At 40.8% G+C, this 72,089-nt stretch overlaps 1 protein-coding gene across 1 annotated transcript; it reads right to left on the bottom strand.

Annotated features, from left to right (window-relative positions):
• Positions 1 to 36,827: 36,827 nt before the first annotated feature.
• Positions 36,828 to 71,148, bottom strand: MOSPD2 (motile sperm domain containing 2; the record flags this gene model as incomplete). Its single annotated transcript, XM_084258348.1, has 14 exons — positions 71,100 to 71,148; positions 57,864 to 58,019; positions 56,666 to 56,752; positions 54,922 to 55,076; positions 51,689 to 51,749; positions 49,257 to 49,295; positions 47,952 to 48,076; positions 46,124 to 46,300; positions 45,415 to 45,536; positions 42,731 to 42,827; positions 42,053 to 42,149; positions 41,525 to 41,654; positions 37,514 to 37,616; positions 36,828 to 36,965 (listed from the first exon to the last, which is right to left on the bottom strand). Exons 2-14 carry the CDS (start codon positions 57,907 to 57,909, stop codon positions 36,828 to 36,830), a joined length of 1,377 nt encoding a protein of 458 aa, XP_084114474.1. The 5' UTR covers positions 57,910 to 58,019; positions 71,100 to 71,148.
• Positions 71,149 to 72,089: the final 941 nt, after the last annotated feature.

The following is a 72,089-nucleotide window of genomic DNA, read 5'->3' as shown; positions in this document are numbered from 1 at the left end:
TCCCTTTGGTGCAAAATGTTTCGAGGGAGTTATTGGACACACGATTCTAGTGATTTCCAGCGACCTATAACTCCTGCAACAAATAGTGACATTCTATGCTGTAAAACATTAAACCGATTACCTCTTTTTCCCAATTAGGAGAAATTTGTTTTTTTTCACTCCTAACCTTGCCCTTTAAAGGTGGATCTAATTTAAAAGCACTGGTCTCTTAGCAACTCCAGCTGATCCACACACTTAGTGTCAATAGTAGCTAATGCTTTTCTGAAAAGATTTGAAGTTACTATCTAGGCAACCCAGAGAATGTTTTTAAAATGTAGTTCAACAGCATACAGGAATGTCTTTTAAAAGAGATAAGAGTCCTTTCATCTCAGTAGTCATACCCTTTCATAATCTTCATGACAATTAAATCTACTCCAAGCCTAGCTACACTGGTAGAACACATTTGCTTGCTTTCATTCAAGGAATTGCATTCAAATTTGGTCTTCTGTGCCACTCACTGTTAACATATATAAATTGCGATTCATTACATTGTGGTGTTCTAGCCACTCTGTGAGCTCAGTCACAAGTATATTCTGAGTAAAGACCTGCTTCCTTCTTCAGGATTCAGCTGCTAAACCTCTTAATTCAAGAGTCACAACCTTTGTTGAAAAATCTCTTGTCACATTCAAGGTTATAAATTGCAGTCGTAGAGGAAGCTGTCAAAAATGGCACAGTAAGCTGTTTGTAGGAAATTTAGTTGTGGGCAAACACTGTATTCTTTCTTTTTGGCAGGCCCCAAATACTAATTCATGTAATGGCTTTCAACATACATCAGTGAGAGGAAGGTCAAAGTTCTCAGGTTTGATTTTTGTGTTTACCCCATAGGCTCCAACACCTAGTCGGGGACTTTCAAATGGGTTGAATTTGGTTTCTTTTATTTTCCTCTTCATGATGAATGTTATAAGTGCGTGGTCAGTAGGGTTTTTCTTTTTTTGTTTCTTGGGTTTTTTTTAGATTTATTTTTATACAAGAGCTGGCGTACAGGCCAGAGACGTGGGAGGGTGAGAGGATTCACCAGAGACAGAGCAGGGAGCAGAACAGGCAGACGACAGAAACACACTAATGAGGGGAGCAGCGGGGAGACAGCAGAGGTCTGCCCACACCATGTGGGATTCTTACTGGCTGGCCGGGATCGAACCCGCGCTGCAGAGTCTGTGGACAGCTTCACAGCGTGGCGCTCAACCTGCTGTGCCACAGGGGAGGCCCTTGGTCAGTAGTTTAAGGAAATTAATAAAAATGTTTTTTATAGGCTATGTGAACAGAGCACGAAGGACTAGAGAGAGAAGTCAAGCAATTTTCAAACAGGCTTGAGGATAGAACTCAAGCTCAAGAAGGAAATTCATTAGCAAATACACCTCCTTCCAGATGTCAGAGGTTTCTGAGTCCATTTATAGACAGTCTGCTGCCTCTTTTTTGGTCACATATTGTTCCATTCCTTTCATCCTTCACTGGAGCACTTTTCAGTCATACTCCTATGATAAGTCCAACTAAATAAGAGAGGTGAACACCCTTAGTCTACCTTCACTGTCTTTTTTTTTTTTTAGATTTATTTATTTATACAAGAGCAGGGGTACAGGCCAGATGTGCGGGAGGGTGAGAGGACCCACCAGAGACAGAGCGGGGAACAGAACAGGCAGACTGACGAAATACACTGCTGAGGGGAGCAGCGGGCAAGACAGGAGAGGTCTGCTTGCCATGTGGGCTGCTCTGAGGCAGCAGGGATGGAACCAGCACTGCAGAGGCTGTGGACAGCTTCACAGAGCTGCGTTCAACCACCTGCGCCACCAGGGAGGCCCTACCTTTGCTGTCTTTTGGCTCACCTGGTTTAACTTACAAACTTTCTCTAACACAGGCCCAGGTACACTCTGGGCACTCATTAAGTCATTAGTTATAAATCAACTCATCTTTCTAAAATACTGGTGAAATAAGTTTCTTTAACATTTCCTCTTGTGATATAAGATACAAATATGCATAAAATATAAATGTTTAGTTTAACAAATTATTGAAAAACACTGGGGAGTCTTCCTTACAAGTCAAAAAGCATAGAAGGCCTTCACCTATCTCCTCCTGTGACCTCCTTCCAGTGAGCACTGCTCTGACATTCATTCTATCCACATTTTGCTTCCTTTGGAGTTGTTCTGTTTAATCATTTGTGTGTGTGTGTGTTGATAGGTAGATGGGTAGGTAGATAAAGTCATGTTATCATACTGCATAATAATGGTTTAATTTGGAATATTTTTCAAATCATCAATGGGATTAGACAGTAGTCTAGCTTCTTTAGCTCAGTCTTTTGTGCTTAAGATTTACTTGTTGTTGTATGGAAGGATAGTTTATCAGTTTTCTTGCTGTATAGTATATAACCTAGTGACCTTCTTTCATTTATTAGTTCTACTATTGAGCTGTTCTTTGGAGCTTCCACTAACAGTGCTCTTGGGAACATTCTAGGGCATGTTTCCTGGTACATATAAACTGGAAATGAGGTCTCAATGATAGACAAAGGGTTTATTAAATAATCAAAATGAAGATTTGAACCCCAGAAGTAAAACCTGACAGGTTTTACTCTGTGAGAACTATTGCAATAAACACAAGGCTGAATTTAGTTTATACAGGTAAGAACAGTGAGTCATTGACACTATGAGTACAATTATTCTTGAGAGGGGGCCTTCTAAGTCCTGTGTTGTCCTGATTCAAGCTGGATTCAAGCTCTTACTTTCTCAAGAATGCACTGCATAAATGCAAAGACTGGGTACTCATACTTAAATCTTCTTTTTTATGACTCCTTGGTCATTAGTGGGTATGAGAAGACTAGCTTTACCATTGGACAGCAGATTCCTGCATAGGCCTCAGGATGGAGTCTGTTCAGATTTACATCTATGCTGGTAACTTTTATGCATGCATTTCTGTGGGATAGAGACACTTACAATGAAATTGCTAGGTCATGGACCGTGCATATGTTCAGCTTTACTGTCAGACATTATTCAAAGACGATTTTCCAGTGTATACTCTCATCAGCAGCCCATGAGAATTCTCATTGTTCTACAGCCTTGTTAATACTTGGCAATACCACATATTTTTTCAAAAATTTGCCTTTCTGATATATCTGTACTGGCATATCATTGTGGTTTCAACTTGCATTTAATAGCCAATGGGGTTGAGTACCTTTCCATATAATATTGATTATTTGAATCTCCTCTAATGGAATGTGCCCATTCAGCTACTTTTCCCATTCTTCACTTGCATTTTTGTCCTTTTCTTATTTGCAAAAGGTCTTTATATATCAATAGGAAGGTTGATCTTAGTCATCTAGTTAACACTCACCCGAAGCTGGAAGCACTACTATGTATGTCTTATCTGTATGGACGTTATGGTATCAATTTCCTTGTTAGTTCATAGTGGCTACCTGAAAAACGGAACAAGATTTCAGGCAATTAAACTATAATCTATTTATTTTAACATACCTGCCATTTTAATTTTTATGCAGTTCTATAGCCAATAGTTTCCTTCTCCTTTTTGTTACTTTTACAGGGCAACTCCAAAGGGAAACGGGGTGACCTGGGTGTGAGCCCTCACCCTTGTGCTTAAGACCTCCCTCAGGGCAAGATCGAAGGGCAGACACATGAGAAGTGTTAATAAAAGGGTTATTTACAAGGAAATGAAAAGAGGGAGAAAGAGAGTGAGAGATTATTTGGTCAGTATGTCTTACTGGTAACGCCATCTGAGCTGAGATCCCTGGGTGCACGCTGAAAGCAAGAGAGGCCAAGCTCAAGGCGAGCATGGCTGCCTGACTCCACCCTTAGTTCCCAGCAACCCCCTTTTCAGGAGGTCAAAAGTCATGCCAGTCTCAAGGCATGATGGGAGTTGTAGTCCTTAGTGCCTGAGCTCTCTAGCATGGAGGTCAGAATGGAGCCTATTAACACATCATTGTGGGTAGAGTTCATTCAGGACATACTGTTTCTCCAACGTTACTTGTAATAAATTTACTTAGCAACCATTTCATCACTTGGAAATATTATTCAGTCCATCCAAGTACAAGAATAAAGAGTATTTTTCAGGGCCTCCCCTAGTGGCGCAGGTGGTTGAGCGCAGGGCTGTGAAGCTGTCCAGAGCCTCTGCAGTGTGGGTTCGATCCCAGCCGGCCAGCAAGGGTCCCACATGGCACAGCAGACCTCTCCTATCTCGCCCGCTGCTCCCCTCAGCAGTGTATTTCGTCAGTCTTCCTGTTCTGTTCCCCACTCTGTCTCTGGTGAATCCTCTCACCCTCCTGCACATCTGGCCTATACCCCGGTTCTTGTATAAATAAATCTTTAAAAAATATAGAAAGTATTTTTCAGTGGAAACATACTTAACAATATGTGTCATATTAAACTGAAAGAAACTGTATTCTAAAGTGATTAGCACAAAGAACTCAGTAATACTAGCTACTAGGCTCTATTTGAGAATGGCCTTAATAGCACCTTCCTGATTCTTTTTTTTTTTTTTTTTTTTGTGGGACCCTCGCCGATGGCCGGGGAACCAACCCGCGCTGCAGAGGCTCTGGGCAGCCTCGCAGCCCAGCGCTCAACCGCTGCACCTCTAGGGGAGGCCCGAATCCTGATTCCTTTTAAGTGGATAATCTGTCTTGCTTAAGTTCTAGGAATCACAGCTCTGATTCACCAGAATGCTTTATTTCATCTAAAATATTGTATAACTGTACCCTTCCTTAAAATCTAGAAGAGAAAATTCCTTAGTCTTTTACATTTGACTTATAAAACTCCATTTTAATATACTTTCAACTATCCTTTATCTTTGCAAATATTCATTCTCTGTTTCCACTATGAAAAGAGAAAGCATTTAGCTGAGAACGATATCAGTCCTCTAGAGAACTCAGTCTTCTATGGTACAAAAATATAGTCAGATAAGTGAAAACTTAACCCAAATTTCAAACAATAATAAAGTTCTGATCATTTTGCAACTCATCAGACTGAAACTTTGAGACTAAATTTTAAAAATTCAGTATTTAAGTGTAGTAGGCAATTTCTGGCAACTACTCCTGAAAATAAAGAATTCTAATACAGGAGAATACTTCTTCTGATCCTTTCTGAAGAGTTTCCGTTTGCTTTTGAACACACTTGGGCCATAAGGGCACCAAAGCATGTCTCAATGGCATCATTTGAGACTGTGCTAGAGGAAACTGGTGAACACCAGAACCAAGCCTTCTTAAGCAGTGATGTCCTACGTTTCTGTCTTAGGTTTCTTAAAAGATGTAAATGCTCAGCGCTTTGATAGACACCATCAGTCTTGGAGCAGTACAAGCCCCTTTCATCATAAATTGTCTCTGAAAATCAGAGTCTCACCATCCTCAGTGTGATCACCCAGACCCATAAGGCTGACATCTGAAATGCTGTAGTAACGTTTTCTAACTTATTACTTTAGCTCTAGGGCACTAGAATTTTTATTTCCTTCTTTTCAAAAAAAAAAAAATTCTAATGGATTTAAATATTATGTCCTCATCCAAGTTCAGCATGGGATTCTTCGAAAGCTTAGAATTTGATGGTATCCACTTATCAACCTTATGGAGCTGGATGCTAGTAACAATCTGTATTTCTGATTGGCGCTGGAGTGCATGTGCTATGATCGTATTGGACCAAACTCTAATTGGACACAGACAACCTATTTATAAATGACTGCACTGTGAGAAAATCTCTTTGATGAATTTGCATTACTATTCTGGGTTTAGATATGGTTGTTTCTTATTATGGAAAAATATATAGTGACCCAAATACATTCTGCCAATAGCATTTATGAAATACAAAATGAACGTGGGAAGAAATGGGATATTAAGATCGTTCATTTAAACGGGAGCTTTTTAGAAAACAAAACAAGAATTAGATATTTCATGGAAATTATCTCACCTACACCACTCACCGCTAAAGGCACGTGTTAAGATCTCTTACCAAAGAGCAGAGAAAGGCTGCCTATAAAACTTGCCTAGAAAGGTCCACATCTTAAAAAGAAAAGGGGAGAAATTTCCCATGAGACACCAGTGTAAGTGTTAAAAGAGCCCAGGCTCTAACAGAATTGAATGGCTCGATTAGAATCTCAGTTTCTTTGCTTGACAGGATAAGTCCCCCATCAAATTACTATCTTCTATTTTGAAATACAGTAGAGATAAATAATATTAAACAGTTCATATTTGTTTCTCAAAATAAGTACGTGTTAAAATTTTAGTGTGTTGTTTGTGTAAATAAAACTAAGGAGATAAAAGTTGAAACCTCCCCTGTCCCCCTCCCCAGCCTCTCCTCGTCCCTCCTTCTCTAGATATAATCCTTACAAAGGATTTAGTCGTATGTCGTATTCATGAGTCTGTAGTCTATGAATATAGACTTGGGGTGCAAGGGCCATACTTAAAACACTATTGGTTGTGTAAAGATCTGAGTTTGGCCCCTGAGGGATTTTGAGCTAATAGGGCCCAGCCTCTGTGAAGAAGTCGACAATATGGAAGTCATATTTGGCTCATTTATGAACAGTGAGTTCAAATACAACTGTGCCCTTTTCCTTCTTCATTCACAGTCTCAAGCGCTTTCCAGCGTGCTTATTTTCCACATGAAACCCTGAGATGGCAAGGAGCAGGGACGTTCGACTCAATCAGCCCCCTGTCCAGTTTCAGCATTTTCTATTCCAGCATTTTTTGGCTATGAGACCCTGGAAAAGGTATGTATACAGCTTACATTTCAGTTTCCTTATTGGGAAAATGCAAATAATTATAGCAGCCTTACAGGTTTGATATAAGAAATAAATGAAAGAATGCTTGCAAAATGAAGCTGCCATTGTTGCTGGTCAAATTTGGTCACATATCAGCACCTCACAGACACCATGAAAACCCCCCTAATCTTGGGACCTGACGGCTTTCCCTCAAAGCTTTAATTCAACCAGTGGGAAGTTACTACCTGCTTTCCTAACCCTTGGCTACATTTAGAATTCTTTGAACCTGAATGTACTTATATCTTGCAATATTTCTTCCTGATTGTGGGCAAAGCCCTTCATGTCAAATTCCCTGTGAGAGAAGTTGGGCTTTTACAGTCCTCATCAGTGGCAAACTACAGCCTTTGGCCAAATTGACTGCCACCTGTTTTTGTAAATAAAGTTTTGTTGGAACACAGCTCTGCTCCTTCACTCATGTCCTGCTGATGGCAACTTCTGCATTGTTGAATAGTTGCAACAGACTTATAGTTCACTAAAGCAGAAAATATTTACTCTCTGACCATTTATAGACAGTTTGCAAGTCCCTGGTCTACACTAGAGGTCTAGTCCATCAGTAATGGAGAGAAGTGGACAGTGATGCCTCTGCCTTCATTTTCTTGCTGTCAGTATACTGTGAAATGATGGACTTTACAAATGCCCAGTGTTTCTACAGATTGTATTATCTAGTGGTAACTAACTTAACCACTCCCCACCCATAGTATCAATAAGCTAATACCAATAATGCTAGCACTAATAATGCAAATGAGATGTTGATCGTTTTAGGAATGAAAACCAATCAAATCTGATTTTTTTACATCAGGAGAAATTCAAAATTATCAAGAGGATGATGACTTGAAATAAACATTTTCATGCAATGCAATTAAGTATTGTGCTTCAGATATTAGTAAATGAAAATATGAAGCATCATGATTAGTAAGGCTTTTCACATCTATTTTATTTCCTCTGTGGCATAGTGTTGACAAAGTTGCTTTCTTCTACAATGTACCTACTGTATCATGACTATAATATATGCATGTAACTTTAAAATAAATGTATAAGCAAGCATTTTCCAGTGGGTGGGCATGCACATTTCCCCCTAAAGCAGTAGACACTAAGTCAGGATTGGGCATCGTTAGTCCAGGATTCTGTTTGGTCAAGTGCGGTGCCTGCCTTATCTGTGTTATCTGGGTGTGCCCCTCTTCCCTTCTCATGGCTGGGCATGCACCCGCCACCGCTGTGTTCCTTTCTAACCTGGTGAAGTCTCCAGGCCCTGCTGGATGGTTATTAGGTAACATTCTTATTTAAATGAATTTCATCCAGGCTCTCTCTTCAGTCACTCCAGGGCCGCTGTGTCAGTAAAAAAGCTTGCAAGTCCTAGGGGTGTAGGGCCAATGGAAAATAGAGTTTCCCCGCTTGCCCAGTACTCACGTGTGCCAACACACTTATGTCCCAGCCCCAGGGTGGAGAGCAGAGTCCGGGATAGGTGGGTGGCCAATGGCCAGAAGTAACCTCTTCCTCTGGTCACCCCAGTTTCCCTTATAAATATCGGTCTTCTGCACTTTCCATGAGACAGAAATAGGTTAAGAGGCAAACTCCTGGTGTCACAGGGTGGCATCCTGCTAGCCAACCATACATAAAACAGTGATTTGTATAGTTAGTTGTGATTATTCATCACCTTTGTAATAAGTGCTGAGAAGTACTAGGTGCTCAGAGAGCAATGGTGAAGATGGCGGATCGGGGGAGGGTGAGGACATTAAACACCTTGGCAAGAATTTTGAATTTTATCCTAAGAGCAATTGGAAGTCATTTAAACATGTTTAACATGATTAAACCTGACCAGACTAGGACTTTGACAGGATAGCTCTTGTGGCTTGATGGAAGGAGACAAATTATTTTTAAGGGTGGCAGTGGGGACGGAGGGATGGTGCCATTCCCAGAAAGGGGGCTCACTAGGATGGGCGAGAGAACACGTCTCCAGTTTGCAGTGTGTTAATATGGAGATGTTTCTGCAACAACTGAATGAGGAGACGGAGCTGCGGCTTAGGCATACAGGTCTTCAGCCATGGCTGGGGCCTGTCCATTGGGTAAGGCTTGCCAGACGGTGAATGGCATGGGTAGAAAGTAGAAAGATGACCGGGGAGAAAGAAAACAATGGGGAGGGGCTAGGGGATGGAGAAGGAGCAGCAAAGTCTTAGGAAGAGAGCCAGAAAGCTCGGCGTCATGGCAGCAACATGGAAAGGCTGCCTTTGGAAGGGAGTGGTCACCAGTGTTGAATGAGGCCAAGCACTCAAGCAGGACGGGCGCGTGGGAGTCTGGGAGATTTAGTGCTGGGGAAATGCTGATGCGTGAACGAGAGTTGCTTGGTGAAAGCTGTGATGGGAAGTGAATAAATGCTGAAAGTTCAGCTTCCAAGGGGAGGAAAGGGTGCAGTTTCTGGGGGCAGCAGCTGGGGTAGAAATGGCATCAGCAAAGGCCTTGAGTCAAAAGTCAACTGTATTCTAGTAACACCATCTATTCACCTGGGGAGCAAGGGGCACCTGAATGGCTAGCTTAGTGTCACCTACGTGCAAAGGCAAGAAGTAGGTCAAAACATTTAAATAATAGCACATGCTTTCTAGTAAAAAAAAAAATAGTTTTTAAATTGCTGCCTCCAAGTCTCTATTCCTATCTTACATCTTTTGCTGCTTGCCAAGTATTTATTTAGCATGTACTATGTGCCAGGATCAAGAACAGGGGATGCAGAGATAACCCAGATCAACAAGATTCTTGTGAAGACAGACTATAATCAGGTAAAAAGAAATCATTTATACATAGATTTAAAATAACATGGTATAATATATAAAATGACAAACAGGTAGTACGTCATGTTGTGTTAGGTAGGGCTAAGGGCTCTGGGAACAATGGAGCAGAAGAAGAAGGGGCAGAGAGAAACTGGGGTGATGGGGTGGGCGCATTTGAGAAGGGGTGGTCTAGATGGGCCTTCTGGAGATCTGGGCTGGTTACAGACCTGACTAGAAGGTGAGGGAGGCAGCTGTGGAGAGACCGGGCAGGAGAGCACTCCAAGGAGAAGGGCCACAGAATGTGATTGGGAAAAGTGAGCGATAGCAGCAGGCTACGACCCGGCTGGCACCCTGACCTGTCATGTGCCATGTGTAAGGCATAAGCGGGCTGTACCATGCACACAGGAGAAGTCACCCGAACGTAGCCAGCGGCCAGTGACAGAACTTCACTGCGATTTCAAACAGTTTCATACCGTCGTGTTAGGTCAGAGAAATGAGGATGTCCTCTGTTCCTGAACCTTCCCAGCCTCTGCACCAGCAACAGGATATTAATACTCTCAATGGGGCTGAATAGGCGACATTCTCCTGACATTAGCGGGTGTTTGCTAAGCCTCCAAGCAAACGTGTGGGGCTCCACGCTAGGAAATCTTTGCATTTCATGCAGCACGACTTTGCCATTTCAGTTGCTTTTCTTAGACTTGCACTACATGGCGGTGTCGGCACCTTCTCGGAGCTTGTGAAAAATGCAGACTCTCAGGCCCCACCCCCGACCTGCTGAATCAGAAGCTCCAGGTTAGCATGATCTCCGGGAATCCCTCTATCATTGAACACGCAGAAGTGCAGCTTTAGGACGCTGCTTTAAGGCTGCCTGCAGGGATCGCCCGGGAAGCTTCAAAAGGGTCACTGCCTGGGTTCGCCCCCGCAGAGCATCTGTGATAATTGCACGGGGCTATGGCCTGGGCCCTGGGACTTCGAACAGCTCCCCTTTTGCAATCCAGTTGGAGAATCGCCACTTTCAACGGCCCACTCTTTTCTCCCCAGTGTTTCCTCCTTGGTCATTGTGAGTACTTGTCTAAAGGACTGTTCCAGCATTTGTTTGCTACTGGTGACCTCCACAAAGAGTCAGTTGTTTAGATTACAGTGTATTCCGAAACAAGACAACAAAAAAACCCAGCAGATCTAGTGTGGTCAAGGCAAGAACCATATGCGCTTCCCCTAATCCTCAGCGCAGAGCCCCCTGCGTCACCTCTGGAGGCTACCCCCACTTCTCCACTGGAAGGGGAAACAACAGGAGAGGCAAAGCATGTTGGGTCCTGTAGTCTGCTGATTTACATATGCGTGGGTAGGCTCTAGTTCCCTGACCTCATTTCAATAGAATTCTGAATATTCATGTTCACACTGATTAATCCACCAGTCCTGATCCATTCACCTTAGAGTGAAAACAACTAGGAGTCTTGTGTGGGACCTCGGTTAGCAGAGCAGCAGCTGGCTGTGATGTCGTAGCTGGGAGTTATGTTCTTGCAGAAGGCTCGGGCTATAAGCAATGCCTATATTTTTCTCCAAAATGCCACTGCCACCACCTCCTACCACTTAACCACCTTCCACTGCCACCACCTTCTCCCTGGTAGGCACTGACTTGGATAGAAAAAAGGAACTTCAGATTAACATTTTTTCTGTTCACCTGTTTTATTTCCTTAGAATGCACAATTGATGTAATGTTCTAATTTGAATGCAACCTCATATTTCAGTTTTAAAATTATAGAACTAGATTACTGGCATTTTTTTCCATCTTGTGAAATATACTAATAATGCTAGAAGACATCTGTTTCTTTAATTTCATACTCCACCCAAGCCCATCATATGCTTAATAAGCAATTAAAGAGTAAGCCTGTGTCGCTTGTGTCTGGCAAGAATAGAAACTTTGCAAGAAGATCGCCGTTGGTGTTTAAAACACGGCCTGTGTTTGTTCTTACATCCTGTTGATCTGTGTTCAGATCTGTGTTTATTTTAGTCCTTTAAACTCACAGCACCCAGAGCCATGGACCCTGGGTAGGCATCATTATTAACCCCCAAGAACTTGCTAGGAATGCAAATTCCACAATCCACTCAGGTGTTCTAACAAGGCTTCCAGCTTGGCCACCACCCTGACCAGAGGGGCAGTGCTAGCCCAGTCTGTAGATCTCGGCTCATGGGTAACTCACACCTTTCTGGAGGGAGAAGGTCCCAGGTGCAGTTGGACGTAGCCCCTCTGCGCATTGTTCGCACATCCTTCCTGTACATAAAAAACTTGATGTCATATGATTACAATTAAGCTTATTACAGTCCAAAAAACTTGATGTCATTAAATCTATTCTCTTGTATCTAAGAGTCCACCAAACACCAGCCCTGGTTGACCAATAAGCCATGGTCAGTTCCCAAATTAAAACTTGGCAGAAGGTGACCTTCACCGCCACCGGCACTGTATCCCAGCTGCACAAACCTCCCGACTACGAAATTCTTTCAGATGTGTAACTCCGCACAGCCCCGTGCAGCCTGTCAACGTTGAATAATCATGAGATTGGTAAATAAATAAAGCCCTCCTGCTCAGCCCCTCATGTCTGGCCTGTCTTCTCTGTAAAGGTGGAGACTCTCAGCCACAAAATAACAATCTTTCATATCCTCAATGTTTGCCTTGGCTTTCTGCTTTTGGGGTTGGTATTTTCCTTTATGCTTTTGGTTGTTCTATATTTTTCCTGTTTCATCGTCAGCTGTTGTGCTGTATGTGAAGCCAGAAGTTCCTGGCACACAGGTCATCCCCTGCCACATGACTCCAGCCCCCATGCGGACTGACTTACTGGGGATCCAGCTCTCTACAGGGAAAAGAAGCACTTGGGTATTAGAGTAGTTGGAGTAATGTCTCAGGGTAATGTCCACGTCATCCTTTAAAGTGACAAGGTACCTAGAAGTTATCCTCAGAGCAGTGACTGAGAGTGGTCCTGGCCCAGTAGCATCTTCTGGACAGCTGTCAGAAGTGCAAATTCCTATGTCCTGATCCAGACCGTACAATCAGAAAGGGGGTGGGTGTGGGAAGTTGGGCGTGGCGTGGTTGTTGGCAGGTCCTTCAGAGGATTCTGATGCGTGCTGAAGTGTGGAAACCACTTGTATAGATTTCTAATTGTACTGGAATTGGAAGCAGACAATCTGGAAAAGCCAGTGTGTATAATGAGATGCCATTGCTTGTTGTCTCTGCTCTGGCCATGACCTGGATACAGTTTTGCAGGGCAGAATCCTTGAGGCTGAATGGGATTGAGTCGTTCCGCTCTCTGGTTTAGTTGTTGCTTTACCCCAGGACACATTGCCCCTCCTGTAGGAAAAGAACCATGTAGAACCAATGGGAAGTTTCAAAATCCTCATTTTCATTCTAACCTACATTTCTGTTAACTCCACGACTCCATCTGCCTGTGGAAAGACCTTCCAGTGGGCTCAGCTGGGCAAAAGAACCGTTTCCCAGATGTTCTAAATGTTCGCTTCCAGATCTCTTGGCCCCAGAAAATCTGGGACAACAAGTTCTCATCCCATGGGGTTTGTCTGCCTGTAGCCTTGGTTCCAAGGGCCCGTCACATACTGTTCCTTGCTATTAACATCCCACCCCCTCACCCATGTGACTCCTCCTGGCACTCATCCCTTTCACCGAGAAGATGGACTTTTAATCATAGTACAGAGCGTGTGATTCTCTCTTACGACTCTCTTGTGACAGTTATTTAAATTTCTTTTCCAAATCTCCCTAAAGATTGTTGCCGGGGGTGGTGACTCCTCTCACATGCTCAGCTTGAAACTTAAAGTGCCCTCTGCAGGGGGATGGGGAAGACATTTTAACTGGGGAACAAGTCTCCCACTACTGTGTAATCTGGAAATGAATGCAGGCGCATGTCTTCAAACTGAGGCTGTGTAATTATGCACATCTGATGAAAATGACAGTCCGCAGGTGGCATGCTGCTTTGGAGGTGTGATCACAAACATCAGCCCCCCAGGAGATAAGGTAGAGGCAGTTAGTACTTAAATGAGTTTATCTTTAATTTGCATTTGATGTTGGTGTAACATTTGCCCACCAGGAGGTAAAGAATTGATGAGTTGAGTCACTGTTTTGCATAAGAGCTGCTTCCCCTTCTGCAAATCTACAGAGCCAGCGTGCCCATGAACTCTACAGAGTTCACACAGGAGACTGGTGCACTGTAGGATCTTCACTGTAGAAGGTGGGTGATTTGGATGGTTTAGAATCGGATGATTTGGAATTCTGTTTTCCCAGTGATCCATCTTCACACATTCTCGGTTGTGCTTGCAAACACTCCACCATGCTGTTGTACCAAGTCTGAGCTTGGACATGAGACCCTTCTCTAAGTTTGCTTCTTGTTGACTGTTTGGTAGGCTTTTTGGCATGAGTCAGTTTACTATCGCTCAATAAAATACCACTTGGGTTGGTGGTTTCCAAACTTAGCTGAAATTAGAATCATCAGAGACCCTTAAAAAAAAAATCCCAATGCCGCGGCACACCTCTCCTGTTATGCCTGCTGCTCCCCTCAGCAGTGTATTTCGCTCGTCTGCCTGTTCTGCTCCCCGCTCTGTCGCTGGTGAATCCTCTCACCCTCCCACACCTCTGGCCTGTACCCCAGCTCTTGTATAAAAATAAATAAATCTTTAAAAAAAATCCCAATGGGCCTCCCCAGTGGCGTAGTGGTTGAGCGCTGGGTTGCAAAGCTGCCCCCAGCCTCTGCAGCGCCAGTTCGATTCCCGGCCACTGGGTGAGGGTCCCACATGGCGCGCAGACCTCTCCTGCCACCCGCTGCTCCCCGCTCTGGCTCTGGTGAATTCTCTCACCCTCCCATGCGTCTGACTATACCCAGTGCTTGTATAAATAAATAAATAAATATAAAAAAAAAGATGTGCTATATACGCACAAAAGAACTTAAAAAAATTAAAAAAAAAATCCCAATGCCTAGGTTGCCTCCTGACCAGTAACATCAGATGGGGGGGGGGGTGGAGCCCAGGCATTGTTTTTTTTTTAAGTCTCTAGAAGATCCTAATACACAGCAAACTTTGAGAATCACTATCTTAGGCAATTTATGTGGAAGTCAGATGGATGGTTCATAAGGGTCTTGGGAGTTCAGGGTAGAAGAATCTATTTCCTAAGAGAAAGGGGATATTCTTTGTACTGGCAAGTACAAAAGGTTTCCCAGCCTTAAAAAAAGAAGTAATCGGCAAGTTTGGAGAAACCAGAGGGGACTCCCCTCTGCCCAGAACACACACACACCCCTGTAGAGTTTTCTTACCTGTTAAAACAGGAAGTTTTAATATCTGTGTGCAAGAAAATAGCAGGTATTGTGCAGACCTAAACGGGAAGGCCTGTTTGCCTGATGATTGAAAGTTAATGAGAGCACAACTAGATTTGGTTAAGCAAAGCACGATTTCATTGTCAGGCCTGACAGTGGAGAAAAGCAGAACAGGTGCTTTGGTAGACCATTCTCCCAGGACTTCAGGGAGGGGGTTATTTTTATGTGGGAGATTGGTGTGTCCCGAGTTCAGGGCAGCAGAAGGTCGTCTTTTGCACTGGCACTCTCACATGAGTCCCTTTTTATGTGCAGGGCAGTTGGTTGCCATTTTGGGAATAACTGGTTGGGCCCAGTTCTGTGGCTGTTGCTCTATTTCACATTCCAGTAAAAGAGTATAGCGTGGTGGGAACTTGTACTAGCATATCTTTCTCATGGTTTAAAAATCTGGGAAAATAATGTGGTTTGTCAGCTTAAAAAAATGTTGTCCTTGGCCACACCCCAAAACCCTTGAGTCCAGATCTTTGGATGTCAAGCAACAGGAGATTTAAAAGCCCTCCCACCCCCTCAGTTAATTCTAGCTTGCAGGCAAGCTTGAGCACTAGTGACCTTAACAGTGGTCCTCAAACTTTGTGGTTACAAGGAAAGAAAAGTAACTTCCCCCTACCCTTCTGCCTTCTAAGCTGAGATCCCTGCAATAAAAGAAATTGACAAAAAAGAAACAAATACAAGGTGGACATGTATACCCCTGTGTACTTGAGGGGTGCCTCGAAAACTGTGTAACTTCCCAAGATGGCCTACGCCATCACCTTAAATAGCCAGCACTTTAAATACTATCCTTAGCTAAAGACAACAGAAAGTGGAGAGCTTGGGCAGTGACCAGGGAAAAGCACCAGAAGCACAAAGGTGCATTTGCTATGCAGATTTAAGCTCCTGCTTCTGGCAATTTACAGTCAAACCTTTTTTCCTGGTTCAGAGGGAAACAGACTTACAAATGAGATTTCCTTTATAAATGCAAATATCCCTTACAAAGGATATCTCAACTGTTTTCTGAGCTACTCTGCAGTTTCTCAAATAATCAGCGCAAAATATTCTTTATGCCAGTGAGGCGCATTTTTGGGGTAGCATATTGTGCGCCTCCTCACTGCATATTACAATCTGGGAAGATTAAAAAAATTCCTGATGGGCCTCCCCGGTGTCGCAGAGGGTGAGCGCTGGGTTGCGAAGCTGCCCGCAGCCCCTGCAGCGCTGGTTCTATCCCAGGCTGCAACCCGGCCACCTGAGGAGGGTCCCGCATGGCGCGCAGACCTCTCCTGCCGCCCGCTGCTCCCCTCAGCAGTGTACTTGGGTCCTCGTGCCTGCTCTGCTCCCCGCTCTGGCTCTGGTGAATTCTCTCACCCTCCCGCGCCTCTGACTGTACCCAGTGCTTGTATAAATAAATAAATCTTAAAAAAAAAAAAAAAGAACAAGGATTCTGTGTCTTCTACAAAACCAAACAAAAAAAATTTTTAAAAAATTAAAAAAAAAATTCCTGATGGCCAGATCATACTTGATACCAATGAAGTAAGAATCTCTCAGAGCTGGAGGACTTGCGTATTTCATAAACTCCCCAGGTGAGACCAATGTGCAGACAAATTTGAAAACTAGTAGCCTAAGAGATTGAAAGGAAGGTTGATGGGGAAAGGGGAGAATATAAACAGGCATCGCTAAACGATTTCCTCCACCTAGTCAACTTGCCCGACGCTGGTTCTGTTACAGAGCAGCCCCGATATTGAACGGGTTCCTGCCTGTGGGTCCTCACCTGCGCGCTTACAAGGGACTTATGAATACTCCACTACAGGCACACACAAAAGGTTCATAAAAGGTTTATTTACAAGGGAAAAGGAAATAAGGAAAATGGACAACTCAGGGAGGAAATAGGGAAATAAAGTCTTTCATGCGTCCTACCCGATCCGCCGACCTGGAAACCCAAAGTCACTCTCAGAGCTGGCCTGACGCTGCGAGCTGGCGGAGAGCCAAAAATGGGGGATCCCCAAAGCCCACGCGTGTCTGCCTTTTATATCCACCTGGCTGCTTAACCCCACCCTCAGGTCCCAGCCACCTTCCCTTGGGTGGGGATGGGACTTGGAGTTCCCAGTGTCTTTGGCTTGGGCCTGGGGTGGGGGTGGAGTCCACAAAGCCTGTATGGAATTAGCTTTAGGACATCCTGTTCCCCCTAACAGTTCTTTGCAGTGACTAGAAATTGCTGGATCTCTGGCTAGACATGCTGGGGCATGAAACACCCTGTGAGTAAGCCGTGTTCTCTTATTTGGGGACTGGGTGTGAAGATAAGCCCCAGCCAGCCTAAGGTCAGCATTTCCCCTCACCTGCCTTAGGCCTCTGTGTTCTAAATCCCTAGGAAGTGACACTCTTTATTGTTCACAGCCGAGGGGAGATTTTAAACTCTCAGTGCCCAGGCCCACACTCCAGACTATATGTGCCCAGAGGGTTGGGAAGGAGAAGAAAGGGTGGAGGTATTGTTACAGGGCAGGGAGAGGGGCAGCCCAAACCCCACAAAGCTGCCTATTCTGTTTAGGGTTCTGCCATCCACCGCATCAACACAAAACATGAGACTTTAATGGGAAGGAACTTTAATACAATTAGGAAACAAGACAGGAAAGGCAAAGAATATAGTTTCTAAATCAAGCACCCAAAGTGACCCGTCCCCTTGTGGGTAAAACTCCATCCATATGGCATTGGCCCAGAGCAAGGCCCCAAAGCCTGCCACAAGTCTAAGGCATCTTCCAGTGGGGACCCACAGAAAAGGGTCAGAAACAACCAGACAAGCCCAGAAGGAAAAGAGCAAAATCAACATCAAGATAAAAGCTGCCATGGTCCCCTCCCCACGGGTCTCACCCACATCTGTGTCACCCAGTCCACGACCAAAAGACAAGCGCAGTCTCTTCACGTGTCTCTAGGCTCCATGCGCCTCCTCCAGGTCTCCTTCTGGCTCCATCCTGCTTCCTTCCTCAGTCTCCTCTGCCTCTTCTTCTCTCCCTGCTCAGCTCCACCCTCCCTTGGGTGGGTCAGGGAACCTGGAACCTCCCCCTTTCCTGGGGACCACCCTGTTACAGTATGACTTTAAAATTGGACTTTGTGTTGAGATCATTGTGATGTTGAATGTGTCTTCATGTGTTTTTTGCCATATCTGTATATCCTTCTTGTGAAATAGCTGTTCATTTCTTTCCCCATATTCTTATTTGTACTCTTACTGTTAAGTTTGAGAGTATTCTGGATAGTTTGTAAGATAAGGGATGAAGGATAGGCCTCCCCTCGATAGTCAGAACAGTCCTTCCCAAGATGGGTCACTTCTGTGTGTGGATTATTTTAAGCTAAATTGAGGCCTGCAGGCTCACCTGAAACTTGACCACCCCCTGAACTACCTAGGAGAATGAAAACTGGGGGTACTGTTAGAGTGCAGGATGGGGGCTGCCCCAGGACCCCCAGACTTGCACACTCTAAATGGGTTCTGCCATCTGCCACATTTAGACAAAGCATTCTCTTAGTGTGGAAGAACTTTAATAGGATCGTGTGCACACAGAGAAGAAAGGGTATCATTTCCCAATGAAACACCCGAGGTTACCCATCCCCTTGTGGGTTAATCCCCAGCCAGACAGGAGTAGCCCAAAGCTGGGCTGCCGAGGCCCAAAAACATGCCACAGGTCTAAGGCACCTTCTGGTGGGGACCCATAGGAGAGGGGCAAAGGGCGGCAGGCAAGTCTGGGACAAAAGGAGCCAAGTCAAAATGCAAATCAAGTTAAAGGCTGCCATTGTCAGCAGGCAGCTCCAGCCTGCCTTAGGGGAGGCAGGAAACCGGGAACCTCCCCTTTTTTATGGAGACAACACTTTATCAGTATTACCCAGAATTAGGTTTTCTGAGAGAAAGGCTGTTTTTGGTAAACCTGTCTATATGGAGGAGTCTCTGGACTTCATCACAGCACTTCCTGTTCCTGCGCAGGTGAGCCCCCCCCCCCTTGGAAACCATAGGCCTCTATCCCATTCCTTAACTCTGAGACACAGGGCAAGCTAGGAATTATGCATTCCCGTTGGTTGTTGAATCTGCGTCCATGTAGATTTTCCATATGTAGGTGTTGTTACATTTGTTCTTTTCTCCTAATCTGATGTGAATTTGATTGCTGGACCAGCCCAAAAAGAACCCAGAGGGGTAGGGGAAAACTTCCTCTCTGCTCCTGGATGGAGTTTGCCAATATCTTTTCCAGTCTGCAGCTTATCCATTTCACATGAGCTTTCACAGAGCAGAAGATTTGAATTTTCATGAAGTCCAATTTGTCCAGCTCATTTTATGGATTTTTTTTTTAGTATAAAGTTTAAGAACTTGCTACTCTAGCCCTGGATCCTGAAGCTTTCGCTATGCTTTCTTAAAGTTTTGATAACCCAGTGAAAGTAAGGTGTGCCCAGGGGCCCCAAATTGTACTGGAAAAATCCATGTTGCCTGTGATGTGGGTCTGCCCCACCCACATGCCCAGAGGAAAGTCGTCAGACTCAACAGAAGTGCTTATATTTGTTGATTCGGAGAGTAGGGGAGCGAAGGATTTCAAATAACAAGACTCCTGATCAAACTCTGAAATCAAATTCTGAAATCATAAAGTCCCTTTATGAGCAAATGGCCAGCAAGACAGTCAGGACCCAGATCTGAGCTGCCAGGAGAGTAAGTCTGAGGCACCTCTGAGGAGACCAGGGGCACTGAGGGACCCTGAGATTCTTGACTTTGGCACAGAAAAGAAATTTTGAGGGAGTCAGTATAGGTGAGTTAGAAATGAAGCTCTGTTGTAAGTCAAAGGGCAAGTTTGCTAAAGAAAGAGAAGAAGGAAGGGACATTTGCACCGCTCAAATGCACAGCTCTTAAAGGGCAAGAAGGTGCCTTTTGAAAGGGCAGGATTGTTAAGAAAAAGACACCGGCATAGACACAGGTGGGCAGTCTTGAGGTAAGGTCTGAGGTAACTTTATATAGTGTTCTTGAGTGGAATTTCTCCCTTTAGTGTTAGGTTGGTTTGCTGAAGAGATTGTTAACTTTTTCTACCCTTACCTCTGGCTCCTGGCTTGGCCTGCAGATCTTCCTTAGCTGGTTTAATGACTGCCAGTCACCGCCATGTCTGCTTGTCCAGGAGGCAGGCCGTCTAGGGTCTGGAGTCAAGGTGTTTGTCTTTCCCAGCAGTGTCCAGGAATGCAGTTGGAACCAGTTAATGGTTGATGGTGAGGAGGGGGTATGGGAAAAGCAATTCAAGTGACTTAACAGTTAATTCTAAAGAGGGAATGTGATTCAGTGGTCAGTTGCTTCCTGCTTATTTTTATATTTTCTGCTCCAAGCTTCCATCACCTCCTGGCAGTGAAAAATGAGCAATAGGTTGGGTAGAACTCAGAAAGCCGGAAGGGAAGTAAAGACCAAAAGTTCAAAATGTACCATCTCAATTAGATAATCCACCATGAGGTCAAGATGATGGCTGCCACTGTTTCTGAAAAGAGCAGGTCATCCCACTTGCCAAAGCATTCAGGTCAGAAGAAAGTGGGCATAGAGGTGTTGGTTGTGTTAAGCCCATGATGGCTGCTCAGTTCTGCCCCTAGTTCCCAGAATCCCCTGGTTAGGAGTCTAGTGTGTGGCATGCTGGGAGTTGCAATTAGATGTCCAAGGTGCAGAGATGGAGGCATGGAGCCTGCGGCATCCCACCATGCCACCTGCCTGCAAACTCTGGTCCCGGTCATGCCAGACTGCTGTCAGTTTCATAGCCTATGACACTCACCATTGAGTCTATTGAGTCTATTGAGTCTATTGAGTCTCTTGAGTTAGTTTACATATGAAATGGAGGATTTCACTCTAGTCTGTTTTTGCCATTGCATGTCTGAGCATTGCTGTTTGTAGCTCTCCAAGGTGATTGCATTGTGTCAAGATGGAGACCCAGTGATCCGGTGATTAGAGGACATGCTTGCTAGAAATCTGAACTCTAAGGTCTTTTCATCAGTATTACAATAAGATTAAAAAGAAAGCCAATCAGAATATGTAATGCATGTATATAATATGCTAGCATGTTATGTAGACATAATCTTAAATGTTCTAGTGGCCCCACAGAGGGGAGGAAATAGGTGAAATTAATTTTTATTAATTTCATGAATTTAGAACATTGCAATATAGCAAGAAAATATAGTAAGAAAAGTTCTCATTTTCACTTGTAATCAAAATCCAGATTATTAAAGAGACATTTTACTATTTTGTCTAGAATAAGTCTTTGAAATTCAGTGTGTATCTTACTTTATAGCACATCTTGATTAGACTGACCACATTTCAAGTACTCAGTAGCTGCTTGTTGGCAGTGAGCAACTTGAACAGTACAGATTTCGACAAGACAGCCTTATTCCACCCCTGTTCCTTGCATCTTTGCTGAGTGAACAGGAAATGCCCAGACTGTTTCTACCTGGCCCAAATGTGGGACTACTCAATTCAAAATAATAGTGGCTGTATTTGAAAATTTTCCTTCTGCTTACAGCAGGATAAAACAATTCTCTTCTAGACAAATGCACTCATGGTGGAATGTGCGGTCATAAATACTCATGTTGCACTGACAGTGAGGGGCTCACAGCCTTGGAGCCACCATGCCCTCCCCCCACACTTTGATTCACTTCCTCTTTTCCTTCAACCGAAGTTATTAAATTCACATGAGTTTGCACAGCGTTCTGAATTCATGAGGGGCTTGTTTATAGATGGAACTGTCCAACAGTCAGGGCAGGACCAGGTAAATCTTACATGTCGTCATTTAAACTAAGGAACACAGAGCTGAGCAGAACTTATTTCTAGCCCACAAATGAAGCATGTTCCCGAACACAGACAATGTGACAGACCAAAAGGAACCAGTAAGTGGACACTTGGAAGGTGGCCAGGAAGCTCTCCAAAAATACTTACAAATTAGTATAGAATGTTGACAGTGTTGATAAAGGCAACACCAAAGACCCAAGTTGTTATGAAAAATGGCCTTCAGTGCTGCTCACTTCCTTAGGTTCAGCCCAGATCTGTTTTACAAACTCATCTGATCCTGTGATCAGTGACTTTCAAGATGTATGAATGGACATCACAGTGAGTAAGTCAACCCGCGAAGAAGAAGTCTCTGTGCTGATGCTGAAATTCTCACTTCTACAAAGCATGACTCTGTCATTAGATGGGGAAGTCAGTTGTACTTTCTCTGCATAATCAGAGAGATGTCTAAACTCTCCAAGTGGGTCTGTCTGGTGAAGCTGGAATCTTTGGAAGTACCATAAATCATTTTACTCCTACCTGTGATAAAGAACAGGGTTTGAAAGCTGAATGTTGCTTTCATAAGCACCAGTGTCACATTCGACTTGCCTTTAAGGAGAAGACAGTTCAGTGGTTCTCCAACTTTGGGACATTCTTCAGAATTCGAGATGCTGACAAGTTTCATGATTCCCTGGAGGATTCTGACTCAGGAGACCTGATTGAGGCATAATATGAGAACACCCGAGGTGTAGGTTTATCACAGTGATTAAATGAGGTAATAGAAAGTACTTAGGACAGTACTTGGTACCTGAGAGTCAGAAAGTATGAGCTCTTGTTATACTAATCAAAACTTTCATTGTGGAATATGAGCTCTGTAACCAGCATTTCAGTAAATCAACAAAGTGAAAACAGTCCTCTTTATAAAAATTACCAGGCAACAGCAGGAGAAGGAAGATTATTTTTAAGAATGGCTTCAATAAAGGTGTCAAAGACCTCATTTACAAGGACATCAGGAAATATGTTGGGTTCACGCTAATTGTTCACATTCAGATGTTAAAGCAGTTGCCAATGAGTATGTTTATCTACAAATAGTCAGTTGATCCTGCCAAAACGAAGAAAAAAGATCAGGTCATTGAATGAAAACAAACTGAAATGAAATAATTTCTAGTCAATGCAAGCGCAAGTAAGCATAAACAGGAATACATATCACTTCGTGTTTCTTTCGCGAAATTTGTCAGAGGCTGTTTACATGTGTTTGAAAAGCATTTTTTCCCCCATAAGCTTGAACAGCAACTTCAAGTCCAACAAGAAAAGGTTTTTTTTAATATTTTATATAATTCTTACATCATTTTTCATTTTTGCACAATGTATGCATTTTCATTTTGGTTATATTCCCCATATAATTGCCCCCCCCTTATTTTGACCCTACTCCTTCCTCTCTCCCCCACCCCTGTAGTGTGTCTCTGGTTTATAGTTGCTTGTTGATTTTGATAAGAAGATGTGGCACATATACACCATGGAATATTACTCAGCATGCAAAAAAGATAAACTCATGCAATTTGCAGCAACATGGATGGAGCTGGAAGGGATCATGCTCAGCGAAATAATCCAGAAAGAAAAAGTAAAATACCAGATGGTCTCACTCACAGCAGGAATTTAGAAAAGCTAAATAAGGGACCAGGAAAAGGAATAACTATAATAAAGAAAAAATCAACAAGAAAAGTTTTAATTTAGCATTGTTAATGATGGTTGCCAGAAGGGTCAGCGGAAGGGTCAGCAAAGAAGTTTTTGTCATGTGAATGTCTCAGCATGGCTTTCAAATTAGTGCTAACACACACATTCTAAATACAAGATTGAGAAACCAAAGAGCTAGTTGTCTGCAACAAAAAAAACTGATGTCAGGGGAAGAAAGTCATAAGATCCTCTTAATAGCAACATCACCATACCGCGTTTCCCTTTTTGCTCTGCCACAAAAGAATTAAGGGTGTGAGAAGAGAGAAGGCCCTTTGCTCCGAAGAAGAGCAAGGCTGTTTTGTTTTTTTTTAAATCAGTTTCGTTTAAGCCTATCCTGTGATATGCTTGTGGTCCTGATGGAAAGATGTAACTCATCAGCCAAGAGGCAGAAGAGCAAAAGTATTTGAACCTAAAATGACTCACAGGTCTGGGTTTAGATAAATCTTTAGATGAGACTTAAAGTAACAAAAGGATATACAATACAGTTAAATTTTAAACTCAGATAAATTTCAATTATTCTGCAAAATTAACAGAAAGGATTCCAAATACTTACACTCAATTCCTGTACTTATCTCATGTGGACCAGTAATAAACAGATCCACCCATTCCTCAAGGAGCATTAATTTGGAGGAAATTAAACTTAGAGAATACGTGCATTAAATCTAGTACTATATGCAGCATAGTCAGAAGTGGAGTCTTAATTTTTTATAACCTGTTCAACTTTTATGGCTGAATAATATTACTTTTTGTGTATGTGGATAAATATGTATGTATGTACATGTGTGCATACACACACATATATCCCACAACCTCTTTATTCATTCATCCGTTGATGGACACTTATGTTGCTTCCATATGTTGACCGCTGTAAATAATGCAACAGTGAATGTGGGGGTACATGGAACTTTTCAAGTAGTGCTTTTATTTTCTTTGGCTAAATACCCCAAAGTGGAGTTGCAGGATCACATGGTAGCTCTATTTTTAATTTTTTGAGGACTTGTCATGTTTTCCATAGTAACTACAGCAACCCTACATTCCCACCAACTAGTGTTACCTCTTTGCTAAAACCTAATTCTTTTTGATAATAGTAATTCTATGAAGATAGTAAAACTAATCAAGAGTGAGGTGTGATTTCACTGTTGTTTTGATTTGCATTTCCCTGATGATTACTGATGTTGAGCATCTTTTCATGTATACCTGTTGGTAATCTGTATGTCTTCTTTGCAAAAATGTCTATTCAGATCTGCCCAATTTTTAATTAGATTTTTTGGATTTTTTTTTGATATTGAGTTGTATGAGTGCTTATATATATATATATATATTTTATTACAAATTTTATTTTTATATTCCCCATACAATTGCAACCCCCTAATTTTGACCCCAATCCCTCCCCTCCCCGCCCCCCAGCCCCCATAGAGTGTCTCTACTTCATAGTTGTTTGTTGATTTTGATTTTTACTTTCTTATAGTTATTCTTTTTCCTGGTCCCTTATTTAAGTTTTCTAGATTCCTGCTATGAGTGAGACCATCCAGTATTTTTCTTTCTCTTTCTGTCTTATTTCGCTGAGCATGATCCCTTCCAGCGCCATCCATGTTGCTGCAAATGGCATGAGTTTATCTTTTTTGCATGCTGAGTAATATTCCATGGTGTATATGGACCACATCTTCTTGATCCAGTCATCTATTTTTGGGCATTTGGGTTGTTTCCAAAGCTTAGCTATTGTAAATAGTGCTGCTATAAACATAGGGGTGCAGGTGCTCTTTGGAATTGATGTTTCTGTGTCCTTTGGGTAAATACCTAGTAGCAGAATTGCTGGATCATATGGAAGCTCTATGTGTAGTAGGTCAAGAAATCTCCACATAGCTCTCCATAGTGGTTGGACCAGTTTGCACTCCCACCAGCAGTGCAGGAGAGTTCCTTTTTCTCCACAACCTCGCCAACCTTTGTTGTTACTAGTTTTTTTAATATGTGCCATTCTCACTGGTGTAAGATGGTATCTCATGGTAGTTTTGATTTGCATTTCCCTGATGACAAGTGATGTTGAACATTTTTTCATATGCCTGTTGGCCATTTGCATTTCCTCTTCAGAGAAGTTTCTTTTTAATTGCTTATATATTTTGAATATTAACCCCTTATCGGACATTGAATCACCAAAATTTTGTCCCATTCAGTATGTTACCTTTTCGTTTTGTTTGATTTGCTTTCGCTTTAAGCTAGTTCCACATGTTGATTTTTGCCTTTGTGTCCTTTGCTTTTCGTTTTAGATCCAAAAAATTATCACCAAGACCACTATTAAGGAGCTTACTGCTTGTGTTTCCTTATAGGAGTTTTTGGTTTCAGGTGTTAAGTCCAGGTCTTTACTTGAGTTTGAGTTCATTTTTATATATTGTGTTAACATAGTGGGTGTATTTTCAGTTTGCTTATGGTTGTCCAGTTTTCCCAACATCGTTTATTGAAGAGACTGTCCTTTACCTAACATATTTCTTGGCTCCTTCATCATAAACCAGTTGACCATGTATGTGTGAGTCTGTTTCTGGGTTCTCTGTTCTGTTCCATTGATCTTCCTGTCTGTTTGTATGACAATACCATATTGATTTCATTACTATAGCTTTTTCATATAGTTTGAAATTAAGGCGTATCATGCTTCCAGCTTTGTTGTTCTTTCTCAAGATAGCTTTGGCTCCACACTGTCATTTTGTGGTTCCATACAAATTTTAGGATTGTTTATTCTTTTTATGTAAAAAATGCCATTGGAATTTTGCATACAATTTGCATTGAAGCTGCAGATTGCTTCAAGAAAAATAAACATTATATAAATATTAATTCAATATTAATTCAATATTTTATATATGATATGTCTCATTCAAATAGTGACAGTTTGACTTCTTCCTTTCTGGTTTCGATGCCTTTTATTTTTCTCACCTAAATTTCTGAAAGATGTCTGCATTTGTACAGGCATTTGTGAATTTCATAGGCCCTTTTATTTCCTAACCTGGAGAGATAAATCCCTGACATCATATCCTGAGCATTCCATCATTTACTCAGAGGAATTTTTGAGCCATGAGCTTTTTCCAGTACAACCCAGCACTTTCCTCATTTGAGAAGAGGGAATCTAATTTTTGTGTTGGCAATAAAGCCTGAGTATTGCTGCTTTTGTGCAGTGGTTATTCATAGGACATATTTGTAGATACAAGTCTGCCCTTTTAGTATTGCCTGAAGAGTGGTAGACAGGGTTGCTGTATCATGCAAAACAATTATTCTTCCCAATCTACCCCTCCAATGGCATTTCTTGGGGCCTAATCATAATCAAGAAAACTTGTCCTTGTCTTCTATTCTGGGAATATTTGGTAACTAGCCCTAGTTTTAGGAATTTTTACTAGAATGAAAATAAAAGGACATGAGTTAGTAGTGTTATAGATATTACTTTCTAAAGGAATAAACAAGAAACAGAATGTTTTCACAGATCCAGCAAGGCAAAATCTATTTAGGTAGCCCACAAATAAAATACATTCACTTAGTGAGTGCCTGGAGAGAGTGTAGGTAATATTTTCTTTTTCCAAGAACCATCCTATGTGGTAGATAGTTGTAAATAGCACCTGTTGAAGAGACTCTTTTAGATGTGCTCTGAAGAGCCTCAGAATATTGAATAATTGTTCCCTAGAATGTGGAACAGTTTTGCTAATGGTTTTCCAACATTAAACGAATGCATTAGTTCGAAATGGAGGATTAGACATCTGAATTCATCTTGCAAAGTTGCATATCAAAGTGCTTTTAGAAATTACAATAAACATGAAACATTTATTACTAGTGATCATAACAACAGTTCTAAAAACTGGACCTGCCAAGTAGAGGTCATGGCACAGCATATATTTTTTTTTTTACTGTGCAGGATGAACCCCACCCAGGGGTGTGCTCTTACCAGTATGGAAGTGATTCGGTCACTATTTTTTTTTAATTTTTATTTATTTATTTATACATACATACAAGCACTGGGTACAGTCAGAAGTGCGGGTGAGTGAGAGAATTCACCAGAGCCAGAGTGGGGAACAGAACAGGCAGACCGACGAAGAAATACACTGCTGAGGGGAGCAGCGGGCACGGCAGGAGTGGTCTGCGCGCCATGTGGGACCCTCGCCCGGCGGCCGGGGATCGAACTAGCGCTGCAGAGGCTGCAGACAGCTTCACAGCCCAGCGCTCAACTGCTGTGCCACCAGGGGCGGCCCTGATTTGGTCACTATTAATGTCCTCAAGAGCAGCTCAGAGATGTTATGCTTGGCATTCTAAGCTCTTTGCCCTAAGGCAGATACGTGTTTTTATTTCTTCAACATTTATTGAGTGCCAATATTGCTTTCAGGCTGGGATTTGCTAGATCAGGGTCAGCTATTTTCACATATTCCTCCTAGAATTTGTCTCACTTGTCCTTCCCTCCACCCCCCACCCCACCCCACCCTCCATGGAAAGCCCGTGCTCTGAAGTGTGTACTCCCTCTGCAAGCTTGCGGCAGGACACATCTTTGCAAGTGGGACGGATACCTAACGGCTGCTCTGCAACCCAACTTTTCCCATCTGCGCATACACTAGGGAGGAATTACCTGAGTCAATATCCTCGTAGATTTGCTAGTTGAATCGCCCAGTGGTATTTGTCCTTACCTACTAAATGTTTTTGTTAGGATATGCCAGGTTTGTATAGGATTACTTCTGGCCATCATACTTGGAATCTATGGATTTCTGGGGAAAGGTCAGTTGTCACATGTCAGTGGCATTCTTCTCTCAACCCTCAGAGTGTGACGTGAAGAGGTTTTATGGCTCCTTTTGTGTAACTGATGTCCTGTATATCTGAGCCAGGGTCACCCCACCTGAGTGCTGTGATTCCCTGAGGCTAAAGACCTTATTTCTGTTTGTGGCACAGAGCCCTGAATAGTATAGGCACCTAAAGAACATTTCACAGATGCTTCGTTCACTCTAAAGGATGCACTTACTTACCATAATCCATTTGTAAGTGGCCACAAAGTATTTAGCTAGAAAATCTAAGTGAAGTCATCATAGCTTCTAATCACACCTGTTGCAGCCAAATGAATGATAAATACATGGAAGAGAAGGAAGGGTCTTAGGAAAAAAGACTGGAGTAAAAGCATAGGAAGTCTTGACATCACTGCTTTGCAAACTTTAACGTGCATGTGAACTTGTATTCATGATGCTTCCGAGTCATTAGTTCTAGGGGGGACCCTGAGGTGGTCTTTTCTAGTGTTCTACACGAAGTGTGGTGCCGACACTCCAGCACCGACGTGACCTGCGGCATCTTAGAAATTACAGAAGCTTCAGCTCCGCCCTCAGCCTTTCTTAATCGGATGCTGGCTCCTTTTTCATGGATGCCTGATTCTTGGAGTGCATCTTTGAGAAGGTCCAACGATTCCTTATTGATCTCTTAGGTTACCAGGACTTACTTCAGAAGTGATATTTTCTTTGGTGCCTCTCAGGCTCCATCATCATTGATTTGGGTCTTTTCCCCCAAGCAGATTTCTTTCCCATATACTTTTCAGAAACCATGAAACTTTGAACTGTGCTTTTGACCTAAGCCGTGCTTGTTTTGGGACTGTTAAGTAAAGAGTCTAATAGTATTAGGAATGCTGCTTAATGGAGGGAGGAAAATACAATACTGAATAATGAGTCACTGGGGGCAAGAAAAGGAATGTGGAAATTTCACCTAAAATTGAGTCAAAAGAGCATTAGATTCAATAGGTATAGAAAGACGTGACTGGGGTTAAAAAAAAAAAGGCATTTATATGTAGGCAGCTCACAGATTCCATCCGTCCCTCCCTTCTCCCCGCTTAGGCCTTGAATAACAATGTACATTGATTTTTAAGCCATGACACAGAAAGGCTTATAGGTATAATTAGCTACAGATCAGTGCCAGAAACATTGAAATTCAAAGATGTAAGTAAAGAAGAAACTCGGCAGAGTTTCTGTCTTCGGGGAAACATCAAGATGGATGAGACTCAAAACGGAAATGCCACGAGCACAGCGAGAAGAGGCAGCTGGGAGGAAGGGATGCCATGCAGGTATACCTGCGTCTGCCGGCACTCAGACGGCGCCGTGAACTTTAAACATACGTGCGTTTTGAGTCTGTATCGAATCCCCTAAGTCAGCACTCCCCTCACGCCCCTGAGGTCTGCTTGGATTTGTTCTCGGTGAAGGAAAGCAGACGCAGGTGGTGTTTCCTGGAGGGGATGATACCTCCCGGCCAGAGGAATCATGCCGACTCACATGGTGCGCTTCCATGGCAGTGAGTTGCATTTAACTGATCCATCGAGAGCAAATATTGGTCTGGCAAGGGGTTAGAAGGAGGGGAGAGTCAGACACGTGCCATCTGGCCCTGGGAAGATATAATCTAGCTGTAAGGGGTGAAATGGGTCTTGGCCGCGCAAAGCCATGGGAAGATGTCTTAGAGGTTGCCTGCAGCTTAAAGTTCAAATGTTCTGCTACTTTCAATGAATTTTACGGATGGACTTGAGGAAAAGAGGCTACTGGCCGTTAACAGTAAATCTCCCCTCCTGCATGTGTTAGGGCGTTTTGACCTTGAGCGTCGATTGTCTTCGACTATGACTTCAGTTGTGTTGCAGACTGGGATTACAGCCAACACATGTTAAGACTCCCGAGGCAGTGATTCCTAAAGTGTTTTTCTCAGAGTACTTAGTCCCAAAATACGCTGCTTGACAAAGGGATCCCATGGTTGTATGGATCTGGGAAATACATAATACTCATGAAGATTTGTCATGCGCATGCGTATACTAAAGGTTCTGAGAAATTCTCTGTGTGTGGCGGGGGGGCTTTGTTTTTGTTTAATTTAGTGTTTCTTAAAACTATGACAATGGAAACCTTTGGGCACAGAGTAAACTGTGGGAGGCTGAAGGGGCTGCTGGGACAGTGAGGCCCATGAGCTAGCTGGTAGCACTTGAGAACGCGCTCTGGCTTGATGTTCGTGGGGCTCGTCATCTCTGCTGTGAGGCGAGTAGAGTAAGAAAAGCTGGGGGACGCACCTGCTCAGTCAGCGTTTGGGGGAGCCTGAGCACCGTGGTGCTTTGGTGAGTCCATGGCCACTGACCGAAAGACTGTGCCTTTGAGGCCGGGGCCCGGTGTTCCTGCTGGCCTCAAGGGCTGAGCTGTGGAACTGAATCCTGGACCAAGAGCCACGGAAGCCACTGGGGGTTAAACTGGGGTGTGGTCGGATAGGCTGTGCCCGAGTATAACACGGAGAATGGTTCATGGAGAGTGAAAGGGGATGCTCAGATCCCACCTGAGATTGCTGCGTGCGATACTGAGATGGAAGTATCTCAGTGAGAGACACTGAGACATCTCTCGGTGAGAGGCATTGGATCTTGAGCCAAGAAAATTAGACACTATAAATGGTGGAATCATGATGCAGTTCTCTAAGAAAAGGGTCCTTCTTCCTTACAGTTTTCACGTTTTCACGTAGCGGCTTTCACAGAGCATATGTAGGTCCAAGAAAACTAATTGAAATGAGGAGACTGAAGTGAATGCATCATTCTGAAAGAAAAGAGAAAGTTGTAAAAGACCTAATCGTTTTCACTAGCGCTTCATTTACAAAAGCACACAATTGCAGGAAGTCCCCTTGGAGCAGGGACATGAACACATCAGGAGCATGTTTCTCGAGTGATTTTATGATGGAATAAATGTTTAAAATCATGGTAACAAACTTCCCCTCAACATTTATTTATAAAACTTTGAAGGCTGTGTGAGCGGAAGCTATGAAACTAGAGAAAGTCAACTGGTTTAGAGACGCGCCGTCTCCCACGCCTGTCATTTGGTCCCCAGGGCACACATTCTGCTTGGTTTCCTGTGTTACCATTTAATTCCTGGCCCGAGTCATTCCTGCATGGAGACCTCCCCCGTCTGGTGGGTTTGCTCCCACATCTCGAAGCCGTGCCTCTGAGGGTCTTTGACACGCCTCAGTCGTCCTAGTCGGAGTGCGTGTGGGTGTGTGACATGGCCCACGACGGAGGGGTCCAGTCGAGGGTGGGTGCCCACCTTGTGCCCTGAACTGCTGGGACAGGCTCTGACCACCCGAGACCCTGAGCAGAATAAGGGTTGCAAAATGAACCCCCCCAAATGGATACAAAGTATTGTTTAAGATCTAATAGTAGGCATGTTGGGGGGCTTTTTTTTTTTAAGTTTGATGATTTTTTTATGCCCGGAAGCATGCCCTTGTACCTCAACTCTTATTGATGCCATAACTTGTGGCAAAAGTGATTGTTACAGATGACTCTTCAGTGAGAACTTACTGTACAGGGTATTTTTGAATTCAAAGTGCTCATTTATGCTAAGGTTGGTCTCTGCTTTCTGACTCTGGTTTCTGCTTTCCTGGTCTCTGAAAGGCAGTGCCGGATTGGGTGGGCTTGTAGGTAGTTCCCACCTGACAGACGCCCTGTGTGACTCTTCCTGCTGGAGAGAGGGGTGAGGCTGGTGAAATGTGATGGGGTGGCACTCTTGCCATTCGGTTAGCTTCTACAGAAAGAAGGGATCTATCCGATGCAATTGAGCTTCCTAATCAATTACTTTTGAATTCATCAGAAGTGCGATTGGCCTGGGAGGGTATGACCTCTTCCGGTGAGCCTTAACTGGCCCAAAGCCCTCCTGAAAGAGGAGATTTGAAGTAGGAACTGCAACGTAGGAATTACTTAGGGAGGGGGACATAGAGCAGCGACCTGGGGTTGGCCTCTTGCAGCTGAGAGTAGCCCCTGGCTTAATAATCAGTCAGAAATTGAGGACCTCAGTCTTGTAACCACAAGGAAAGGAATTCTGCCAGTGCCCTGAGGGCCCTTGGAAGTGGATCTTTATCCAGTTGTGCCCTCAGGGAGGATGCAATCACCTGACACCTTGATCTCAGCCTCTTGAGACCTGTAGCAGAGAATGCAGCCACGCAGACTGTTAGATAATTTCAGATACTGTTTGTGGTGGTTTTGTTACATGGCTGTAGAATACCGCTATGTTCTGGTTTTATAAAACACGATTTGCCAGACTGTGGCTGAGACAACTAGCATCAACTCTGACTAGATGTCCTTCTGTGGTGTTGGCTGCACCCTCACAGGAGGCCAATGGTGCCTCTGCACCAAAACCCACCTCCAAAGTGCACAGGGACCCGCAGCCCTTTTTCCAAGTAAGGTCTGTCTGTGGCATCCATTGCCAAGAACCCTGATTTTCTAGCTGAGGAAGTCGTGGGTGGCTATTATTTTGTCACCTGTGCTTCTCCTTAAATATTCTATCATCTCTTTTCACCTCCTGCTCTTTGGTGAAGGTAAAGCTCTCAGAACTGTCCATTCAGTACTTGAACCTATTATCAGACATAGCACTTCTGGGTGGTTGTAACAGACAAACACTGGACTTGGGAGATGCGTTCAACTCTTGACTCTGAAGCCAACTAGCTGTGTGACCTTGGGAAAGAGAATTCTTGGGCCCTCCTTTTCCTTATCTGTACGCACAAGATGGTGTAGCCCTAGCGACTTGAAAATGTGCACAGATCTTGCCCCTATGGGTCACAGAGATGTGGTTCAATACTCTTGCCAGTTGAACCAATTGTCTCAAATATTTTAACATGTGCAAGTGATGAATCTTACTCTGCGTGGCAGGGGATGTAAATGGAGAAGGGGCAGAGAATCTCAAAAGGACAGAAGTTAGAGGAAGATGTTAAAGGTACTATTTTTACTGAATTCTTACAAATGAAAGGGAAGCAGTCATGGCTGGAATTTTGCAAGATCAATTTCCTGTGTGCGTGCATGCGTGGTTTGAAGGGGTGTGGGTGTGAGGGTAGAAGGAAACAAGGACCAATTTTGCTCAGACTGGAAGGTGTACTTCTTCCCAGGACTCAAGGCAGCTGAGCGGCCCTGGCCTTCTAGGTGTGTCCAACGTGGGCTCCAGTTCGAGATGCCAAGGAGGCAAGGGATGAAGGAATTCCAAGTAGGGAGAAGTTCGGTTTTGAATGGTGGTGGTGGGGGTGGGGGGATACTCAGAAGATCAACTCAACTGTGAAAGGTTCTGGGAAGCTGGGCTGGAAGGAAGGCTGTGGTGGCAAAGCCCCGCCAGCCTCTCCAGTGTGCTGTGAAGTGTATGTGTTCCTCTCGCTGGCTCCGATGCGGTGAAGTAGCCCTGCGGCTCCGATCATCAGACTTGACTCGCCTGGGGACGAGGATGGGACCGCGTGGTCATTTATCACACCCAAGGCACATAGATGGCGCATGGCGGGGAGGGACCTCGAAGCCAGAACCACCACTGCCTCAGTTGGAACAAATGGGGGATTCTATCTTGTCCTCTTGGACCAGGGAGAGAAAGGGAGCCCTCTGCTTCCGGGGGCGCATATCCTTCTAAGGCCAGGTAACCTGGTGAAATGTAAGGGAGATGGTGAAAATGTAAGGGAGAAAGAGCTGAAGGCTGTTGTCAGGTAACCCGTCCTTTGCTAGCTGGAGACGCCGCTCCAGGTGCACTTCTGTGGCCTAGACAAGTGTGTGTCTCGGACAGGCGTTCACCTGGCTGTCTTTGCAGCTCTGTTTTGAATTACCTGATGATTTTCTATCTAGACCTTTTCCAGTTAGGAGGTGGCCTGCACTATTGGCTCCATGTTTAGGGGCTGGCAGCTGCCATGCGGGAGTTGTCTTCCAGGGCTAAGGGGCCTCTCCTGTCACTATCCCCGACTGCCCTGCTGCTCTCCCCAAGTACACCCTTGGTGCTTCAGTGCCTGTGAGCCTGGTGGCTTTGGGGGCCAGCTTCCTGCCAGCTCCTGTGAGCCAGGAAGTACTGGGTATGAGGACTATGGGGATGTGAGGCAGCTGCTTGACATGGTTCTAGTGCCAGGTTCCTCGCAGGAGCCCTGAGCTGTGACTGGCGGTCCAGTGCTGTCTAGGCAAACAGCGGCCACACCCTGATCTGAGGCCCCACCAAGCCAGCTTCACCGGTGCACAGCTGCATTGTGGGAACCTTGGAGCCTGTCCTTATGAAAATGTAAAATGGGTCCAAAAGAAATGAATGTGATCTTTAGAAGGTCAGAGTGAGCCTAAACATTGATTTTAAGATGCTTTATCAATTAGAGACCAGAGGTTTTCCTGATGATATTTATTTCATAAATGTAATTATTTTTCTAAAACATATTAAAATAGAAAACATGTTCTTTTGATCAATTTATACAAAGAAAATACGAATATAGTAATAAAATACTGAAAATATATGAAAAGCACCAGAACATTAGAGAAATTACACTGGCAACAATTCTAGGAATATATATATTTTTTGCAATTGTACAATAAAGTGCTATTAAATCCAGTCAAAATTAGTGGCAAGATATAAAAAGTTATGGTATGAAGTTGGAGCAAATGCATTTTAGGCTACTTGCAGATCTAGTATCTCATTCATGTTTTCATGGAAAAATCTTAATTTCCATTGCTAAGTGAAAACAATCTAAATGTTGGTCCTTGGTATTGGTAGTTTGGTCATGAACAGGTAATGATATGACGAAAAATATTTTTAGTATTCTATAGTAATCATACATGTGATAAAATCAAGTGAAGACAGAATAAAATCAAATGTGAATACATGATTAATCAAAGACAAATGCAAAGTTTAGATGCCTTTGATGGTTAAGTTTTTAGTATTTCTGCTTACTCACACTTAATAGACACACAAACGTTAACAAGATACGATATTCAATTCAACTGGCCAGACATCAAGGAAGAACAGGTTAGTGAGTTGACATCATCTCATATGAAACATTAAAGGGACACTGTTAGGACAGTACATTGCCAATCTTGACTAATTATTTCCTCATTTATCTGATGAGGAACAAAAACATGTACTTTGGGATTAGATGACACTGAAGCCAGGCATGGCACATATAAAGGGGGCCACTGTGGGCACACAGGGGGTTACTAAGGACAGGACTCAGGGCGGACCGCAGTCATTTTCACGTCTGGAGTTGGCAAACTGAAACAGAAAAACCCAAATTAAGACAAAGTATCAGACCAGTGTCCTTTTAAGGTTTTACGTCCTAGGCCAGTTTTGAAGGAATGCTATGAAATCATTCTTCACAACTCAGGTTTCGAATCATCAACTTTTAAAGATGAAAGCCGCCAACACTACACTCAAGGATAATAAAAAAAATCTCCAAACATAGCTCAATCAAAACTCAAAATTTATTTTACAGCCAGACTATTTTTCCTTTCAGAAAAAGTAGATATACATGTGAACCAACATGGATGGGCTGAACCGTTCATATTAGTGAGAAAACACTAGTTTCATTAGCCTGTGGTCCTGCAGGTCTAGCATTTTAGGCATGGAGAAAGCATCCTAAGTGCTATTTTGACAAAGGCAGAGAGAGTATCAAGCAAGACAAAGACTCCTGGTCTGCAGGTTTCACAGGTCGTCATGAGTTCTATCTTTCACTTCTATGTGGGGACGAGACACTTTGGTTCGACTTTCCCCCCCTCCCTTCTAGATATTCCAGTTTTTTGTCCAGTTTCCTCCTCATAGCTGATTTTTAACCAGGAACTGAAATGTAAACTCTGTTGCTATGTATCGCAACCACTAACTTTTCAAGAAATTTTATCTAGCTCCTTCCCTGTAGAAAACCCGGTGAGGATGGAGCGATGGGGAATCAGGCTTCTATAGCACATCAGGCCTTTGTAATAAATGAAGCCAAAGGGTCAGTATCCAGCCTCAGTGAGCGAAATGAAATGGCATACAAGGCTGGAAGGTGGGATCAAAGAGATTTTCCTTCTGGACATTACTAACAGACTTCAAAGAAAAATCCCAACCAAACTTAGCTTTCCAAATTCTTCTCCTAAATGAGTGTTCATAAAAAAGTTCAAGATTAATAAAAGGCAGGCTATTAAGGAGTACAGATAAGAAACAAAGGCTAAAGGTGGTTTGGCATTAGTTTTACATTCCCAAGGAATATTAACTATCACCTGGAAATAATTCTCAAAATTACAAAGTCATGATTACATAAATTACTCTTTGTCTCAATATACATGTTCTCTATTTACATAGTATAGAAAAGCTACTAAGTTGGCTCAGCTATAATTTGTCCAAAAAAAAAAAAAAGCAGATGACGTTGTTTCGGCTGCAATAAAGCATGTTACTTACACATTTCAGTTCAGCTAACATATATACATTATAAAGCTTAAGCTTTAAAGGTATTCAAATCAAAAGGAAAAAATAAATTAAATTATATAACAAATATGCCTTTACTTACTTTACTAACTAGAGAGTCTCTTATAATCAATTTCTTCGGCATTTCCTTATCCTAATGGTTTATTTTCAAGACCTGTGTCTGTGCCCCCTAAGTGCCTCACCTCTCCCTTCAGGAGCACGGATGTGCAGCACTGTTAGGAGCGTGGTGGTGAAGTTTGGGGTCTGTTACTTTTTCCAACTAATCAGCGAGGAGCCGTGTGTCCTACAGGGCACGTCTTTAACTGTACAACAGGTAGAAGAAAGACACGACAAAAGCAAGCGAGAGCACTGTTAAGGAAAGCAGCAGCTGTTGGAACCAGATACAACGCTGGACTTGGTCTTCAAGCTTCCTATTGCTTTCTAGTAAACGATTGAGCTACAGAGGGGAAGAAAGGAGGAAAGATCTTTATCAATAAAACAGTACATTACTCAAGTGAATGACAAACAAGGAATATTAGCAGTTCCACCAATGGGAATATTAGAAATCAAACATTTGTTATTACCCTGAGAGACTGGAAGCTGGAAATATCATGAGAAATTAGGTTTGGTGAACAGACATGTATCTGCATATTCTTGCATATTCTTGCTGAGAAAGGAACCAGCTACTCAGTCCCTCTGTCTTTTTCAGATTTAAATGCACTACAGGTACTTCTTGCATGAGATGGAATTCTTTGACACTCCCCAGAGTACCACAGGCTTTTCTGTATGGTCTCTTATCCAAATTAAAACGGCCAAAGCTTCAAGAAAGTTAGATTTCCAAAGGGAACTCATAGCTTGGCCTTGTGGCTTCCCTTCATAAAGAAGTTAGTACTTCTGATTTTCTGTCGTGTCTTATCCAAAGGTTTTCTTTATGCCATTGGGGGAAAAAAATGAATCTTTAATGTTGGCTAGCATTAATGACTTTAGTTAAGAAAGAACACTTACTTGTAGAGCTATATCTTCACTGGTTTTCTCCGATATGTTAAAAGCATGGTCTTTAAATGTAAGACTAGTTGGTTTACTGCTCTCAACGATGTGGCATCTTAACCTGCGAACATCCAAAGGAAACTACTTATTATAATATTTAATGAATTTATAGTACAGTAAGATGAAAAAAGTTAAACACATAGTGTATGTAATAGGAGGTAAAAGATTGAGTCCTCTCCCCAGATATATATACCTAAGCTCAGTGTGGAAGGAAGCAGAATACACCATCCTAAACTATGCCTCTTTTTCAGGAGAATTACCTTGAGTTGGTTATTTAAGCAGCAGTAGACACTGAGAAGTCACCCTTTTGAAGGGAAATCTCCATTGGTATGGGTGTAAAGAAGAGCAGGATGACTAAATCCCTACAAATTCTTTACCAAAGGAGAAGGCAATGGCCTAAATTTGCATAAAAACCCTGCCTTTGTTTACTGTGCTTTGCCTGATAAGCTCCCGCAACAGGGCACAGCCCCCAACCTCAATATCCTCTGTCTTTAGCTGAAGGTGGTATCTTAGGGGATGGCTTAGGCCATTTTGAGGAGTTACTCAATACCCAGGAGTTTATCCTGGGTCTCTGGGGGCGTATGGATTATTACACTTGTTTTTCTCCTGTTATTCTGTTATTATAGAGGGTTCTCAGTTTAGAACCCAAAGCTTAGAGAGAAAATTATTTTCCCTTCTCTACAGGTGGTGACCAATGATGGGACCAGCTGAGCCACCATACTTAGCTGGAGCCGGTGGATAGGGGAGAATTCTCACTGGAGGTAGCCTGCCAGGTGTGTGTGTAGTGCCCAGTCAAGTGGAAAGTAAAAATTTTACTTTGACTCTCCCTTTCCAGACTTAGATTAGCAAGACAAGAGTTGTGTCAAGTAGTTCTTTGGATATAGCGGCTTTGGTAAAGAATTTCTTTATGAGCTCTATTTCCTTCTGATTCTTTTTCCTCCCAGAGATGGTCATTATTTTCTTTTCTGTGTACTGTCTTTAGGAGAATGATAGGTCAGATTAGGTTTTCCTTTAGTCCTGTTCTGTGTCTTGAGAGCTTGACTTGGTGACCACTGAGGTAGTCTCTGGGCTCTGTCAGTCAGAGGATGTATGTGTTGGCATTCACTGGGCACCCGCTGGGTAGGCTAGGGCTCTGAGATAGAATGTGACAAGCAGCACTCTCCTTGATTCACTGTGCCAGTTCTCAGGAGAGTGTGTTAGAAGGAGTCTCAGTCTATAAGGTCAACCTTCCCTGTCAGTTGTGGAAAAGTCCCATTCCAGTAGTGTCTGCCTGGCACCAGAGATTAGCACATCTGCTGAGAACCTAGTAGAAGTTGCCTAGTATGGGGCATTAACTGATTCTCCCGCCACTGAACATCATCTTTTATGTTTAACTGGTGACTGTATTTAAGGTGGATGCTTCGGCCATTTCAACTTTGGAGAGTTGCCCACTTTCCCAGGTCTCACCTGTGTTCAGAGGAGGTATACATGACATCAGACTTCTCTCCTGTTAATCTGTCTTTTATTGGGGTGCCAAGCGGGGTGTCTCAGCCAAACTAGACTAGAGGGAAATTTTTCCCTCCCCTACGTCTTCTTGCTTTTCAAAGCATTTATAAATAACACAAGCATTTACATATACTGCTCAGTAACCCGCAATATTCAATAGAAAGATTTCATATGGTATTCAGAACTCACCAGATCCTAAAATAACCCCCCAAAATCCCTGAATTTGAGGAACTATTTCATAAGAACTTCAAATTAATCCCCAACATTTATTAGCAGTGTTCCTTAAACTTTCAGTGTTTCCACTGCCCTACCTTTGAAATACACCTGAAAAAAACCAAGAAGTGGCACTCCGCACTCCTATAACTTGAATATTTAAATATTCAATCACTCCATCTAAAAGCCATTCAAACCCATGAGCTTTACACACACACACACACACACACACACACACACATTCCTTCTTCCCTCCTAAGACTGAGCCCCAACTCTGCTTTAGGTCCTGTCTTTCCACCTTCTCAGGAATTCTACTGCCAGTATCTCTCTCACATGGTCAGCCTCTCCTGCTCAAATGGTCCTTGCTGTGCTTTTACATAATGCTCAAAGTTCTCCCATTAAAAATCCCACCTCTTGGGCCTCCCCTGGTGGCGTAGTGGTTGAGCGCTGGGCTGCGAGGCTGCCCGCAGCCTCTGCAGCGCCAGTTCGTTCCCCAGCCACCAGCGAGGGTCCCACAAAAAAAAAAAAAAAATCCCACTTCTTCATCAGCCCCATATTCCTTCTTCCAACTATAACTTTCTCAACAAGTCACACCTCCAGAGCAGCCTTACCCCTCCCATTTCTTCCACATCTCGCTTCTTTCTTACATGCAGCTTCTGCCAACTGAAAGTGCTCCCTGTGAGGTGATGGTGACCTCTGTGATGTCACCCGCAATCACCAATGCGCATCCCTCATCATTCTTGGCTGGCATGGGAACACTTGGGTCTCTTCCCTTCATGAAACATGCTCTTTTGCTGCTAAGATGATACAGATACTGGTTTCCCTTCTGACCCCCTATAGTCTTCTAGATCGAAATTTTACAGGTTCTTGCTGGGGACAACTGAAGTAAAGCTCATCTCTCTGGCCCACTCTTGTACACTCAAATGAATGACTCAAAAATAGGGTGATCTTATCAAAGGCAAATCAGATTGGGACTCTAATTGGTTTGAAGGTAGTGAACACTCCTCGCTGCTCTTTGCCTGTCTGCCTGTAACTTATTTTCTTACTGTGGATCCTCTCACTCTTGTGTTCCAGTCACATTTGTATTCTTTCAACTTCCTTTTTGAAGATTTCACTCAGCTATAACCATTTCTAGGTTTCCCAGCTTCTCATAAAGTAGGAAAAATATCTACTTCCTAGGGTTGTTTTATGAATAAGGGTAAACATTAAGTCAACATTAATGTGTTACTTGGTATCCACAGTCTGTTTTCCACATGGTCCCCAGATAATCCTTGCAAGAAAAATAAGCTGGATCAACTCATGGTTCCACTCAGCACCAACTAACTTTCTCCTTTCCAAAATCAGAAGACTTTCTGATAGCAATGATCTGGCTTCCTACTCCACACTGCTCCTTACACAGGGCAGGCACATTTCATCTGTGGTTACCACTACTGGAAAGCTCTTTTTCCAGTTTCTGTGGCTACTTTTGTTTTTAGGTCCTAGTCAAATATCATCAGTTGGTCATCTTCAATTACCTTCAACTGCGATTTTTCACTCTCAGCACTATGACATTTTGGGCTGGATATTCTCTGTGGTGGGGGCTTTTCCCCTGTGGGTATTTAGCAGTATCCCTGGTCTCTAACCACTAGATACCCACATCACCACAACCCTAGTTGTGAAAACCAAAAATGATTCCAGACATTGACAAGTGAAGGGGGAGAAATAATCGCCTTCCTTATTCTTTTTTATATCTTTTCAAGGCATTTATCACAACCTGATATACTTTTACACATATTCATGTATATATGCCTGTACTATCAAGGAATTTCTCTTAAATAGAACAACAGCTTCCATATTTTTATGACGAGGCTTTTTTCCCCCCTAATAACACCGATGTTTTCCCATGTCAGAACACGGTCTACTCTGGATAGCTGCACAATATTCCTTATACTCTTCCCATTTTTCACTATTACCAATTCTGCAACAAATGTTCTAGTACTCAAGGCGAGCATTCCTGAGAGGATCTGCTGGGACAAACTGCTGCATTTGTACTTCTGACTCATCCGGATTCTTACACTAGTCTGCCAGCAAGTTTCTTCTGTTAGCAGCCTCCTCAGGAAACTGCAGGTCTCATTCACTGGTTGTTGCACAGCCTTGACGAGTTCAGGGCCCACACCAGAAGCCTAAATGTTGGCAACATTTCCGCAAAGGGGAAGTGATGCTTACCTAGCCTATGTCGGTATCGTCTGGTTCTTTCCACCCCATTTGAAAGCCTGTGAGCAAAAAGGATACCTGTGCTCCATCACTTTGTTCCTGGGAACTTCTTTCCAGAATTGAGTCAATTCTGCGGTGCCTGTGCCAGATGAGTGTTCCATTTCTGCAGCCATTATCAGGAAACGGTCTTGGGCAGAGACTGTTAAACCTGCATTTCAGAAGGAGAACTTATCATATAAAATGGAACCTTTATAAAGGGTTAGATAATGTGGCTTACAGCATTACTTTAGACTACATCAAGGCAAGAATATGGAATTGCCTTAGAAGAATTCTTCTAAAAGCAGACTTATTTTTGAAATTCACTTTCAATTGGGGTCAGTTTATACAATTTTACTCATTAAAAAATTGAAAACATTTTAATTCTTGGCAGGGCTATGTAGAATCCTTTGCCTGTCTGACTTTAATGTGTGAGAAAACATAACGCTAGAGTGAGGAGAGGGGACATGGCCGACACTGCTAGTTTTGAGGTTCTAGTCCACCTCTGCTGATGTTGCCCAGCCCAGGTCCCCACCTCCATCTCACTGTGGTCTTCAAGAGACAACTCACCCCCATGGGGAGACACAACAATATCAACTGATGCGCCAGGGTCACAACTGCTGTTGCTGGGCTTGACTCTGTATTTTTCTGGTGCAGTTGTTCTCACCTGTTTATAAATACAGTAGTCACATATTCACCTTTATGGTTTTTAGGGCAACTGACTGAAAGACCTTAAAAATATGTAGTTAATACAGTTTACAAAACACCTTGGTATATGCATAGACGTTTCTTTCACCATCAAAATAAAAATCTAAAAACACTTGCTTGTAAGTCCAAATGTTACTTAGCCTGTCTTATAATTCAAGGGAGTAATATCTGCACAGTAAGACTGTCATATCACATTTAATGCTCAGTATCAAGTATATCGGTGCCAGTATATTCAGTATAAATGATACTCCTGAACATGTCACATGGGGCGTGTACTTTCACTTTTACAGTCTTATTTTTCACTGTTAATATTAACTGAATTATTTATATAGTGAAGAGTGATTTTCATTTACAATAAACATTCAACCCTGGGATTAACTTCGACATTAGCCTTTTACTGCACATCAAAGACTGAGATACAGTCTTCTAATACCATAAATAAAAAAACTAAGTTAGTAATCATCAGTCTTTCAATTAGAATGTCTAAAATCATTTGCCATGGCAAATTTTCACATACTTCATTATCTTTCAGATATTTACCTTAAACGCCACTATATTTTTAGTTACATTTGTCAATACTATTAAAGTTTTCTTCTCTCCAGAGTCTGTACTTCCAAAATACAGTTCTTCTGCTGGGCTAAGTGGTGACAAAAATGAAAGTTATTTGTATTACTCAGAGTAAATGACAATCTAATCATCACCTAAAAGAGAAATATTTGGCTAATATATTATACTTACTTGTATAGGTTACTTATCAAAACCATCAAGATTACAAAAACAATTACTGAATATAATTTGCATTGTCTTATCGATTCAATGTAAACTTTTTAAAAAGTCCTAAGGTTTTTTCCTCCAACATGAAAACAAGAAGGAACAGAGGAGAGAACTGGGAAGATTCTGAATTAATCCTATAACTAGTACTGTTTTTAAATGCATTTACACTTTTTAGAATGCTATATAATAAAGCAAAGAAGGTATTGGTGCTTCAACTTTATAATGGAGCATATTTTAATATGCCAACAGAAAAGCATAACATGAAATATGATTAGGGATGCATTTATTTTTATCTTTTATTTAAATATTTTATATAATTCTTACATCTTTTTTCATCTTTGCACAATGTGTGCATTTTCATTTTGGTTATAATCCCCATACAATTGCACCCCCCCCTTATATTGACTCTAGTCCTTCCTTTCCCCGCCCCCCCCCCCCCCGCCTAGCAGTTCTCTGGTTTATAGTTGCTTGTTGATTTTGATTTTTACTTTGCATTGATTAGTCTTTTTCCTGGTCTCTTATTTAGGTTTTCTAAATTCCTGCTATGAGTGAGACCATCCGGTATTTTTCTTTTTCTTTCTGGCTTATTTTGCTGAGCATCATCCCCCCCAGCTCCATCCATGTTGCTGCAAACTGCATGTGTTTATCTTTTTTGATTGCTGAGTAATATTCCATGGTGTATATGGACCACATCTTCTTGATCCAGTCATCTGTTTTTGGGCATTTGGGTTGCTTCCATAGCTTAGCTATTGTAAACAGTGCTGCTATAAACATAGATGTGCAGGTGCCCTTTGGAATTACTGTTTCTGTGTCATTTGGGTAAATACCTAGGAGTGGAACTGCTGGATCATATGGAAGCTCTATGTGTAGTAGGTCAAGAAATCTCCACACAGCTCTCCATAGTGGTTGGACCAGTTTGCACTCCCACCAGCCGTGCAGGAGAGTTCCTTTTTCTCCACAACCTCGCCAACATTTGTTGTTGCTAGTTTTTTTAATATGTGCCATTCTCACTGGTGTAAGATGGTATCTCATGGTAGTTTCAATTTGCATTTTAGGGATGCATTTAAATAAGAGTTCTTATTCTTTACAGCCTTTTCCTAAGTAAGAGGGAAGGAGAAACTAAAGAAAGAAAGTTTGGACTGGTAATTGCAGGTAGAACTTACCAAACAAAAAACGAAAAGCAAACAAACGAAAAGACTGACGCCAAGTTTGCGTGGTTTAACTGCATTAGCTTATGTCTCAGGTGCCTCGTACAATGGGAAGAACAGTGATTTTGTTTCAGATGAAAAGACGAATCCTTCGGAGAGCCCTTGACTCTAAGATATTTACTCACCTAGAGACACATTTTTAAAAATAAACATTCTCTCAAGAGGGCTTTGCTCAGCTTTGGACAAGAGGGTAAATTAGCATGACTGTTGGCTTCTTTTTAGAACCCAATCTGAGCTATGCCACAGGAGAGACAGAAAGGTATGGATCTCAGAACTGCTCTCAGTAACTAGCACAAAAACCCTGAGACGCTTCAGGGAGACGGACATTGTTTGGGTTCCTGAGTAAGTAGGACTAGCTCCGTGCCTTTCCTGGGGGGCGGGGGTGGGGGGAGGCAGAGAGTGACAGAGCCCAGAGTACTGCCAGGAAGCTGTCCTGCTCTGCTCAGCCTTTCTCCCCAGCTGGCAAAAGAAATGGAACATGTCACTTCTAACCCAATAGAGTTAAAAGAGGAAACAAAGAAATAGAACATGTACAGCTTTCTCTCTCTCTCTCTCTCTCTCTCTCTCTCTCTCTCTCTCTCTGTCTCTCTCTCTCTCTCTCACACACACACACACACACACACACACACAGATGATGGAGATATATCAAAATATATGTAAACAAATGAATCTTGTCAGAGAATATGATTTTTTAAAAGTGTGTTGTATTGTTCAGAAAAGATACCTAAAAACAATTAAAATTTCAAGTAAAAGGATAGTAAATGATACATTAGGTTTTACTAAAAGTTGGTATAGCAGTATTAATATAAGGCTATATAGATTTACCAACCAAAAACATCAACAGACCAAGAGGTATTTACATAATGATAAACAGTCCTGATTCTTTTGGGTCAAACAACCTAGAAATAAAAAGAGATGGGCTGAAATTTGGGGTTTAAACCTATTGTTTTGATTCTGCTTTAGTGTTGGAAGGTCAAATTGACAGATGCCCAAATCTATGTTCTTTCTAGCATTCTTACACTTGTGCAAATTTAACAGTGTCAGTAAAATGAGAACATACATGTTATCCAAATTTATTGTTAACACGTGAATAGTAACTCTTATTACCTGATGGGATGAAGTGATAAATCTCATCAGGATAAATAATAAAAAGGTAGCTACAAATATTCACCCTGTCTGGAAACCAAGGTGACTCTTCAGACATATTATAAAAACATGGCTAATAAAATTCTTAATTATTACCTGATGTGTAACAAGTGCCCTTTAAACACACTCAGTGGTTTCTTGAAAGTTTTCAGTTTGGAATCCACTTTTTCATTTTCTTCTGCTTTGGAAATATTGGAAGTAGATTCAGTTAGGTTCATCTGAAGACAAAAAATGAAGAAAATATAAAGAAATTTAGTTTCATACTGACAGTTGGGCAGGTCATTATGTCAAAAATTAAATACTACCTTGGCTCAACACAAGTTATAACCTTTAACAAATGTTCACTTACCTTAGTATAACAAACTTTAACATGACTATTAACACATTTGTGTGCCTACTATAAATAGGTCACTTGAGAAAATATAAATTGGTCCTTCCCTTAAGAGTCTTTTAGTTTTGATCTTATCTCTATGTCAAGTCCCCATCACTCATAAAAAGATACAACTAAGTGCTTATTAAAAAATGAATGTAGATCAAGGTAAAATCATCATTTCCTTTTATATAAAATATTTTAGATTAAAAAATTCATTCTGGCTACACGCTCCAAGTTTTCATACATAATCATAGAACCAGCCTTTTATACTCTTGGGACTATTGGCCAGCTAGTCCCATCTTTCATCTATTTCTACATACAAAGATGTGGAATGGCAGCAAATTAACTTACCCCAAATTACATAGCCAGTTAGTGGTTGAATTGGAGCTGGGCCACAGTTCTGAGTCAATTTCATTATAGTGTTAAAATTACCTTTTTGGGAAGAGCTGTTTGTTCTTCACTAGACATTGTTTCCAAGGTTTCTTTAGCATCACTTTCTATATCTTCTTTACTTGAAGCTTCATCCTCACTGGCAATAGGCCCATTTTCACACAATGGTGTCTGGAAGTCATCATCTACTAGTGGTGGGTAGTTATACTTAAAGGGATCCTAAAAGATAAAAATATTGGATCAGCCTACTAAGAGGTAGGGAGAGAAAGAATTCTCTCAGTAAAATTAACATCCATATCTTTGTCCAGGAAAACAGACGTACAATAGTGAAATGTAAAATAAAGGAAGCATTTTGAACCAAAAAGGGAAAGAGCATTAAGTGGTGTGGGACAACTGTCCAGCTATCAGTACAAGAACCAGCTGGATCCTTAAACTTACTCTTCATACACCAAGATAAATTTCAGATAGATAAAAATTTTAAATATAAACTTATTTCTACATAAATAGAAAGCTCCAAAGAGATCACAGCTAAGGAACACAATAGCTGATCCAAAAAATACAACACAGAGGCTGAAAAGTGGATTAGTTGAAGCAGCAGGCACAACCAGCAAGCTGGAAGACAGCAGTGGAAAGCATTGGAGACCAGCAACATAAAAATGAAAAAAAAAAAAAAAAGGAAAACAAAAAAGATGGCTTAAGAGACTTATGGAAAAACATCAAGAAGAGAAACATTCATATGTCAGGGGTTCCAGAAGGAGAAAGAGAGAAAGGGGCAGAAATCTTAGTTGAGTAATTGGGAACTTCCCTAACTTGGGGAAAGAAACAGATACCTAGACCTAGGAAGCCCAGAGAGTTTCACACAAAATAAACCCCGAGACCCACCAAAATGCAATATAATTAAAACGGCAAAATTTAAGCAAAAGAGGAAATCTTAAAAGCAGCCAGAGAAAAATGAATCACAAGAGAACTCCCATAAGACTATCGGTGGATTCCTCTGCAGAAACCTTACAGGCCAGAAGGGAATGGCATTATATATTCAAAGTGCAGAAAGGAAAACAGTTCCAAACAAGAATACTTTTATCTAGCTAGGTTGTCACTCCTGAAGAAACAAATACTAACAAAAGGGAAGGCAACTAAAATAACCTTTTCTATCCCTAAAATCAAACAAATTCTTACTAAATGCTATTGATTTTCAGACCTAAAATTTCCATGGGCAAATTATTAAAAATGACAAATCAATCAAATAACTATTTTAACTAAGGATAGTACTTGACCTATATTCTGTTTTTCTAGATTAAAATATGAAATATAAAGCCTAAGAATAGGAAAGCAACAAACCTCAAATTAAAAATATTGATTCAGATTTTTCTAATCAAAGAAAATAAAAGGATGTACCAAAACTTTTCAACCCATTAGACCCTTGGTGTGGTTGAACACAATTTTATCCAGTAGACAGTAAACAAGGTAGATTGTAACAATCAAATAGTTCAAATATTCCAATCAAGTTAACCCAAAATATACCAAATCCACAAGTTGAACAACTTACCAACATCATTATCACAATAAGTTTCAATGTTACCTAGTATTAAAAGTTTAACACATACCTATATGCTCCTGGATTATTTGTAAGTAGTAAAATAATTTCTAAAAAAATCTTGAAAGTGTGTATTATCCTTTAAATTAAAAAGATTAATCAACAGTATGCAATTGGAGGCAAACATGCAAATGTATAACCTATTCAAAATTAAAAATGTATTAACCTAAAAATGTAATGCTGATCTTTCTTTGACCATTATATTGTTTTTCCTTTTTCCTTAATGTACTGTAATGCATTCTTATTTTAGAAACAAGTTTCAAGTACCATACTTACAGTTCCACCCATGTGGGGAGGCAGGTATTCTACACTGACATAGTCCTGGACTTCATGTTTACTTGTAAACTTCAATAAACTCACTGCTTCTGGACCAAGCCAGGTTTTCACAATTCTGAAAGCAGCTAAGGAAAAAACAGTCACTTTATTAAACTCTCAATTTTAATTTACTTTATGTGCTAACAAAGTTCTCCTGAAATTAGTTTGGGCAATAATCTGTATCTTTCCAAAGCATGATTAGTTAGCATTCTCTAATTCCTGTAGACATTTATATTGTGATTATCCCTTATGGATTTCAAAGGTTACATGAAGATTCAGGAAGATTAAATTACTTGGATGCTCATTAATAAATTATTTTTTGGAGAGTTTTGGTAAAGAATTGGCATTGATTCTTTATGGTTGGTAGAATTTACCAGTGAAGCCATTTGTGCCTGGATTTTTCTTTATGAGAATTTTTTTGAATATTAATTCACTTTCTTTTGCTATACCTCTATTCAGATTCTTCTTGAATCCATTTTAGTAGTTTGTGTCTTCTTAGGAATTTGTCCATTTCATCTGGGTTATCTTGGTATACAATTGTTCATTCCCTTATAGCCCTTTTCACGTCAATATATCTGTTTGTTTTTGATTTTAGTAATGAGCCTTTTATTTTTTTCATCAGTTTAGCCAACGTTTTGTCAAGCTGTTGAACCTTTCAAAGAACCAAGTTTTGGATTTGTTTTCTCTATTGCTTTCTATGTAACAACTGACTTTGGCAAACACAAATGCACATTCTGAAAATATCATTAAATTCACAATCATGTTAAAGTCAGCAAAGTGTTTTTCAATGATTACATTTAATGAAAAATTTTTAATAAAAATGATTTTTTAATAAAAAAAATATAACTGTTGTAAGAATTATGCAACTAGAAATGTGGAATAAATTTCAGATTCATCCTACGTGCTTCCTCAATACCTGAAGCCCATGAGAAAACCTTGCTAAGAGTGATATTCTGTGACATACCCTCTCCCTTTGTCTGTGGGTGACAAACTGAGGTTTCTGGCTGTAGTTTTACACGAGTAGTTGAATATCTTGAAGATCTTTTTCAGAAGACTATCGTGGCCCTTAGAGTCTGGGGGTAGAGTGTTAGTCCAGTTTGCTAAGGAACAGCCTTTGAGTGTTCTAGCTGCAGCCTCTTGAGTGTGTGTGCATCAAGCACAATATAAACATTTTAAAAAATGTGTAGAAATATGGCTAAATTGGCAAAGTACAGAAAAAAGGAAATCAGACATTTTGCTTTAGGAAAGTCTAAGTAATATGCTCACCATTCATTATCCAAGGCATATCAAAGACCACTATTTTTGCTGAAAGATAAAAAAAAAATCATTGAATGAGACTTAGTGACACTATAGTAATATCACTTTCACCTGATCTATTAAAAAAAAAAACCTTCGTGATCGTAATTTCACAGAAAACTGAGCTGGTCAACTAAGCTCTAATTCTGAAGTGAGTAGTGCTAGAACTGAACTAACTTCTCTTGATGGTGAGGGGCCCACCCAAGAGGACAGCCTGCGGAAAATGAATAATGTACAATCACTGTTCTTCGGCAGTCTGTTCTTTTGTTCATTTACTGCTTTTGTGGTTTGCAGAAAGGTAGAGAATGAAATAGTTGGGTGGGTAAACCGAGTCTTTGGATGTGGCATGTCATATTACTGCTGAATACCACTGAATTTTAAAATGACTTCCACATGTCATTTATGGGTTCAATTAGGATCTTCTAAAGATGATACTGTTAAACCATACTCACAGTGGCAAGCCCTGAATTTTTAATCACTGTTTTAACAAACAACATTTTTTACTTTTCTTAATATTATGAACCTCAGAAAGTCGATAATTCTAAAGTATACACAAGTATTTGCATACTGAGATGAAGATATTAAACAGTCTTATTAACAGTTGTGAGAAAGAAACCACAAAGGGGATTTTTGATATCCAAGTCATTCTTCTATTACAGATGAATCGAAAAGTAATTTCATTCCTCTCTGAGCAGAGAATTGAAATGATTACATTAATACAGGACAGGTAAAGTACATGTAAGTAACAAGTTATCTGCAAAGAGGTACTCTGGTACTTAATACCACTGTTTTAATACCTCCGTTAGGCCCTAAAAAGGCACTAACTCAAGATTCTAAGATAGAACAGTCATAATTCATGACAGATTTTGAAGCATTATCAATTTAAGATGCTATAAAATTCAGTGTCTGCAAAACATGTATATTTATACATTATCTCTAGTTAATTCAAATGAGTAGTGCTCAAAATTTTCCTTATACAGAACCATGAATTTATTAATAGGTTTCTCAAAAGAATCTTGGATTTGTTTTGTAAGATTTTTTAAGTGGCTTCTCACAAACTCCTTTAGATATTTCATTAAACAAGGGGCTATTTTATTTTCATTTTGTATGTAAGAGAAACAAGCTAATAATATGGGATAGTGATTCCCTACTGATCACCAACTGGCAATGCTCAGCAAGACTTGATGAATCAGGGGGCCTGCCAGATCCAGGAAGAATTCAGGAGTAACTGTAGTTCCTTCAAGTTCACAATTCAGACATTCTCTTTAACTGAAAATGTTCAAATACTTTATCTGAAGACGTGAGCGCTAGGGCAATGGGTGGCACTGACTCTTGACATCTATCATGTATTTTGTTTCTAACTTCATATTAATATGTGAAAGTGTACCAAAATAAGATGATCCATGTATGTTGCTCTAGTATCATATTAATTGTGAGCCCCCCAAAAGACCTTAAGTGTGGTACTTGTCAGGGGTTTGCCCAGGAGACCCGTTGAGTTTTCATTTTCTGACGGCCCTTTTGCCTCTGTTCTGTCTTTTCATCATTAACCTTCTGGGGTAAATATATTTGACTGTTGTGTTGGCATCTTATTTCCCCAGGAGGAGACCATCATATAAAGTCCAGTAAAAAAAAAATGTACTTAAGATTGAGGGGTTCTTCACTCGAGTTATTAATTAAAGAATCACAATTAAAAACAAACTCTAAATGCTAGATTCAAATGTAGTGCACTCTAGTCAAGTGTTTTCTTAATACCATTTAAAAATAGTAATTAGTACACAGTGTACTCTGTATCAGGATAGCTTATCAGAGTGTATTTGTCAATATTTCTTATGTGTTCCTGCATGTAGGAAGTTCCATATCTTAAATAAATACTATTTTAAATGAATTTCTCAATTGCAAGTTTAGTTAAAATGGCATAATCTTGGGAATACTTTATGTGTGTTATGGGGTGCAATATATACAGTTTAGAACTTGAACTCTTTAACTATAAAGGGCAACAATTATTTATGAAAAATTTACCCATGTACCTACTAGGACATGCTCTTATGAACTCATTTAAACTGCTCATCAGAAAGTAATGTTTCAGTCAGATATTGCTAAGCGAATAACAAACCCTACAAATCTGATAGTGGAACTGAGGCTACCAGAGGATGGAGGGAGTGAGAGGAGGAAGAACAAAGTGCAAAGGAAGCTCAAGGGACAATGGTAATGTACCTCGGCTGCTGTGGCAGGGGGTGCAGTGTAGAAACAACACCTGAAGGGGGAGACCCTATACCTCTAAAATATATACATTGTAAACCAACGCTACCTAAATAATTAAAAAAAATGATGTATGAAAGCTCTACAGTTATTAGACTTTGTCTATAGTTTAATATATTTTTATAAAGGAATAAGTTACTTACAGATGTATTTAGGATAATAAACCTTAAAGCAGTTGATGATAAAGCGTATAAAGTCCATGTCCTAAAATAAAGATTATACATTTAAATCTTTGATTGTCCACATTAGAGAATTTTAAACTGCACATTTCTAAAGGCAACAGATTAATCACAAATGAGACAATTATTAAATTCTTCAAAAATAAGCTCATAAACATGTAGATTCCTGGAGATTAAGGTTTTAAGTCATTAAGCTACTTAGAATAATCAGTCCTACAACAGAGTTAAATAAATTTGATGCTTAGTGATATTTTAATATCACTTATATTACTTCAAAGTAGTTAGATACTTCAGGCTGCTAAGACAATGTAGCATAATGAAATGAATGTAAAAGCAATCCCCTTACAGAAATACTAAAAGTCTGTTGAACAATTAAAGAATTATTGAAACAAATATACAATTTGTAACCTGACTACTTAGAATGAGCATACATAACATATATAAACTCTGATTTGCTTTTTAAGCCTAATTTCTATAACTCATAATAGTTTTAATGAAATAAATTTTATTAATTCTGCCCACAACAGTTAACCTGATCATATTGGTCTGCTATTCAGCCACTTCATTTCTAGCTCTCTTCCTCTTGTTTAGGGATCTAGATTTACAATTTTTTAGTTTATGTTAAAGTATTGTTCACTGACTAATTTATGGGAGACTTTATAAATTGAGTGGTCTGGTTGGTTCTTCTACATTGAACACAGATATAAAAACCTATGAAGTAAGGTTATTAGGGTTACTATTCACATGGATCACTGCATTCCATGTTAGTCCATGTCCACAGGCTGATTTCCTAATCCTTATCAGTCATCTTCACAAGACTATGAGGTAAAAGATATAGCCAGGCCAACTTAAATCCATTAATTAGTAAAAGCTAAGCTGTCCCAGAGAGGAGAGCCTATAAAATCTATAACGCCATGCCTAGCATGTGAATTGCAACATCTTTAATTGCAGTAAACTGAAAGTAAGCATCCTTATGTATCACAGGTATTGATTATGGGATAAATCCTAATATATAATATTATCCTTAACTAACATATCTATACAGAGTTTTAATAATTTGTAGTTAAGTGTCAAAAAAGTATCTGAAATAACAAATTAAATAAAAATTTTGTTACCTAGTAATATAGTCTGTGACCCCAAGAGACTTTGCCTAAAGTGTCTTTGTCCACTGTTCTTGTTTTCATCTTTTATTTAACTGAATATCCTTATAATTCTCAAATTACTGCTTATTCAAGTGCACTGACAGAATTCCACTGGTGTACATACATTAGGGGGTAGTGCTGCTCTGCATTCTGTGAGGATGTTTCAAGTGTGCTATTATCACCCTGTAAAATGTCATCAAGATGTTCAAGCATCAGGAGTTGCTACACTTCTCCTAATACAATGGTTTTAAAGTATGGCTACTGAATCATTTTCAGTGATTCCATTTCTTTCAGGTAGAGAGCTGAAAGCTTAGAGCCAAATTAGTGGCCCAACTCTAACAAATAATTAAAGAAACTTTTTTCCTTGCAATTCTATTTTTCTTTATAAGCTGACTTGAATCCTTGTGAATCTTGAGAAGGTCAAATATAAAATCATTCAGTAAGATTTGAGTATTTAAAAATATTAATGATCTAAATACTTAATGCAAACAACCGCACTTATAAATTAATGAAATAGTACATGCAAGTGGCTTAAAAAGAAAAAAAAAATAAAACAGCTTAAGTAGATTCCTTGCCCCTGGATTTAATAATAAAAAATATTAACATTCTCTTTTTATGATTCTGAGCTGTCGTTAGTAACTACCCCAGGATAGCAGAATCATGATTTTGCTTTATGGAATTGTTTTTTATTGTGGCAATGTGATTTAGAGTTTGGTTATAAAATGATTTAGTCTATAATCTAAAACTCATGGACATGGAAAGTAGGTTGAAAAAATTCCTGGCCATTGGACTCCTAAAATACAGATATATGAAAAGAATGAGGAAAAAAAATCTGTAGACCTACTTCACTTAAACCTCTTGGTAACAGATCTCCCAAGTCTGTTTACTTGTTTTAATGTCAAAGGTTTCCCTTTTGGGGAAGTAGGTATCACTGTGATATATTCCATAGCCCTTTTTATTTTAAAAAAAGTTATTTTTCAATTTTTCAATATTACTACAAATTCTTCATAAAACCACTTTATATAGCTACAATACACCATCAATTAGATACACCATAATTTACCATTTGTTGTGAACTTTTACATGTTTTCCAATTTTTCACTATTTTAAATGATACTCAGAAAAAAACATTTTGGTGCACAATGCTTTCTCTGTACTCGGGTTTATTTGTTTAGAATACATTTGCAGAAGGTAGTTACCAGGCAGAGAGTATTTCCACTAACACTTTAAGGTTCTTAATGTATTTTGCCAAGAGGATTTGCAAAAAGGTTTCGGCACTGCCCCAGGTAGGTATGTGAATGCCAGTCACTGCTACCAGTTAACCAAGGTTTGAATGTACAAGACAGTGGCCCTAATAAATATGCCAGCGGCTCTCTAGTGCTGCCGAGGGCTTTGTATCATAGTTACCACTACTGTTACTAGGCCCAAATTAAAGACTGGTAGGTTTTACATAATTTTTAAGCTTGGCAAAATCACTTGGAAAAAATCACTTGGTTTCCAAAGCTAACCAAATCAAACAAAAAACAAATCCAAATAAGTAAACACCCCCCCCCACCCCACAACAAAATCACAGAGTACTGTGATTGCAATACTCAGGCGAGCAGCTGCAGGACATGGTGGGACTCTAATGCTATACTAGAAAGCATACAGTACTCAATATTTACTAAGGGTATTAACCTGTGCCAGGCACAGGGTTAGGTGCTGTTAGGCGCTGTAGGATATAAGCTCTGACAGAAAATTTTGCTGTTAATCACATCTACTCATTACCCTGCCAGCCTCCCAGTCCTACCTCTAAATCCTGTGTATCAGACAAGAAACTTTTCTAAGAAATCTACAGTTTCCTTGCCAAATACTGAAGCAAATTTAATTCTCCGCAAATCCCATTCCATATTTGACTTCACTTACGTGGCAGGAAAAGAAAAGAAATCCCAAACATAACTTGGTTAGCTCAGTTTTATAGCAATATTTGGTTGGGGTGAGGCCAGCAGGGAGGACAGGAGAGAAGGGGGGGACACTATGATGAACCATGATTTAGAATTAATGAAAAATGCTTACTATGCTATTTATTCCAGTTTCTGACAAGTCAAACATCACTGTTACAGGCTTCCCATTTTCTCTCTTAGCATAACGCTCCAACCAGAATGCTATAAGCTTCTTTTTGTCCAATATGGTTTTGTGGTCTTTTACATGATACTTCACCCTGATCCAGACTTTAAGCAAAACAAACGATCAAAGTAAGAAAGATGATAAAAATAAGAAAAATATTTAAGGCATTATAATATTTTATATATATAAAAAATCATTCTTTCCCCTTGACATTTTTCTTCAATTATAATTTTGCTTCTCAGATTAAAAATATCTTTTCCTCTTTTAAAATGAGAAATAGTACATACTAGGGAAACTTAAAACAAACTTTACTAGTAAATAAGGGGAAAGGAAAATACAGGTGAATGGGTAATATTTTGTAATAACCTTCATGGTGCCTAGCAGAAAAGAAAGTCAATGGTTCTGTCAAGCACTAGGAAAAATGTTTCATCCAGAGGACAAGCACGTACAGAGGCACAATGGAGGCAAGAAGGGGTGTCGTGCATGCAAGGGGAGCGTGGCAAACTGCTCAGAGTGGTGGTAGCTGAGAGTAGATGTGCTGAGAGGGGAGAGGCTTGGCTGGAAGGGCTCAGAATGAAAAGCTACGGCCTCTTGAGTCTTCTGTTTAAAACAGCTCTTGGGCAGCGGCACAAAGGAGGTTGAGTCAGAGCAGAAACACAACAGCTGTGACCTGGGAAGGCATAGGAAGGGGTACTTAGGGGCTGAACTGGGGAGGCACTGGTGCAAAGGGAGAAGGGGTGACATAGGACATTGCAGATATATCAGAGGGAAGAGTGAGTCCCTGCGGGCCAGAGTGGGAGGTCCAGAGAGGGTGTAGCTGCTGGGACCTGGATGTTCAGCTGTGTGTTATGTCGTAGGCAGCTGATTCAGCCTGGTGGCACCAGTCAATGGGGAGTGAAGTGTGCATATGCCTGTGGCCCGCGGATGGCATGGGGTCACTGCCATTGGGGGGCAGGCAGCTGAAGCTGCCAGGATAGTGAAGAAAGGAATACAGCTTGGACACACATTTAAGGGGAGGGTGGAGTTAAAGAAATGAGAAAAGAATATGGAGAAGGAAAGAGGAGGAGGTGGCGATGACAGGAAGAAAATGCAGAGTCCTGTCAAAACAGGAACAGGTCACATGCCACACAGGGGCAAGCAAGGGACCCACTCAACATGCAGAAAACTGCCCTGCTCAGGATGGGACTCTGGTGCTCCTACTCGGGCCCAGCCTTGGTACACACCCGAGCTGGATTTGGACAAGGGGGAGAAGAGTCATCGGGCCCACAGGGATGATGGGCCTGTTATTGTTCCTCCTATGATTGTGAAGATACAGGAAGAAGCTAAGACTGGAAAACTTGAAACAAAAATGGTCCATTTAGCAAGGCTTAAGACTGTCCGAGATTTTCCATAAAAGTACTGGGATAAATTTTAATATCACGGTCACTTAGAAGATGGCGACTCTGAATTACATTGTTTTGGCCGTGTTACAGGATATGGCATTTGCCTGTACAGCCTATTTTATTAGAATACAAACATTACGTACAAATACTTAAGTATCTGATGCTTAGTCAAGATGGCCCTAATAATCCTCAATTGTGGGAAATTTCATGTCACATATGAAGAAATTCCTGCCTAATTTTAATCAGTTGCAATTGATTGATACTATGTCTCAAAATATTGAAAAGTGAGCACACAAATTAAATATACGTACACAGCTTGTTGCCTTCCTTGTCATAACCATGGAGATAAATGCCACCAATTTCCAATAACCATCTGGGAATGGAGGATTCACTCAGGTCTAAAAATTGATAAACTTTGATGAGAACTTGTAACTTAGGGACTATGATATTGTGACTTATAAAAAATATATTTGCTCATTCAGATCATCATTAGTATTTCCCCCAAGAACTTTCAAAGATTTCTTCATTGGTCCCCAACCCAGTTCATCCTCTCTCTCTGCTATCTGCCACAGGAAACCAGCAATTATATGTAAGAAAAAAAAATACTGTTGAGTTTAAAAGATTATTCTATACTTAAATAACTTGACGTATCAGATTTATATTTCTTGGCTTTATTAATCAATGGTTCATTGTTGAAATTACTATGGTTTTTACATTTCCAATCAAATTATTTCTTAAATACTACCTTGCTGATGGATTCCCTCTAAAAGTGTACTCTGGACTTGTTGACTATTTTGTATTAAGTCTCCAGACTCATGACTCAGGAGTTTACAATCCTCCAGATCAGGAAATCAATCTTTATACCTCATCAAACAAGTTGCTATGCCAGTTTCTTCTTGTTAAGTGTTTAGAAGGAGAGAACTAACAATTAACCTTCCCTGAGAAGAGTTCTTCATATTCTGGAAGACTATTATAAACTCCTGCCTAAGATCTAAAACTCCTATTTTGGGGGAAATTTTTAATCCAGATGTTGGACTTGAAACTAAGAAGGTTGTCTGCCATAGGTATCCTTGGGATAAGCTTGATCCTCACTCAGCAATTCTATAAGGTGCATCTATCAGTACAAGGGACTCTGGGAATAAATAGACCTAAGGTAGCCAACTGAGAAAAGCTGGCAAATAGTATCAGTTTATCTCTAGGTCTAAGAGTGAAGCGGTGTTGCTATTGTTTAAAGACACTGAACTAAACAGATTAGGAGACTCAGCTGTGAGAAAAGAATCTGTGATTCCACTTCCTGGTGATCTGATTTTCTTACAATCTACTTTTAAGACTCATAAGGCACTCTTTTCATAGTGTAATAACACTGTGTGTATTGGATCTTTATAAACCATTCTATTCTTGGGTTTATAATGAGTGCTAAGGATAACTATATACGCTATTCAATGAATGTAAACCAGTAACATTTATGCAGGTGCTAGTATACTGTCAAGGTTAAATTGCATAGCTTACCGTTGACAGCCATTTCTTTCCTCCACTGAAAACTCTCATCAATCATCTTCAGTGTTTCATCTATAGCATTCTGTCGCCAAGATAAGTAACTTTCAACCCAGTTATCATCTTGTTGCAGCCTTTCGACATCACGTGGATCATATTTATCTGGCTTATCTAGGGGAAAACCGTAATAAATATCCAAGTCAGATAAACTCTGCAGTGAATAGTAACAGCAAACACTGATGATAAAGGAGAAGAAAGACCTGGGGAACAAGGCTAAGATATTTGGGGACACAGGGATGTAGTTCAGATGAAAATACAATTTAAAGGATGGATAGAATGTCTAAGTGTGAGAATAAAGTTATCTAAAGATTGCAGGTTTACTGTGGATTTAAAAAATGAGACCAAAATATTTTGCACAACCCTCTTTATAACCCAAAATCTGGGAAAAGCAATTATGTTACCTGAACTTGAAAGCTAAGGAAAAATGAAGAGATTTTATATGTAAAGAAACAACTCGGTTGTACTTAAAGATATTTGTTTGTCAAGTGCCATTTTAAAAAATGAACTAAATACAAAATGGAAAACTGACCATATAGGCAGCATTGTGGTAGTTACTGTTTTCAGACCCTGCAGCCAACATTTCTACTATCTGGCTGGAATAACTGTTTCCAAGAATAACTTCCCATTGCCTGCTTACAAGCGCTGTGTGGGTACCAACTTTTATACCTGATATTCCTCCTTCCACACTTGTTCTCATTATTTTTCTGTAACTGAATTTCTCTTGTCTCCTCACAACCTCCTCTGAACATCTAAATCCTACCATTCTGCAGGATGCCTTTCAGTTTTTCCTGAGCCCAGAAGTATCCTTTTCTATGACTAGGACTTGAACGAAACTTTTCTTCAGGCACTTAGCACTGTTCCTTAGAGTCAGTGCTGGCCTGCATGCCCTACTTTCCCCTATAGACACCATAAAAACAGACTGTATATGCGAAGAAACCAAAAGATGCCAGTAGTGCCCTGGAAAAAACTTTAGGAAAGTGTGTTGACTGAATCTATTTCTACTCTGTTTTATTTTCTGGATTAATGGTGCCCTCCCAGAGGCCTATGCAAGAACTTCAGAAAATCCCTACTCCTTCCCCTCCATTTTTTTTCCATCCAGTAAGTTGCCAAGTTTTACAGATTCTATCTCCTCTCCATTTGCTGACTTCTTTCAGGATGTCAGAAATAATAGCTGAAAGGGCAGGGAAATATAAAGTGCATTCAGAGAATTATCTTCGTTGTGTCTCAATTTCCTTATCTTTAAGCTGCTTTAGAGACTCACAGGGTTGTGTGTGGATCAGATGAAAAAGTATATAGGAAAGTACATGGTCGTTTAAAGCACTATTAAAATATAAGATTAGGCCATAAATCATGCATTTATAGAGCATTATCTTAGACACGGCTTTTAATATCAGGGTTCTATTTACCTAATCTATATAACGAGTGACTCTGTAGTCAGGAAACCTTGGGGAAAATGTTCAGTTCTGTTATTCCAAAATTCATCAGTATTCAAAGTGTAACTTTAATTATAATTTATAAACACGAGTTGAATATAAAAGTTTACATTGTGCAGCATCAAGAGGGCCCCTGGGAGCGCCTGTCTCTGAAGAAGCATCATCCAGTGTGGCCAATGGACAGCTGTCTCCACTGGACCAATACAGTGTTTTCCTTGAAATTAGAGGCTGACTTCATTTTCGAGAACAGATCTGCCAAATACCCAAGTCTGAATAACCAAAATAGTTTGTTGCTCTTTTGAAAAACAAAAAAATGGTGGTTCATGAAAAATGTAACAAATTCAACTGCCAACTCAAACATACTTAGCATTCAGAAGTGTTTAATGCATACTTCCTGATTTTGTCACAGAGAACATGAAGAGGACATGTACCCAAGGGTTCTAAAATAAAACTGCCTTTTTTTTTTTTAAACCGAGAGGGCTGACAGTGAGGACTACAGTGACCACGAGCTTTGATCTGCACTTCAGAGTCAGCAGTTTTGCCCCCCACTCTACACAATCACACAGTGATAAAGACAACGGCTCAATACTACTATAAAAATATTTTTGACCTCACAGGCTCCTGAAAAGAGTCCTGGGCATACCCAAGAGTTTAGTCTGGAACCACTTACCTAGAACAAGATGTAGCAAGTGGTAAAAATGCAGTAACTATTACCCATAATAAGAAAAATCAAACATTGTTATTATTCTGCTAACTGCTGATATTACCATAATAGCAGGGATCCTATAAACAAGACAGTGCCCATTAATATGACATGTAAAGCTGACTTCTCTTGGGTAGCTTTTAGGGTTATGGATCTTTGCAATTAGAAATGTTTTTTAAAATTATTATTAATGGAACATGTAGTTACATATAAAAGGCCTGCTATTAACCATTTACCCCTAGACAGCCAGAAATGGGAACAGGGGTGAAACACAAGAGAAGGAGAGGTTTGTGGGTGGGTCTATGAGGCTGGAGGGAGAGAGGCAGGCAAAAAGTAGGGGCAGAAAAGGGCAGAGAATGGGACAGATGAGAGGGCTGAAGGGAGGTGGGGGAGAGAGAATGAGACAGAGAAAAAGTAAAACCTGGCCCGGGACCACAAGGCCAAGTATAAGAATAACTGTGTATGCCAACATAATTTGCTGCAGTCAAATACAGCTCCCAGACAACTGAACCCTTGAGTACTTTGGGAGTTTTCAGAAAACCAGTACTTCAGTAAGTCCAGATGTTACAGGAAGAAGAGAGAGAGATATATCCAAAAGTGTCTGAAGGTATCAAAGCATGGGTGTGCACACAGCCCCCAACCTCGGAAGGCCAGATGCCATTTTGAAAGACTATGCTCTCAGCGATTAAAGCAAAGAGATGAAGAAATTAACCTTATATTTCGTAATACTGTGTCCTTACTCCTTTCCTCTTGCTGTGCGGCAGTGAAAACTGCACCACAAACCAACGTTTATCTTAATGGCGGTGTTTTTAGCTTCTCACCCCTTTATTTCTTCATAATAGCTCAGAATTCGTTTTGGCCACTCCTGTCTAAGAAAGCGTGGTGATAAATTCTATCAGCACACCCATGGTTCATTGTCTCTTTGTAAACAGGTCACACACACACACACACACACACACACACGTATATATACAATGTATCTCCACCAATCAAATTGTGACATTTATAATTTTGCAGAGGAAGAACTAAAAATACATGGCAATGGTGATTCAACTCTTATATTTAATTTTAATGAATATATATTTGTATTTGCTTAAGTCCATATGTTAAGAAATCTGGTTCCCTAAAGAGGGAACACAAGGGGGTGAAGAGGCACGAGACAAAAGACACTTCTCAATGTTTAGCTTTTTATATAGCTTTGACATTTTGTACAGTGTTATTTCAGTTGAACTGTACCTATTTCACTGAGAAGCATTTTGTCAGTGTGGCAAATTCCTCTGTTGCACTTTCTGACTATGAATTATCTTTGCATTCCCTGAACTGACAAAACTATTTGGGCCTTGTGTGCAGTGAATCTTTGTGCATGGGAGCAGCTGACTACCAACTGAGGGTCGTGAATAGTCACGGATTTAGTGTCTTGCTTCTCATTGAGACAATTTTGGATGATTTTTTCCCCCCTAAATTTTCTGACTTACTATGATAAAGCTGGTCATTGTATTAGTACAATTTAAAAAATTTCTACCGTATCTATGGCTGCTTAAAACACCAGCTTATGTTTATTCTACTTACTATCCTTCCCCTTTACCGTTACTATATAGAGAGATATGTAGATATATCTGCTCTTACTTTTTTCCTCCTGTTTTCTTTGTATTTACTGGTGTGTGTTTTGTGGCTGCTTGAATTGAATCTTTAGTTGAGTTTTATCTAGGTCTTGTTTTCTAATTTATGCATTAAGATCACAGATATTATTTTGTTCAATTTTAAATATTTTGTAATGTTCATTGCGATATCCTCTTTAACCCGCGGGTTATTTACCAGAAGAATTACACATATTGCCCAAGAACTGATAATCTGTAGATTATTCAGAGGTGTGTTATTTTAGTTTTCTAACATTTAATTTGATTTTAACTACCTGCTTATTTTGACTTCTAATATAGCTACTTAGTGGTGTGAGAACATGGTCTGTATGATCTAGCTGCTTTGGAATTTGAGACTTCCTTTATGACTAATATGTGGTGAATGTTTGCAAAAGCTCCAACAGCACAGATATATAGTCAATAAAACAATATATTCTCTATTTGTAGGATAGGAAGACTATAAGGTCTCCATAAAAATCTAAAGTCTTAAGGATTCCTTGCTCATGTGTTCTTTGTATTTCTAAAAGTAGTTTTCTGAAATTGTGGATGTCATGAGTTTCCCTTATAATTCTAGGAGTTTTTGCTTTGTATTTGAAGGCCATACTGTTAGATGCCTTATGTTCTTAGTTTCTAATTGTTATACCTTTTTAGGGTTCCTTTTATCATGAATAGTATCTCTTTTTAAATTTATTAATGTTTTTCACCTAAATATTTTATCTACTGAAAGTGGACACAATTACTTTTGGTTAGGATTTGTTTTATATACCTTTTCCCACCTGTTTATTTTCAACCTTTCTATATTAATTTATTTTGGAGAGTCTCTTGTAGGCAGCATGTAATTAAGATTTTTATTACCTACGCTGATAAGTATAAATCCATGTTTGTGACAAATATTGATAAAGTGGGGACCATTTCTGTTGTCTTACTGTTTTCTAGTTACCATACTGTTATTTTTCCCTCCTTTCCTACTTTCTGCTGGAGAGTTGACATTTTCTTCTGAGTAGGAAATGAAACATTTTTATTTCTATCACTGGGTAGTAGTTTACCCCATTTTAAATACTCACATTTAATCTACAGTTAATTATCTCTAGCCTCCTTTTGAATAATACAAGTACTTATAATGTTTTATCTCCAATCTCAGCACTCCTAATATTACTATTGCAATTTTTTTCTTTTTACAATCAACATTTAGACTTTTCCTTTATCTGCTTACTCATTTATTTGCTTTTCATTAATTCCTGTATCCCTCCCTTCTGGATTCTATTTACTTATTAGTGACATAGTATAGTAGTAGCAGCAGCTTTTTTTTTTTTTTTTTAACAAGCAAGGAACTGTCAGTCACTACATACCTGGAAAAAAAAAAGTTAACCTTCACTTTTGAATAAGTATTTTAAGTGGGAAGTTATTTCCCTTGGTACTTTTAGAGAATTATACACATTTTCCAGGCATTAACTGTTGCTGATGAGAAATCAATTATCATTCTTCTTTTTGTTCCGTTGTAGATAATCTGTCATTACTCTCTGATTGTTAGATGTTCTCTTTGTCCCTGGGGTTTACAATTTTACTATGACAGGCCTAGGGATTAATTTCCTTTTCTTCACGATGCCTAGGTCTTTTTATGTTTCTTTAATTTGATATATTTGATAAACTCTAGAAAACTGTCAACTATGATTTTTTCAAATAGTATTATCTCTATTGTTTCCTTGTGGAAGTTCCATTAAGTGTATATGGAGTTTCTCTAATTTCTTGTATTTTCTCTTTCATACTTTTCTCTCTTTTTTTTCTCTGATGATCTGGGTATAAACACCTGTATAGAAACTTAAAAATTATCTCTGAAAGTACTATATCAGCTGTGACTATATAGTATTAATTGGGGGGGGAAATTTGCAAATCACAGCCCAACTAGTAAATATAAAGTAATATCAAAAAAATTTCTATACATACATGCCAAATCTTTAGAATTAACACAGTCAGATCAAAACAAAATCATTTTGGTCATAGCACATTTTTTTGTCCTCTGATGCTTTGCAAAATGGCTGCAGGCCCCCCCCCCAAAAAAAAAAAAAACATAGAAATTTCTGTGAATTGTACTCAATTTCCTAGAGCTTTAATCACACCAAAAGTCTTGTTAGAGATTAAGTGAGATTAATGAGAAAAATAAGCAGATCTACCAATTCTCTATCTCAACATAAATTTACCACTTAAGACTCCATGCGAAATTGTAACCTTATATTCTCTCAGCAGAGGCTTAATATTTTTAGATATGTATATAGTAGGAATAAAAATTGATAAACTCTTGGGCCTCCCTGGTGGCACAGTGGGGTAAGCACTGTACTATGAAGCAATCCGAAGCCTCTGCAGCACGAGTTCGATCTCCCGCCTGCCAGGGAGCAACCCACATGGTGAAGCAGACCTCTGCTGGCTCACCCGCTGCTCCCCTCAGCAGTGTATTTCAGTCAATCTGCCTATTCTGTTCCCCACCCTGTCTCTGGTAAATCCTCTCACCCCCCCACCTCTGGCCTATGCCCCAGCTCTTGTATGCATAAATAAATAAATCTTTAAGAAAAAAAAATTGATAAACTCTTAAGATCATTTTTAGTCTGATCAACTTTAAAAGGTTGATCTTGAGAATGTTAGAATTGGAACAGGATAAGAAAATGCAATCTTTTCCTATAACTTTTAAAGGTTTCCTCTTGGGGTAATACACAGCTCATTAGTTATGAGGCTTACCCACGATCGCTCGGCATATACAGCCCAAAGGTGAGCAAGGTGTTGGAGATACAAAGATGAATAAAGCCTGAGCTGATCCCTTTGGAGGTTCATAATCTATAGAGTTTATGAAAAATATCCAATAGTGTAGTTACACTTTAAAGATCATTTTCCTTCTACCCTTCCTTTCCAGAAAGGGCAGTTGATGAAGACAATCCCTTTATCTACAAGGGTTCCTCTTTCATTATCTTTCTGTCCTTGAAATTCTCTTCTCTGAGACTATGATACAAATTTTCCAGGTTTTTCTACTTCTCTAACCATTTTGCTTCCTTTAGGCAAATACAAGGAAGGCATTTCTCAAGGTTAATAGATTAATTTTTAAAAAAGAACAAAGTGAAAAACCATGTTAAAACTAAAGGCATTTACCAATAGACCCCACCAAGGGAAAATCAAAAGGCTATGCTTTAGATAAAATGATAATGAACCCAGAAACAAGGTGCTAATAAATGTATGGTAAATACACAAATGCTGGTATATAAAACAACAATAATAAATTGTGGGGGATGGGGGGCGGGGGAGGGAGTAGAGGTTATAGTTCTAACCATGTTAGAACTATACAATAATCATATCTTCCAGGGAGTAGACAAGAAGAAACACTCCTGACTCATTTTATGAAGCATGCATAATCCTGAAGTCAAAATCACAAGGAAAATTACAGGCCAATTTGTGAATATAGATTAAAAAAACTTCCTAAACAAAATATTAGTTAACTGAATACAGCGACTTAAAAACTCTGATGAATATGTTCCAACATATTACAGATTAAAAAGAGAAAATTCAGGTGAGCATCTCACCAAATACAATGTGTTTGGTAGATGAAGAAAATGTATTTAGTAAAATCTGACCATCAATCACAATGGAAATACAACAAACAAAAACCAAAACTAGCCAACTAGGAATAGAAGGAAGCTTCATTTTGATAAAGGCTCTGCAGAGATTACAATTAATGGGCACATGTTTGGAGTTATCGTTTTTAAGATCAGGAATAATACAAGTAGGTTTTAATCACTGCTTCTCTTCAACAGTGTTCTGAAGGTTCCAGCCAGTATAAAGTAAAAGGATTGAAAGATGGAAGAATTTGAAAGTTCAAAAGAAAAACCATCATTATTTCAAGGTGACATTATTGTTTATATAGAAATCCAAACTGATCTAGAGATGAATTAAAATTAGAGTTAGTAAGACTTCTGAGTTCAGTATTAACTAAAAAAGTCAAATGCAGAGATAGCATTTAAGCTACTAAGTACCTGGGAATAAATGTAACAAAAGTGGGTTATTGTTTATGGAGAAAATGTTAAATTTTATGGAGAAAATGTTGTATTTTTTTTATTTTACAGAAATATAAGCTGATTCTATAATTGGAACAATGGGCTGGGCTAAGAAGATCTTGAAGAAGTGATTTTCACAGAAGTGGAAACCAAATGGCCCATGAAGATATGAAGTCATGCTTCATCTGCCCTAAGAAATGCAAATTAAAGCTCCAATGAGATATCTGGACTTCCCCATTTGATGGTTAAAAGTTTTGAAAAATTTAAAAAACAACCATAATAACTAGTAATGCCAGAAGTTTAGGGTATAGAAAAACAAGAAAATTCAAATACGCTGGTTACCTAAAGTGAAATCTGGTACAATCACTTTGGGAAATAGTTTGGAATGCCTTAGTAAAGCTGAACATGTGTCTCTTTTACCACCACCCATTTCACTGCTGGGTACAAACCCTGCAGCTGTGCTTCTCAAACTCCCGATTCCTTTTACATGCTTAGAGATAACTGAGGACCCTAAGGAGCTTTTTTGGTTGATATAAATTATATTTATCAGTAGTTTAATATTAGGTATTAAAATTGAGAACAAATTTAATGCACAAGCACACAAGCTATCAGCCCTTGGAGCAGCGGCATCATTACATGCCACATAACCCCTGGAAAATATTACCATATGCTTGCATGATAATGACAGTGGAAAAGGAAAATGTTTTAGTATTATTAGGAAAATAGTTTTGACTTCTCCTTGAAATGGCCTCCAGGAACTAGAGTTCCTAGACCAACTTTGAGAATGACCGCCCTAGAGGAAATCTTACAAAATGAAGAAGCAGCCCTTAATCCACCAAATGATTTATTCATTCCATGAACCACTACACGGCTATGAAAAGGAATCAATTCTAATTATATTTGACAATATGAAAGACTCCTGAGCAACGGAAGTCATGGAAAATTATCAGCTCTTATTTTGAGTTCAAAAAGTAGTAAAAATTAATATTAAGTGCTGACGAGGAACATGTCGTCAGTAGCAAAGCCAATGAAAAGGCCAGAGAATGGGTGATGCCAAATGCAGGACCAGCAGCTGCCCCCGAACGGCAGGGATGGGGATACACAGAAGTTCTATTTCTTTGCCTGGGAGGTGAGTACATGGTCAATTTATTTCTGTTTCATACATAAAAGATATTTCAAAATTGAAAAAAAACAAAATAAAACAAAAATCACAAGATTAAAAACGTCATTGTAAGAGAGAAAATTATTTTAGTTAATAGCAGGGGAAGAAGCCACAGAGGAATGGGTAATTCTGAGTATATTCATAAGATGAAAAAAAGTAAAAGTAACATAAATAGGGAAGCCTAAACCAATATTTTAACAGCCATACTAATGAAAACAATATGAAATTGTATTCAAATGCAAAAAAAAAAAAAACCAAAGAACCATCAGTTAAGAAGTGACACTAAAGGTGGGTAAAGGTGTGGTGAAACTGACATTCCTAAGTGCTGGTAGGAATGCACCTAGGTACAATTTCTATTGAGGGAAGTTTGGCACACATATGAGGTAGCTTAAAAATATTCCCTCTTAAAACCAACCATCCTACTTCTTTCTATACATGGGTCTTGAGAAATAATCTGAACTACCTACACAAAAGATTGTGGATATTTAGATTCCTTCCAGTTTTTTGTTAACACATTTTTTGTGTGTGCAGTAGGTCATTTATGATAGAAGATAAAAAAATTATCTTTCATTTATAGACCCTAATACTAAATGGAAAGCAAAATGTTGCTTCATAAATATGGGGAAATAAGATGTCACTTAAAAAAAGGCAGCAACACAAAGAATGACATATAGAATGGTCTTTTAATATTGCTTTTTTAAATGTATAGAATGTTACATTCTATTCTTTTAAATGTTAGCAGGGCTAGAGAGTGAGCTTCGGAGGGAATTTTTGGACATCAAATACTTATAGAGTCAGGAAACAAACCTAAAATAATAAAACCCACAAATCTCTCGATCGCTCTCTCAACTTGTTAAGGTACAGCTGCACTGTTCTGGTGTTCGAGGCTCGTGATTATCACCCGTTTTCAGCCAGCGTGTTTACCCTCTTTCAGGCCCACTAAAGTGGGCTTCCTATGGCTTCCCCAACATGCCTCTTATGCTCATCTACATGGCATTTTCTGCTTGTCCAAGTTCTACCATCTCCTAAAGTTCCTTTTCTGTGGTTTTTCCTAGCTGCTCATTAACCCAGTCACCCCCAACCAGATGTGGTTTTCCTTGCCTCAGACGCCTACAAAAGTGACTTTAGTGCACTTGTTACCCTCCATACAATTTATGGTAACTTTAGCTCCGTTTTAATGCCTCTCTAGACTATAGTGGCTCAGGTATGGGCTCTATTCCTATTATTGATATGCTGCCTCCCAGAATTAAGCACATGAGTATTTGAGGAGCTGAATAAATTATTGTCACAGGGGATTATTCTCTTGCCTTGATCACAAGGAGGAGGAGGAGAAAACGGGGTGTCTTTCTCATTTGAGACTCAGCATGGAATTTTTCTCAAACAATGGGGGCGGGAAGGAAGGAACTAGTGGTTATGCATAAAACTAGTGGTTATGCATTATGGCTTATATTTTATTCTTTTTTGCTAGCCCAAACTGGAACCATATTTGGTGCCTTAATTTCTATGAAAACAAAAATGTGCTTGAAGTTCCTAAGCATGTATCCCCAGAAGGGTTTTTGAGTACAGCCAGTGATAAAGTGATGAAGGAAAAATAGCACATTTGCTTAAGTCGGCCTTGTATTTTCTGAAACAAGACTGTTTGTTCTTTAAATTGTATCATATGTCATTGTGGTGACACTGGTTGACAACATTGTAAATGTTTTAGAGATATAGGTTCATACCTTTTCAAATATGTTACTGTATCACACCTGCCCCCAATGCACCAAGATATTGTTAATGACAGAAAAGGTGAAAGACAAGAGGAAGCAAAGTGGAGGTTCTAACCCCAAGTCAATTTCTAAAAAGAACTTGAAAAGGGAGAACACAGTGGAATCAGAACACCTTGTTTTTTTAAACCACTTCCCACTCTACCTTTGCCTGAGACCTTATTTCAAGAAGCCGACATTTTGAAGACTTCAAAGGTTTCTATTTTCCTTTCCCATGCAAGTTATTAACTGAATTTACAACTGTTGTGCTGATAACTTCTGCACACATGTTCACATACACCCAAGTGCATATATTTAAGGACAAAACCCACCCTATACTCAATGCCATACAGCGCTGTACTCTGAAATGCTAGTATCCACGAGACATATTATAAAGGTGGATCTTTTGCCAGATTTTGATGGGGGAGGGGAGCCAGTTAGGATAGTTCTTAATACAGAATTGGATTAATCTCGCTAGGTATATATGCAGTGCTGCAGGCAGTGAGTACTTATCGAGAACTGTGCTAGATACACAGAAGTGAGTCAGATCCTGCTCCCGATGTTTACAAGGTGTCCCTGGCCCTAGACATTCTACTGAAGGAAATGAACAATAAGGAAACAAAGGAACATAATTACAAATATGGTAAGAGCTGTAATGGGGACCTAGCTAGCCATGCCACTACCTTGGCAGGAGCCTTCTAGGCTGAGGAAGTGAAAACAGACTCAATCTGTTTGAAGAACATAAAAAAGGCAGTGTGGCTAGTCATGTTGTTCAAACTGTGGGTCATGTTTATAGGCTGTGATGTCAATTTTGTGGCTCACTGCATAGGGATTCCCAGGCTTTCAGAATACGTATCCCATAATGAACTTTTGATTCGGGGGTGTGTGTGTTTCTCACTCCGGACAGTGGTAAAATCTGTGCTAAGGAGAAGTAACCCACGAAGATGAAGGGTGGGCAGGAGCTAGACCATGCATGGTCTTATACTATAGGCCGCCATAAAGAATTGGGATTTTCATTCTACAAACAGTGGGAAAGTACTGGAAGGACTTCAAGCTGGGAGTGACAGGATCTAATTTGACAGGATGGTGTTGCTCAAGGATTACTATCATGAAATTCGGAAGACCTGAGCACCAGCCCCAACCTAGCACCGAACATGGGATTTTGAGCTAATCACTTAGCCTCTCCAGACCTTTCTTCATGTTAAAAATGAAAAGGTTGGTCAAAGATGACCTTTAAGATATTCTCTATTCCTAAATTTCTACAACTGTTTTCTCCCTGCTACATAAAAGTAAGTAACTATGGGGGAGACTCTAGGTCTTTAGATCAAGATCTGGGTTACTTAATCTTACAGCTGTAAGAATTTCTATAGGAAGCAGTTTAAGTGTCTTTTTTACTGGAACCAGCTATGCTACTGGAAATGAGATCTCTAGGCTAAAAACCAATCAAATGCTTCTGGAAATCTCTGGTGCAGAGTTTGGGATGTGAAGAAAATTGAGAGGGATAAAGAGACTTACTGACCAGGTTGTTTGAATCGGATTTCGTCATTCTTGGTTATCAACTGACATTTAACCCAGGGCTGTCTAATGAAGCAGGGAATCTGCTTAGCACTAAAATCAAGAGGTGGAAGTGCAACTACTTTCAGAGACCAAAATGATTGTTGAAGCAAAATAGCGCCCATTAGCTTCTACCCTCCAGATAGACGGTCTGAGATACGCTTTTTAATTTAATCTTCTAACTTAATCATTCCCATTTCACAGACGATGGAAACAGAAAAGACAAGTAAGCTGTAAGAGGCAGGGTCTAGGTTTGAATATTTGCTGCATATTCATAACCGCATGGTTTGAATATTGATTGAACAGGGACTACAGTTCAGTGACAGACAACGCAGTATCTGGGACATCTGGACTCGGAATGTTCAAACCCAGAAATCAATTCTGGACTCAGGTACGTGGCTCAGTACAGCGTGGGATAAGAAGATAAGGACTTCGTCCAGCATTGTAGGGCCCACTCGGGGCAGCATGCTGAGCTGTATGAAGTGGAATTAGGCAAAACAGCTAAGGAATTTGGATCCCCCACTAAGCACAGGCCACCAGCATTATTGGCACTTTCCGGGTTCATTTTCAAGACTGTTGGCAAAAGGTCAGTAGAGGCCCCGTGGACTAGGCAGGTTCACCTGTGCCCTGGACCTAACCAGTGTCCTGCCAGTTCCATCAACCGGAGGGGCTAGAAACTCCCCGACTTCTGATTTACATCCACCCTGTCACATGTAAATGCAGTCCTGGACGCATCAGCCGCCCTACTGGAGCTGTGGTGCCTGGCAGGTGACTGGAGGAAAACCTTGGAAGGGTGCAGGGCGCCGTCCCAGGGAGGGTGGAAACAGCCCCTGGCCCGCTCCGCCAGAGACACCGCCAACATCCCAGCAAAGTTAGGGCCACCCACCGCACACCTGCCTCGACGCAGAGAATGCGGTACCCACCTGTCACATACTCGGCTTCGAACCTCCGCCGGATCTCGGCGATGAGTTTGGCTTTCTGCTCGGCGGGATTCTGGAAGGGAGACGCGCTGAGAGAGTTAGGTACCCCGGGGACAGCCCGCTTCCCCCTCTGCCCAGCCCACCCGCCTCCGGATCCGTCCCCTCTCGGCCGGCGGCTTTCCGGGTGGGGGCAGCGCAGTGGGCTCCTCACCTCGGCCATGGTCACGGTCGCAGACGGAGAGGCCGCCGCAACTGTCACTTCCCCGGCTGCTGTCCGAAGATCTCAGCGGCCGGGCCCAGCCGGAGGCAAAGAAGAGCCGGCGGGAGGGGGAGGGCGTCGCGTGACACCGCCGGGCGGGCGGAAGCGTCGCCACGCCGCCCAATCCGAGGCGGCCGTCTGGGCCTGGGGGCGGGGCCAGCCGCTCAGCTCGGCGTCCCATTCGACTCTCGCTCGGGTCCCGCCCTTAACGTCCCCTGCACGGAGGCCCCGCCCCCGCCGGCCGTCGGCTGCCGGGCGCGGCCCCCGCGAAGCTCCAGTCTTCCGAGGCCCCGCCTCCTCGGCCGCGGTCTCGGGGCGGGCGGGGCGGGTACCGCCCCCGCGCTCCACGCAGCCTCAGGCCCGGCCCTCCCAGGATGCAGCGCGCAGGCGGGAGGTTTGCTGGTGCGGGACGGAGCGCCCGCGTGGGGCTTCGGGAGCGTGACAGCGGCGGGACGCGGGCCCCTCCCGCGGAGGTAGGGCCGGCGGGACTTCACTGCCCGGGCTTTCGCGGAGGGCGCGGCGGGACTGGCCCGGCTCCCGAGCCCGCGGGGTCCGTCGAGCGGGACGAAAGCGGACGTCCGGGCGCCGGTGGCCGTCACCGCGGTGCTCACTAGGTGTTAAGCGCTTGCTCGATTCGCCCATTATTTCACTTGCAACTTTGTTCTTCGCCCCCGAAGCCCGTAGCGTGGGAGACACTGGCGCAGGACGTGGTCTGCGGACACTCGCAGCTAGAC

This window comes from Talpa europaea (assembly GCF_964194135.1).
Source record: "Talpa europaea genome assembly, chromosome: X".
NCBI classification, from domain to species: domain Eukaryota; kingdom Metazoa; phylum Chordata; class Mammalia; order Eulipotyphla; family Talpidae; genus Talpa; species Talpa europaea.
Note: the sequence above shows the minus strand (reverse complement) of the source record. Positions and strands in the feature narration are given on the sequence as shown.